At 38.8% G+C, this 72,089-nt stretch overlaps 1 protein-coding gene across 1 annotated transcript; it reads right to left on the reverse strand.

The window, feature by feature from the left end:
- Positions 1–756: 756 nt before the first annotated feature.
- On the reverse strand, positions 757–39,571 carry RORB (RAR related orphan receptor B). Its single transcript, XM_054397586.1, has 10 exons — positions 39,566–39,571; positions 38,066–38,191; positions 32,473–32,614; positions 28,940–29,341; positions 10,813–10,934; positions 9,653–9,785; positions 8,630–8,737; positions 7,421–7,531; positions 1,496–1,608; positions 757–912 (listed from the first exon to the last, which is right to left on the reverse strand). Exons 1-10 carry the CDS (start codon positions 39,569–39,571, stop codon positions 757–759), a joined length of 1,419 nt encoding a protein of 472 aa, XP_054253561.1.
- Between the last annotated feature and the right edge of the window lie 32,518 nt (positions 39,572–72,089).

Consider the following 72,089-nt stretch of genomic DNA (forward strand, 5'->3'; position numbering starts at 1 on the left):
TCTTGTTTTTACACGTTGGCAGCTGATAATTTAACTCTGCTGGCAAAGCAAATCTTGATTGCCAATAGTAAATCTAATAATACATTACTTGGAGAGTAAGAAATGCATGACAGCCAGGCTGAGCATCCTTTAAAAGTAGGGATGGGATTTTTAAGCTAGCATGTATGTATATAATATGTACATATATATATATATATGTATGCATATACATATTAAAAAGTATATAGCGCATATATATATATATGTATATTCCATACATGCACCATTATTTCCAAGACAGCTACAAATTTTCACATGCATTAAACTATCTAAAAACATAGAAATAGGCAAGTCTAGTAAGTGGAATTTTCTTAAATTATATTTGAACAATAAACAGTAAGAGTAATACTGCAAAGTACTGCTCTATTCTCATGTTTATCTACAATAAAATTCTAGGAACAGTTGTCTCCCAAAACATCCCCCAGTAAAATAAAATAAAATAGAAAACAACAACAACAACAAACCACCCAGTGTCGCATTGTCAGTTAAAAAAAGAAAAAAAAAAAAGTAAACAAAGAAAAGAGAAAAAAGACATCCCCACTCAGAGTTGCATATTTACATTCTTCAAACTGTAGCGGTGAAAAATATTTCTAGTAAGTGCAGGACATTCCTAGTGTTGCAGTAGTGACATTTTTAATAAGTTCTTCATGAGAACATTTCTTTTTGTCTTAATAGTGATGCATTCCATGACTATGTGAAAACTCTTTATTATCCCCTTCACTTGCAGCCAGTGGTTGAGTCTGGATTGAAAAGCTCCTTGTATAATGGAGGAAACAGTGTGTTCACTATATCTGGATGAGACTGCTTAAATACCTGCAGTTTCTCTCCGTGCAAGTTGCAAAGTGCAGTAATGGTTGGTATCTTGGCTATTAACTGTGAGACATTAAAATGAAAAAAAAAAAAAAAGACATTTTAGTATAAGTTACAATTTCTAAAATGAACTACATTAATATTTTGTTAGGTGACTGAATGCATTATTTTGAAGTCCATCAAACTGCTCATCCAAAGGACTAGATATTTTTCTTACCACAAAGGGCTACAACCCATTGTATCGGAAATTTTAGCCAAAATGCCAAAAACGGTTTTAGCAAGGAAGTTCCATCTGGGGCATTTTCTTTTATTGTAGTCTTATTCATGCTAGAGTACCACTTAGTCCATATTAGTGGACTAAACAAAAAGCAGAGTAAGAGAAAATAGGTACAAGAGTAAAACAAGCCTTACTTCACTTCTCATTATATATTGCAAGAACATAGCATGTTGCTTTTGACTTACATTAATTTGGCAAGGCATGGATAAATGGCTACAAAACAAAAGAAAACACAGCAGCAACAAAACTCCCCACACTCACACACACCCACACAAAAAACCCCCAAACCCAGAAAGAAAGCTAAGAACACACAAAAAAGAAAAAATGTCACAATCAAGGAGACCCTAGCTCATTGTTTCAACAGTTCACCTTTGTCAAAGTCTCATCGTCAAGGTGGTTCTTCTGGATCACATGTTGAAGTGCAAAGTAAATCTTTTCCTGAAGCTTCTGGACCTTCCGTGGCTCTATTAACCATGCTCGATCTGAGAAAAAGGAAAGCAGGATCTAAAGTCATGAATGCTCTAATGTGAGGCATACTCATGTATGAACAGTGTCCCATACTGGCATGGACTCAGAGCAGTCATAATTCCCATGAGGAAGGACTGCATTATTACTAAGGCATAGTTTCAGAGACAAATTATCTTAACCCATTAAAGGATCACCTGAGAGTTTAATTAACCAAGTGTACAGGAACTCAGTGTTGGCTGCATCTCTGTGTTTACATCAGGATGTTTGAGATAACAACAGAAGTAGAAACGAAAGAAGGCCAAATAATTTTATTTTTCTCTCTTGGTAAAATCAGTGTTTTGCTAACTTCATACTGGCTAGGTGAAAAACATGCCAAACTATCTCTGTGTCTTAATACATAAATTATAAGCATATTTATCAAAACAGTTCTTGGAAAAAGAGAGTATGATTATTTAAAAATAGAAATTAAAAATATCTCATTATTTACTAAGTGAATATTTTGAAAACAAATATTATATTCTGAATCTTAGAAATGGCTTCCTTCAAAAGAATTTTAGTAACTCAAAAGACATATGAACTGTTTCAATGTATTGAAGCATAAGTTTCTCATTATTTAAAAATATTCTTTTTAAACAACACAAAATGAAAGTTTATCTGGGAGAACAGCAGCTGTTGTTTCAAAACCTAGATGGCTTCTACTGATCTTGAATCCCAAGTCTACTAGGTCTTAAGAACCATATTCTCACAAGTCATAGCTCCAGGGTACAAACACACCGAACAAGAAGCAGCAGACAATCCCAAACCCATTAATTCAATGTGTTTACAGCACCCTTGAGCCTTCTGTTTTCCCTTGCTTCAAACTTGTTTCTTCCTTCTTCTCTTCCTCAAATCAGATCAATTCTTGGGTATAGACTTTAGCTTTCAAATGGGAAATAAGGAAATCTAATTTATCAACGGGCCTGAATCTTCATGTAAAAATCGAAAATTGCAGGAAGATTCCCTTCACATTCAGAGTTTTTCACCCACTCCCATTCACTAAAATAATCCACAGAAATTATATGACGACCATCTCAAAGAGCACAAATGCTCCAGAGGCTGGAGCTGAATAGTATTTCATCACAGGAGGAGCTAGATTCTGTCATTTGCTTGTCTGTGGAGAGGGGTGTATAAAAAGTGTCCATCACCAAGTACTGAGAAAAGAGAAAAACCACTAGCTAGCTAGACAATCAGGAAAAGAAAATAATTTTTTTTGCAAAGGTTAGAGAATCATGTTCCTAGAAGGTAAGTCAGTGGGTCCTGTGACACCAGTGGCCATAGCTGAGAGCATTCACAAATAATCACAGAGTAGTATCTAGATTTCACACTTTAGGTGGCAAATTTTATGTTATTTCAAAAACATGCCTTTCAACAGTGTTAAATACAGGCCTACTGTGGGAGTCTGGAGCTAAAAATATTAATCATAAATCTTTAAAGATAATGTCTCTGCCACAAGAATAAGCTTAAAAATAGACTGAGGCTGTTGGAGGACATGTTTAATCACTTACCTGTCCATGCAGCAGGTTGCATATAGCACAAGAGTTCTTCAATTCATGACAAGATCTAGATGAATCTTTTAAAATTAAGTTTGTCTCCCAAAACGTGGTTTCTACCACCTGAAAACCATCTGCAAGTTTGGCTGGAAATCCTCAGGTACCTCTAATTATATCCACAAAAAATGGGGTTCAATTTAGTGACGTTCCTTTTGACTTTTTAAATAGTCTGCCTTTAATGAGTGCTAAGGCCACTAGGCTAGAGAACAGAGTAGGGGACAACATAAAGGGCAATTTACAAGATCTGGTGTTGCAAAAAGGAAGATGATAAAAAGTAATATGACCAGTCAGAATTTCAGAAGATGGACTGGCACCAAGGGAGCAGCCAGGTTAATGTCTTACCACCTGGCTCTCACATGTTTGGAGGTGGAAATGCTTCTGCAACCTTTACTGGACTCATTCTGCAATATTTTAACCTTTGAAATTAGAAATCGAGTTAAACAATCACCTCCAAGCAGAGTGCTTATGTCCAATCTAAAGAAGAAAACCTGAATCTGTGCTCTGAATCAGACAAAAATCCCATTTGACAATGGGCTTTGCAAACTTAGCAATTATATTAATGGATGTTTTTATACCCCCTTATACACAACAGGATTGCTCTGTTTCCTGTGAGCTAACTAAACACTAAGATCAAGGGTAGAATAATCACCTTTCAGGTTGACGGCTCTTGTAGGAAAAAAATTTTAACATGAGTACTTCCCACAGGGAATGACTGTGTTTCTGTATTAGTGGTTGGAAGGTATTTTGGTGAAGCAGTGCTCAATATTTAAATTTTTACATATGTTCCCAAGATGAAACACTTTATTTTAAAGAATACAGAATACCTACTGTGGAAGGAAATTATTTCTTTCTATATTGTTTACTGTTATAATTTTGTAAGAAAATAAATGGCATATTTCAATGTCAGTTTAATCTGCACTAATTTTCCCTGCCTTCCCACTCCTACATTTAGCAGAACAGCTGACATGGGAATTATTTGCACAATCCAAGTTTGCAGCCTTTTATGGCAGAGATACTGCTTTCACTCATGTACATGCTAGAGAAGTGGGCATGTGTGAACCTCATGAGGTTTAACAAGACCAAGTACAAGCTCCTTCACCTGGGTTAGGGCAAACCTTGGTATCACTATAGGCTGGAGGATGAAGAGTTTGAGAGGGTTTAGGACTATCGGTGGATGAAAAGCTGCACATGAGCCAGCAATGTGCACTTGCAGCTGAGAAAGTCAACTGAATCTTGGGTTGCACCAAAAGAAGCATGACCAGCAGATCAAGACAGGTGATTCTGCTCTTCTACTCCACTGTCATAAGAACCCACTGGAAGTACTGTGTCCAACTCCGGACATAATACAGGACTTTCCACACAAGAAAGATGTTGACCCATTGGAGTGGGTCCAAAGGACTGCCAGAGAAATGATCAGAGGGCTGAAACATGCCTCCAATGAAGAAAGGCTGAGAGTGTTGGGGTTGCTCAGCCTGGAGAAGACTCAGGAAGGACCTTATTTTGGCCTTTCAGTACTTAAATAGAGCCTATAAGAAATATGGGGGCAATCTTTTTTAGCAGTCTCCATTGCAATATGACAAGGGGTAGTGGTTTTAAATTAAAAGAGGGTAGATTTAAATGATATAAGGAAGAAAGGTTTTACCATGAGGTTGATGAAGCACCAGAGAGGTGGCAGTAGCCTCATCCCTGGAAACATTCAAGGTCAGGTTGGACAGGACTTTGAGCAATGTGATCTAGTTAAGGATGTCCCTCTCCACTTGCAGAGGTACTGGACTAGCTGACCTTTAAAATTTTCTTCCACCCCAAATCACACTCTGTGATGATCCATGATTCCATGCTGATACAGCCCATCATTTCTTTCCTATTTAATCTTCTATAAAGATACACATGTTCTCAGATTATAAAAATAAGTGGTTAGCATACATCAATTACTTTCACTTTTTTTTCTTTTCTTTTTTATTAAAAGAATAGGAGATACTGTATGTGTCTTCTTGCTTGCAAGTAGGGAAAAGCCAACTTGGATGTGAAAAGGGGAACTGTGGATTATTGAAATATTTAATTTTGTAGGACCAACTTTAACACTGAAGTTTAATTATAGCGAAGAAAACTTTGGAATTGCCTCTATCTGTGCTGCTTAGCAGAAAGAGAAGCTGTTATTCAGGAGACATCTAGCTCTGAAAAGCTGAGATATATTTGGATGGAAAGGTACTACTAGTCAATGGAGAAACTTACAATGTATGCCAGCAATATAGCTAACTCAAAGCCAGTGCTGAATTGCTAGCTTTTTCAAGTACTTAGTATGGCTGCCAGCAGCAGAAATGGCTGTGAATACTCAGGTAACAGAAGTTGCTCGCAGAATGTAAGAAATCTGTGTACTTTGCAAACTAAACGGACACACACAGAAGTGTAGAACTGAATCAGAATTTTGATGTCCATCTAATGTCCATCTAATACCTATATGCAGCTAGGGGCAGTTCATATCTCACTAAATCAAAAATCCTTTAAAATCAATGGAAAACTTTCATTACTTATATAGGTTTTGCCAAGGCCTAGGGCAGAGGACACTCTGCAATCAGATTTTGTTGAATAGGACTGTAAGTTATTCTCCTTTCCAAGGTTATCTGGGACACTGAAAGGTGACCTCTTTTCAGTTTGGCTTGAATTATGCAACTGAATTATCTTTCTCCACACAGACAAAGTGCCCAAATCTGGTTCAAAACGCTCTGAAGTCAGCTTTGAAATTGTCTTATTGTTGCTGTATGTTCAGGTAACTCCTGTTACATTTCCTGTTCCTAACTGTTAAAGAGAGAAACTGAAGAGAAAAAACTTGCAAAAGAGATATACAGATCCTGCTTTCAAAGATCCCACCCCTGGCTTCCTGTTTCCCTTGGTTCTGTAATGTGACATCAACTGGAAATAGTGAAATCGCCTTCTGTAGTCTTTGACAACATCTTACTGAAGAACTTCACAGCCCAGTACAAAAAACCAAATCCAGTCTGTTTTCATCTTTGCACTGAGTCAGTCTGCTGATTAGGCCACTAATACTAACCAGGAGAAACGACTGGTTGCACGTCTCTGTCATGGTCACAGCTCTGGTCATTTCAGACTGAGAGAGGCCTGATGGACAGGGATCCATGAGGACACTGGAAGTCCCCTGTTCCAGAGGAAGTCTGGTTATCTGGAGGACAACACACAGGCAACTCTCACCTCTGTATACAGTTAGGACAACAGTGAGGTGGAAAAGTGCTGTTTGGGGGGTCGTCTCTGGAACATCCTAGCTTAATACTGTGAAAACTCACTGGCTCAACCATTTCATCTCTGAGCAGATGACTGCAAGAAATGCTCAAAGGGAAAATAAAAGGAGCAGAGTCCTTTCAGTACATATCGTTAATGATGAGAGTGAACATGTTGACACCATCTGTACTAGTCTAATTCTGCCTAACATAATCTCCACCACAGATGTACAAAAGGGCAAAGTGACCTAGCGGAAGTCTTTACAAAAAAACTACAAAAATAATTTACAGTGGGATTTTTTTTTTAAAGGTCTTTCAAGAGGTTACTCTTGGTGGTAACTGAGGGTATACCTCCCCTGAGGCATGTTGAAAAATCCCACACTAAGCTGTGGGGATCCACCCCACTCCTAGATCCACCTTCTCAGTCAATTAAATCACAAAACCCTTTTTACTGTGGTCAGACAGCCAGCACTTACTGAATATATGCTTGCCTGTGCAGTTATGGTACGTGAAAACATGAAAAGGGGCCTGTTGGCACATGCATCACCACCTCTTACTTGGAGCAAAATTCAGAGAGGATCCCATAAAGATTATTACTGCTCATGTTCTTATCCCCACAGAAAAAGCCTACTGTACTTTGGGACTATATCATAACCTGTTCAGGGCTGTGAGGTTTGAGATGCTTGAAAATATCAGGAGGAGCATGGACAGCCTTGAGTACCACGCTTCTCTGTACACGGTCTAAAGGAATGCCAGCCTGCACCACTTGTCCACACTCTCCTCCTTTATGTCTGTTACCCTCAAACTTTTGATGCATTTCCAGCATGTGCAATTACTGACAGCCTACCAAAGAGGGAGTGAGGTATATTTGGGTAATTCAGGTTATTATTCCATTGCTTAATACTGCTTAATACAGACTGATCAGCTTTTTAAGTAGGTAGAAATAGAAGGGCACAAGGATGAAAAAATTAAAAATCATTGTGGTGATTGGAATGAAATATTACCTGGTGATATCAGAACAGCAGATGAAAACAAGGCAATCTCCTCCTCAGTCAGCTGTAAGGAACATAAATTCTTTGCAAAGTCAAATGCTTCATTTACCAGATCATCAGAACCTGCAGACCACAGAGGACAAAATCAGCTCTTTAACCTGCCATGAAAAGTGGATTGTTTTGGTCTCAAAAATAGTAGTGATTGAATGCCTGTAGAGTGTCTTCCATAAGCTATTAAAATTCCACCTACTGCAAAAACGTATTGCTACAAAACCTTTTGAAGCACAAAAATTGTGAAGAATTAGGGGCATGACCTGCATGAAAAATGCACAGGCAACATAGAGGAAGTTTTTCTTTTCCCATTGTGGAAAGAAATGCCATTTCTAATCAGATACTATATCTAAGAGGTAAAAATGTCCACTCCTAAATTATTTTATTACATATATAACAAGCTGCCCAGGGAAGTGGTGGAGTCACCATCCCTGGGGGGTTTAAAAAACATTTAGACATGGCTCCTCAGGACAAGGTAGTGCTGAGTTGATGGTTGGACTTGATGATTTCAGAGGTCTTTTCCAACCTTAATAATTCTAATTAACAATATAAATATTTATGAAAATTAGTGAGAACATTGTAAATACCAAAATAAAACAACCAATGCACACTAGCAAATGCTTTAAGCTCACAGTATTACATTTATCTATATGCAATTAAGAAAAACACATACCTATATGATAAATACATAATATCTCCCTTTGAGTTTGGGCATGTATACATTTCTGATATGGTAAGAATCTCATATGGCAAGAACCCAACCATTTAGCTATTAAAATTTCAGGTAGCACTAAATAACATGCTGAGTAATAATGCAATTGTTTCAATATTGAATCTACATGACCTTAGAAGTTTTAGGCAAAACTATATTTTAATTAAGTCCCTTTCCATATTTCTCAATATTTCGTCTGTTTGGGGCTCATTGCTGGAGCTAAAATTGTGTGCTGCCTTCTGCAGTACACAAGTAGTGGGAGTGATTTGATATATCAAGAGTAACTGAGCTCATGAAATAAACTCATTTTTTACCAGAACTTTATGTAGTAGAATAAGAAATCTGTCTGAAAAACCTTCATGGTTATTGCTACTGGTTTTTTCATTATGAATCATTTTTTCCCAAAAGACAGTCACTATATGGCTCAATGTAACTTGTTGAAAAGAAGATGAACATACCCAAGGCTTTAAACATTTGCATCCCTCCATACTTTCCTTCAAACAGAACAGTATTATTGAGTGGATTGAAGGCACGGCACATTCTCACCAAAACCACTTCCAAGCAGCCTATTAAGACACACACATTAAAAAAAAAAAAAAAAAGAGCAAAAGTACCACACATTACTGCAAAAATATCAAAATATAGAAAGTTTCAAGAAAGTCTTTAGGAAGACATCAATCATCAAACACACTGGCAGGGACAGACATGCTTTGAAGGTGTGTAGATGGTATGTCTCTGAATGAGAGAAGAAAACAATTCTGATTGCTTTGAGTATAGAAAGAGATAATTTCTGGTACAGCCTAACCATCTTTTTTTTTAGACTGATTTTTTCCCCCCCATTCTAACAAATTGGCGTCCTGGGCTTAATCTGAATTTAGACCTGCGTGAATACTTTCAGTTTGAAATATTTTATCCTGAAAATTAGGCATTCATTGAAAGTATTTTAAAAGAATTATACAAAAATTACACACAGGCATGCACAGAGAGCAAGGCCAGAGCACATTACCATAATCCACTCTCATTTATTCTGAAACCAACTGGCATCAGCAGGGATTTTCCCTCCTGTGCCCTGGCTGCAGGGTATTTCTGTAGTCTCATTAAAAAGATTAGAGATGACCACAGAGGCAGGCCCCAGGAGCCTCATTTCGCTAATGACAGTTGGGGATTTTCCAGGGTGGCAGATGACTGATTCAAGCAGCTCAATTCATAGGGTCCTTCCACCACATGTCAGGTTGAAGACTGAAGTTTCTGCAACGATTGTGTGTGTGCATGTACTTAATAACCACAACCAACTGTAGAAGGAAGGGGATCAGAAAACAGTAATATGATTAACATGGAAAAATATGGAAGGGTTAATGCAGATAATGAAACCAACTGACATTAAAACTTCAAAGTCAAAATAGTTTTCAGAACTAGGAAGTAGAACATGTTTCTGATGTGCTGGATGCTAAATCAGCCTCAAGACTCTGGTATTTACCCACCTGACTTAAGGAGGAGAATTTGGTCATTCTGACAGAGTTCCATGAAGCCTGTTATGCGCTTTGCGAACTCCACCACATACTGGATAGCGTGGGTGATCTGAATGGCACACTGCTGCCACAGAGCTTCTCTGGTCTGCCGGGAAAATACAGACGGAAAAGAAAAGCAGTAAGCAGTGTGTTCATCAGTGTGTAAGCTCTTCAGGTGGCCTTTCAGAAAGATGCACTCCTCAGAGCCCATCTCCATCCCCAAGCAGAGCTAGAAGCATCTGTGTTTCTCAAGGTACCGGACACTCTCCTTTAGAAGGCTGTTTTCACAAACTGAGTGATCTGAACTCTGGCATTGCCTCTTCAAAGAAGGAGAAGGCACTGTCCAGTGTCAAAATGCGATTTGAATACTGGCTTTTGTGCAAGACAGAGAGTAGCACAATGTAAACATCCAGAGTACTCTTAGGGAAGAAGAGTCACAGTGCTCTTAAGCTATCCAACAGGATATTTTCTCTATTTTGAAACTTAAAAAATAAGCAGTTGAAGTACCATTGTGATCTGAACTCTGATTACATGGAAATTTTGTCCCAGTAATAACTTTCCTTGTACACACAAGTGTGGAAATGTAAATGGATACTCTTGGTTTGCATGCCACAGCTTTGCAGGCCATGGTGTGTTTTTATTCTTGCTAGTACTGCACAGACTCTCAGCTTTCAGAAAATGAGCTGGAGTTTCTTCTGTCTTTTGTGCGATCAGTTAATGTGCTAAAGGAAATCTAACTGAAGTGATTCAAATGATGCTGGTGTAACAGGCACAAAGCTGTGTTTTTGTTTGTTCTTTTATTGACTGGACTACATCTGAATTAGTGCCAATGAGAAATAACCTTAACCTGACCTGGGAGTTGCAGAGGTGGAACAAAACCTTAGCGTAATGACAGGATTTTCCCACCCAGCTTCCAACTACTTCAGTTTAAGGAACATATTCAGAATATCATTATCTATTGTCTGCAATTGACAGATACTTGTTATTCACATAAAAAAGGCCTGTGTTTCCAAATTATAAATAAATGAAGTTAGGTTTTCTTATTTTCCTAAAATCCTTGCAACAGACGATCCAGTCCTGATGACATTAAAGACAACTGAATTTCTGCATGAAGTTTAGACACAGAATTATACCTTGCTCTGGTAAACCTTAATTTCTTCATATGTGTGGGTCTGCCATGCTAGCTGGTGCAGTTCTTCCATTGTGTATTGACACGTCTCCAGATGAGATTTAATGATATTCTGTGCAATTCGATCTGGGAAGAGCAGAAAAAAAATAGCTTGCATAAAACAGTGACTAGTGATTTTTAATAACAAAATGTTGAAAACAGTAAGTTATTGAAAAATGTAGGTTTAAGGAAAAATTTCCTTTTCTTTCTAGTACTGTATTTATATTTTGTTATTTATGGAAGATGACTGTTGAAAAGTGCATCAATATTGAACCCAAAGCCAACCAATGCTTGATAAATACTGCATCTGCACATGAAAATGACAATTAATCTTGTGAAACTATTCAGACACTTTCACCTGGAAATATTCCTTCCCCCGCCTGCTATGTTTAAACAAATATCATTTGGAGACCCTGCTTAGTTGATCAATCTTCCCTTCCCCATCTGCCCAGATATGATGTTCGGTCCTGACATGGGTATTTGCATTACTTTGAGGTGACTGAAATCAGAGACATAGGTCTTTTCTCCTTTTTCCCAAGTTAATTTTCAGCTGAATCAATTTCTGGTTTAGCTCAATGAGCATGGAAACTGATGCTAGAAAGGGGTGAAAACTAGAACTAATATTCTGGAGTTTAGGTGAGAGACAGGGGAATAGATCTCACACAGAGGATTAAGTTACCTTAAAGTTTTTCTGAAAAGGAAGCCTTATAAACTACTGTGTAACATGGAATGCAGGATCCAAGCAGAAAAGGAAGCATTCAGTGCTGGCCAGACATTTTACTTAAAATAAGAGTCAGCCTCTCAGGGACATATTTGAAAGTAGATCTTTGCCCTTTAAGCTACTTGAGTGGACTAAAAAAAATTTCATAAAAATTTCTAGCATGAATTCATTAGCACTGGAAGTTGAGATGTCTTGCTACATAAATGACATGACTTATGATTTTGCAGTTTTGAGATCTGTGTGTCTAATGATGATCAGTACTTCAGCCTAAAGATATTACTTAAGATGAATACCCTTTAAACAACAGATCAGTCACAGAACTGAACTGAAGCCCTTCTGGCAGAAATGTTGATTTGCAGAAAACAAATTTCTCAAAAAAGGAAAGGATATTGACAATGCCTTAGACAAATCTGAAGGAGAAAGAACTAGGAATGCCAGCATTTATTCATTCACATCCTCAATAGTCTGCACACAGTGGGTGGATCTGATGCTTGGTGTTCTAAGACTGTTTCTTTAGCCAAATGCTGAGTTAAAAAAAAGCTGCAACAAGGAAAGCTGAAAATAAATGTAAATGTGTGTGCTTGCCAAAATCACTGCTAAAGGACTGTTATTTAAAGGTAATGCCTGTGCTACTGCCACAGTTCATAAGCTGAGGCTCAGTGGAAAGGTACTGAAACACAAAAGAGGTCCAAGTTTTTTTGTAGGAATAATAAAACCTGCTTAATTTAATCTTTACAGGCATTCCTTTAAAAGTTGGCCCTACCTTTACGTTTCCTTATGGAAGAATTGAGTCAGGCATAAAGATAACTAAAAGTAGGTATTAGTATACCTACTAATATAGGGATCTATCCAGTGTTCTTGTATGGAAGGCTGGATGTATTAACCCATAAAGGTAAGCTGATGCATTATATAGCAAAAAACTCAGTTAAATGGGCATGTTAGAATAAAAGGATGATGCATTTAAAGAGTTGGTTGGGTTTTTTTAAGATCAACAAAGGCTTATTTGCATGTCTGTAATTAAAAAATGTAAGAAAACCCCACCTTTTTTAGAAAGATCAAATTTCAGATGTTTACCCTCCTATTTTTCTACTTAAACTACAGTTCTAACAACATCATCTTTCTGGAAACATCTTTAGCCATGGTAAACCTGACTGTAGAGGACATCCTCAAGCTATAGGTTTTGCCACTTATATTTCTGGAAAGATTAAACCAGCCAGAACTCAGGTATGGTCAGGGGAATAATTAGGCCTTATACATAAAACACCAGTGGAATACTTCAACTTGAAGTATGATTCCCCAGCCTGGCTGGTGAAGGATTTTACCTTCTTCATCCACTGGTTTGTATTTTTCTTTCTTGTGCTTCTAGCCTAGCTCTCCTAGCCTCACCTTTACAAAAGCAAGAACTATGCACAGTCTTGATGTAAAGAAAACGCTTACGGCAAATATGCCAAATGCCTTAATATTGCTGCATAGACAGACTTTGAATCAGATAACATGACCTCATGCCAGCAACCTGAAAATAAGACCTTTTCATTTCACTGACCTCAAAATACGCTTGGTTAGCTGTTCTACATTACGACAAAGATCCTAAGCTCCTTTTCCTATCATTTATGTATTTACCTGAGGACCAAAGAGATGACAAACTATTCAGGGCTCTTGTAGGGATGGTGTCCTGTGTTTTACTCCCGTATGTCCTTTCCTTACGCACTCGTGCTTATGTTGAGCTGACACGAAAACCCATTTAGATGTGCAAAGGCCTAGGGCAAACACAGCAAGGAGCAGCTCCGAATATTAACATCCAAGGAGGAATCAGGTGCAAGACAGACTTGAAACTCTTGTGCCTCAGGCTAAGCAAGGCTGAATGTGTGTTGGAAAGGGTACACTGGACCCCGGGGGACAAAGGGATTGCTCATTCAGCATACACAACAGAGGGCATTGCTGCTTACACTTAGTGGTGGAGTTTGTGGAAGGAGATTTATGCAAATATAGCACACATTGGGTGTGCAGAGCTGCCACAATGAAAAAAGTTAAAGAAATATAAGCTTGTCTTGGCTTCTTTGGCAACAGAGCAAAGAAGATAATTCAAATAAGGTCTCAAAGACCAAAGACCATAGTCAACTTTTCTGCAATTTTTAGACTTTAGCAGCTTTTTCAGACTTTAGCATCTTTTTGATAATGAATTTGGAATCAGTACACATCCTGTCAAAGCCCATGTGATCCTAAACCACTGAGAACAAAGTACTGACAGCTCATGTAAATCTGTTCTGTTACAAGACATGGGTGCTGTGCTGCATCCAAAATATCATGGTTCCCTGAGACCTAGCAGATCTGAAACACTGCTGGTAACTGAGCACAAGAGAATAATTCTTCTAGTAAAACTAGGAAAAAAGGGAAAATGAGCAAAGAAAGCAAATAGCTTCCCAGAGTGTAAGGAGAGCTACTGTCATGATGCAGAGCCTGTGGCCTTAAACCTGTGGCAGTACCATGCTGGAGTGATGCTCCACAGTGATGTCCCTCCTGTATTCCGGGCTGGAAGAATCCACCACAGATACTCTGTGGATCAACTACTGACTTTTGTTTATTTAATTTTTAAAAATCCTGAGCCCGAGATTTCAAGACTTTCCTTATACTGGAAAGCCACAGAAACACAACTAGGTATCCTGTTTGGATGGATTGCAAAGGCTATATAAAACAATTTTTGTGACTTCAATGTGAACTACATTTCTGCTTGAAATAATGTCAGTCTTCACTTTACATAAGTTACAGCAGGTTTGCAAGGTTTGCTTCATAAAAAGGAAAACAAAAGAGACTATGCTGACCACTCAGGTATAAGGAAGAAGATTACCAAGAATTTATTTTATAAGCACCAACTTCTGAAACTGCTGAGTGAACTTTAAGAAGAAATTACTGAACCTGCATGATGGTACACTGACAGGATTAAAGCAACTACAGATGTAAACAGGATTTGCAAAGCTTGTTTGCCGTAGTGTGTAAACACAAATGTAGACTAGCTGCTCCATTCCTCCCCTTTTGTCTATATACTAGATTTATTGTATTAGGGCTACATCTCCTAGCATGTTTCATAATCACTTGCTACTACACAGGGAATCTGATACCATGGGAAATCTCAGACCTACAGCATGTTCTGGCAGATTTATTCTGTCTGTAAAATGTGGCCCTCAAAAAATGTCATGTTTCCAGTATCTGCACTCCAGCAGGTACTGTGACATGGAAACATTGATATGAGGCATCTTGGGTTTAAATGTTAAGATCTCTTAGTATTGGTACCTTGAGATTTTTCATAGAAAGCAGACACTTTTTGTACAAATGCTATGCTTCATTAAAAAAAAAAAACAAACAATGCACCAAACCTCCATACTCATCTAAGAATCAATAGTTGTAACTAGTAATAGGTCTTGAAAAATGAGAAATAATCAAACAAGATATATCCTGGAATGACCATTTATATTTCATTTCTGTCCTACATACATGTGACTGATTTTGCTGTTGTTGTGTTTGTTATTTTTTCTTTTAATTAAAGACATCCCTGCTCACTGCAGGGGAGTTGGACTAGACAACCTTTAAACATGCCTTCCAATCTAAAATATTCCATGAAATTCTATGAATGGCCCACTCTTCTAGCTGTAAAGTCTCCTGACAAAGAGACCTAGATATTTTTGGTTGGCATAGCAGAAACCTGAGAGGTCAGGCTGGCCTGTGTGCCCTGCAGTGGTGGGAACACTGACTTTCCTGTAGCTTCTCCTGTAGTTACTCCACCAGCAGCTCAGGTACTGCTCATGGGACTCTGAAAGGTGCCAGTTGGATGGGGAAATAAACTGATTGGGATTTTGCAGTGCAGCAGTGTGTAAAAAAATGCACAGTAGATCTTCACAACAAGCTGAAAATAGTACAATGGCAAGCTGAAGGATTATCTGTTAAAATGATTTGTTCTCATTTAGAGAAAAAATTGTAGGTTTCTGGAAAGATACTTTGTGTGTATATGTAATTTTATGGTCTGTGATAGGCCAGCTCGTGGGACAAGATGCTCTCAATGTTTATGACTAGATAGAAAAACAAAAATGTAACAGAAAGATGTACATGCACTATGTGAAATAAAAGCTGTATAATATGCAAGGGAGCATGGTAGCAGAATAAATAAACATCTACAGAATGTGCTCCAGGGCTCATGTCTCAGTGTTTACAAATCAGGCTGTTCAGGCCTACAATGGAAAAAGGCCACATGCACATATTGATGGGAACTATCCTCGTGAGAACTCAAGTGTCTGAAACTTCTGCTTCCCTTCAGTGGGGCAGGACAGTAGCTAAAGAATTATTGGATGGTCCTGACAGAAGGACTGGGCAGAAAACAAGACTGCAAAAGCTGTTATTCCATCAGCAAAACAGGCCAAACCCATATGCTGTGAGGGAAAAGCAACAGTTCACAAGTTATAAACCTCTTGCATAAACTTGGGACTACAGCTTACAACTTCCAGAACAGCAAATGACCTTTTCAGTTTCCAGGTTTGGCTAATTCTGCTGGACTGTTCTTTTTTTTTTTTTTTCCTTCCCTTTCCTTTTTTCTCCCCCCACTGTAATTTCTTATTTTAGATTTCAGTAGACACTTCACATAAAATATTCTTCAAAGGTTATGATAGCTCAAATGTATATTGCACTAGTGGGTTAGGAGCTGCTTAAATCCTAAGTACGTACAGAAACCCGAACATTCCAACCTAGATAGTATAAATCAGCATAGCACAGATCTGCAGGGGTCTAGCATGATCTGATGAGTCAGTCCTGCCTTTTTCAGAGATTTCCTTGTAATATTTGGAGATCTCAAACTACAAAACTGAGGGAAAACTCTAACTTGGGGTCAAGTACAATGCTGGCAGAAACGTGTGTAATAATTCCATGGACTGCACACAACATTCACCAGCATTGAATTTGGCCTGATAAATAAGAATTATCCACAGTACTTGGCAGTCTGTTTCCTACAGGCTCTTCAGTGCTTTCATTTGTCTCTTTTTCCTCAGGAGAGACACTAGTTTTTCTCTGCATTCCCTTCTTTTGCACTGGGAACTAAAGAACTTTGAAGTGTGCCTCCTAAAACACTGATAATCATCCTCAATTAAAATGAATAATGAATTTTTAATTTGCCACTTACCCTTAGGATCCAGTTGAGTAGCTAAGAGCTCATCTCAGCTTATATCCTAAGTTGAGCTCTCACAGGGATCCACTTTGAATTAATGCTACAATAACACCACAGCTTTGGCTGGCTGCTGTAAGCATGAGTATCAGTTCATAAAACTATCAAGTTCCAGATAGATATTGTAAAGAAAAATCATCATTCTACGACTCACAATAATGCAAAACTAGTATTAGATTAACATTCTTCTGTACCCTAATTCAAGGTTATTATGAATGCAAAATGACAAATCTTGCAAACTTTTAATTACATAGATTGCCTCAAGAAATTCTTAGACAGTAGTAGAGGAAGTGACACAGGGAATAAAGTGAAATGTCTTGTAGTTGCTGTCAAACATGAATAATAGGTCCCAATTTTTGTAAATGAAGTGGCTGAAACCTTTATTCACAGAAAAGCAGCAACACTTTTCCCAGATGTGGTTGCAAAAAGCTCATCCCATTTTTCACCCGTCCTTGGCATTCTCAATGTCATAATGCATGAAAGACTTCCCTTTCAAAAAAGCATAGATGGAGTAGCAAGTCTCACACACCTCATTTGTTTTATAAATTTCTAACACTACACAGTATGCAGCCTAGGAAGATAATATGAAAGATTAAAACAGGGCAATGAGGCTCCCGAAGGGCCTGGAGCACATGAGCTATAAGGGAGATGGAGTTGTTCAGACTAGAGAAGGGGCAGCTAAGGGGAAACCTTATCGCTCTCTACAATTACCTGAAGAGAGGTTGGAATGAGGAGACCAAGTGACAAGATTAGAGAAAATGGTTTCAAGCTGTGCCATGCCTGATATTAGGAAATATTTCTTCATGAAAGGGTTATCAAACATTGGAACGATCTGCCCAGGGCAGTGGAGTCACTGTCCTTGGGTGTGTTCCAGCGGCACGTGGACCTGGTGCTCAGAGACATGTTTTAGTGTTGACCATTCAGTGCTGGGTGGAGGGTTGGTCTGATCTTCGAGGTCTCTTCCAACCAGATATACTCTGCAATTCTGTGATTCTGTGATATGAGACTAGAAGCATTTGAATTTTGTTCCAGAATAACCCTCCCTTGTGTTCGGGTTATTGAATGATTACTGTCAGGAACAAATTGCGCACCAAGGCAGTATTATTTGTCTCAATACTGTATTTCCCCCCTTTGAAATAAATCAGTGCTTCATGTGCCTATCCAAAAAACCAACCAACCAACCAAACCAACTACCAAAACAAAACAAAAAAACCCCCCCAAAACCTAGTAAAAATTAGAAATAACATTTAAACCTGAAAGAACCTAGAGAACGGACTCAGAATTCTGCTAAATCCTAGAGGGTCTTTATAAATGCTTAAAGGTCTCCATTTAATAATACTTTTCCTGGGTCTCAGCCAATTTTGCGAAAAAATGTATATTTTGTACTAATTAGAAACAATTTAGCTGGCAGCAAAAGCACTAACCAAGGCAATACCTAGAGCTTACGGGACATGGACTCTACAGGCACTGTATAATTATCACAAATTTATTGAGATGAGCTGTTTCCTAACTTCTTCCAGCACAGCTTACACAAAGAGATCTCTACATTAAAATCAAGACTATTAAAAAAAGGATTATTAAATTAAGCAAACATTGTTTGGAGTGAACACTGTTCACCATGAAACAGAAATATACATGTAATAACTTGAATATTAAGAGTTTTTAAAACTAGGGTTGGAAGGATTTTCCCTGTCACAGTCTGCTCATATCAGACAAACATTTTAGCACTTCATTCACTGTGACAGGCCTACATTTAGCTTTTCACAGAGATTTTAGGCAATCTAGGTATAGAAATGCTTTTAAAAGTTATGACAAATCATTCTGTGATGGTTCTATTTCCTCTAGTGTGACAACTGTGGTGAATCAAAGTGGTGTCAGCATATAGTGTTAGAAAGTGAAACAACTTGGTTATCATAAATGATGCTAGTGATTTCACTGACCAAGGGAAAAAATGTCCATGAAGTCAAAAGGGAACACAAAACAGCACACCCTTCCTTAACATCCTGCTTTAACTATTCACCTTTGCACATGACTTTCAGCAAGCCGACTGCACTACAAAAACTGCACTGATAAACAGTTTCAGCTTTTTTCTGAGCTCTCGGTCTTGTCTTGTATTTGTCCACTAACAATAGCCATGTTCCTCACCTGTGTGTTTCACTCCAACTTTTTCTCATATATTTTCACTCTGGTGTAAAAGAATAGTGACTGTTCTGTGAAACAAATTATCAAAACTGAATAGACCGAAGAAAGACATTGTTATCTATAGAGCTAGGAACAACATCACAATCTGCATGACAAGCAGAATTATGTTATTCTCAAAAGTAGGTGGAAAGCAGTGAAAACCATGAAGTGAGTGATAAAATCTGCCAGACAGAAGTCACACAGTGGGAAAATGTCAGCTACTGCTTCAGGAAGTTAAACAGGGAAAGAAAAAAACAAACTCCTGTTGGCTTCCTTGAGCTTGAGGATTAAGGAAAGATTGAACAATGTCCATCATGGCTGGGGGTGGGGGAAAAGCTCTCAGAAAGCAGAAATATGAACATTGTTGGTGCTGACTGGCTTGAAACAACAAACACAAACATTAAAGACCTTGATTATCGATGCTGAGATAAAGGTATCACTCTCATAAGGAATTAAGCACTCTATCAGTATTAATTCAAACTGATCCCACTGATCCATATACATCATTGACTGATGATTTCATCAGTGTCTGCAAGACAATATCCTTCATATGTTCCAGGCCCTCCAGGCCCTGGCATCTGCTCTGGCCTTCTCTTTTGAGGACATCTTGCAGAAAACCAGGTACATTTTTTCTGCTATTGACATTGTTGCTCTGAAGCATTTAGCAGAGAATCAGCCAAATGGCTATTCCTATGACTGGCAGCAACAGCATGACTCAGTACTTGTTATACCATTAGCTTCACATTGATCTTTTTGTATGATATCTAATCTGGCAATACTCACAGCACAGTGCTATGGGACACATGATACTGTATTTTACACATTTTGACTGCCACAAATTGTTACTTCTAACTGCCTTTTGGATTTTCAACAGAATGAACACTTTGTCAAACTTGACTATGCAAGAAGATATTCATACCTTTTGAGAAATAAGGAATTTTATATACTCGCTTTAATGGTTTAGAAATGTGTCCACTTTAAAGGACTATATTACCACACATTAGAAATGTAAACTGTAGATAAGGTTGTTTTAATACTGTTCCATGTATCTTTTAAGTTAATTTGTAAAACAATCTGAAAAGTAAAACAGAAGATCACAAAATATTCCCCATCCTCAATCTCTTATAGTAAATAGATATTACTGATTTTATTAATTTCATTGCTTAATTGATCTTCCTATACCATTCAAACAATCACAACCACAGTTAAGTTGGGATGTCTTTGCTGTGAATGATGCAGAAAAACACAGTCAGTAGACAATTTTATTTTTTTGAAAATATTCATCCTGTACCAGAAGTAATTAAACTTTATCTCTTTGTGAACCAAACTTTTGATTGCATGCCCAGTTGCAACATCCATCCCCATGATAAACACAAAGAATAACATTTAAAATTACATTTTCTTCAGCGTCTATACTGCATGGTCTGTAGTATGATCAAACCTCACCTGGGAATACTATCAATGGTCATAATTAATAAAATTATTGTGATGTTACTAGGCAGGCTATATTTGACATATCACAGAGTATCAGGCTGGAAAGGACCTCAAGGATCATTTGGTCCAACCTTTCTTGGCAAAAAATAGGAATGAACTGAACTGAAAGAAAAGTCAACTTGCTTTCAGAAATAGCCAAAAAGCTTTATGATTTGCTGGAAAGCCCAATCTGAGGTATAGTTTTAGGCTATTTACTGTATTTTCAAACAGTTTTATATTAAGTACTTTACAGTACAAATTTGAACTAGAGTTAGTAAAAAGGCATTGCATTGTGCTTATTGATCTGATGTAACTGAACCAACCGTAGTAAATCAGGACTGCCAGAACCGACACACAACTGATTCAAATGGCTGTGAGGCAGCAGACACTGGTAATTTTAAAATCACACAGTGAAAAAATGGTGTGGAAATATAATACTTTCTAGAAAACCTTCTTTATTTTCTGTATCTACATCAAAAGATGTAACACTGAGTGTGTCCTCCCTAAGTCTTCTTAAATCAGTAAGAGCTAAAATATCCACTTAGTAAAAGATAATTAGTTATTTATGAACATTTGGATCATTTAAACTACAAGGTTGGGCAACACAAACTCATTGAAGCCTTTATGTAAATCTGTAATTAGGCTGATTTTGGACTAAGTTTATAAATAAAGAGAGATTACTAATTTGGAGGTGGGGAAAGATAGAACTAAAAAAATGTTACAAACTTTCAACAACACTACATCCTTCCCCACTACTTCTGCTAAATTATTTGTTGATTTTACTGGTTAGGTTCATTTCTAAATACATGCTTAAAAAAATCGGAATTTACAATTATATAAAAATTTCACCCTGCACTCCAGCATCAGTTCAGCTAGAATGCTTCAGCATTGTAATGCTCCAATTTACTCCTTCACTTTTCTGTCTGTTTTTTATAGTGAAACATTTCCTAAGCAACGCTGTCAAATCTGTTTTAAATCTTGCCAGTCTCTGTTCTCTTTTTAAATGTCCAAAAGGGGCAAAAAGAAAAAAAAATAAACAAAACCAATCCACAAAAAACCCAAACCAAACCAAAGAAAAAAATAAACCCAAACAAAAACACCAACCCAGAAGATTTTCTAAGTTTTGTCATGGGAACGAAAATGAATACAGAACTGAAATATTGATTTATTCTGATTGTCACCTTTAAATAGGTAATGATGGTACTATACCTGAGGGTATCTGCGCAGAAATGTGCATAGTGCACATTTTTAATTGCTCACTAGATGGCAACATTGCTCTGCTGAAATAAAGCTACAAGTTTACAGACACCTGCCCTGCAAAATTTCACTATCACCTTATTAAACTATGGCTCAGAAAAAGAGGTGAAGAAACATTACATAGGATTACAGTCACAAAGCCATCATTTCTGCTTCACTGTGTTGCCCTGCAAGGGAAACACCAACACTGAGGTTAATGTCACTGTTGGTATGGGGTTTAGCTAGAGTGTATTACATTTTGGGTATGATGGGTCTCTACAGTGTCCCTCCAAATAACATCTAACTGACCAATATGTGTTCAGCAAGCTGTCCATTAACACTTGGTTTGGCACAGAGAAGAAATGCTGGAGATATAGAGAAGGGAGTTAAATAATAATAATAAAATAATAAAAATGCTTATCACACTGGAGAAGTGCTTTTGCAGCTTTCAGCAGAAAGGCACAACATCACTTTTAAATCACCATTATGGTGCTGGTGTATATATATATATATATACACATATACTCACACACATATACATATATATATTGCATATGCAACTTAGAGTGCAGTGGGTATCCATGAACAGTATATACTAATTTTTTCTCAAGTTAATTGGCAGATTTTTAGTGAAAGGAGAATGGTGTGGTACTGGCTTTCAAGGGTATCTTTAGCAGAAGAGTTGAGAATGTTTCCAGAAGATGATCTCTCCCCAGGGTGCAATAGTGAACTAAATGCTGAGTTCTTGCTTGTATGATATTGCAGCAATGGAAACTTAATAGCTTTACAGAATACTTTGCAATTTACTTTACAGAAAAACTTTACAGTTGCTCACTGTAAGTCTTGAGATGAATGTATAAACCCAGCTAAGTTAAGGCTTCCATATGAACAGGGTATAATTCGTAGCAGGTTTTATTTTTGTAATTTATTTTACATATCCATCCCGATTCAAGTTTTAAAACATTTCAAAGGTTTTGCTTTACTGTCATTTCCCAGTCAATGTGTAAGGGTTAAAAAGATTTGCATTATGATGGATTAGGTGAGTAGAGCATATTCTCCAGTTCTCACTGCTTGGCTGCCCTAGTAAGCTATTGCTCATGTTAAGCCCACAGCACAGCAGAGTCAGAGGGGCTGGGGAAAGGGAAGATCAAGTCCAAGCATACAAACCTTTCTATTTTACTTTTATTTTGGTAGAAATGTAAGTTCTCCAGGCTATTAAGTACCTTCAAATAGTGCTGTAGTTGAAGAAACACCATGTAAATATACATAAATGATACTTTTTTTTTTCTCTGTAATTGTAAGGGCTGGGCTAGGTGACCTCCTGTACGTTTTGCCTTACTGACTACCTAAGTATGCACATCTCTAGAGCACTCGTCGATTCGATCACACATGAATTCTCAACTAATCTGTTTTCTCCATAACAGTGATGGTTGAGATTTTTTTTCCTCATCTCTAAAGAAATCATAGGCTGGTAATTGCAACTGCAGTCAAGGCAGGGAAATCTTTTCATCAACTTTGCAGACCAAGATCTGAGCCACACATGCAGCGCTCAGCTCAGTGACGGATAAATTATGCACATATACTTAAGCAAGATGGTCTTTAATTTGACCAAATCTAAAAATAAGCCTTTGATACCTGCTAATTTAAAAATCACACTTGGGAGCAAGCACTGTCATACCTCTGTGGGGATACCAAGGTCAGAAATAGAGCTTCCTTCTCCCTTTAGGATTTCCCATGTACCAGCTGACCTCTGCAACTCTCTCTACAAGGAAAAAGCCATTCTGCAGATGACCAAATTCTTGCATTCAACATGACGAGCAGATCCCACCCCACCATCTGAGCTCCCAGTGCAGCCTGAGGAGTTTCTCCCTTCCCAGATGTTCAGACAGGCATAATATTCAGAGAGAAACAGGGCTATACTGCAGGGTGCCTGGCAGCACACACCCTCAGTCATTGAGGTTTCCCATGCTGGCAGCATCACTGGCTTGGTGGGACACACCTGGGCCATGCCTCATGTTGTCAGCAGGATTAGGTAGAGAAACAGCCTATCCAACTCATCTAGTTGCTTCATTGGGCCTAGCTGGCTCCAAATCCAGATCAAGTCTCCACTTAAGATGGCTTGTTAAGGACAAAAATACCTCATTTAAAAGAAAAAAGGAGCTGTCCTGGAAATGCATCTGATGCCAAGTAGAGGCTCTATTTATTTATGAGCTTTGAACTGCTTTGAGTTTGTTCTAGTAGCAGGAACTGGAATACTGAATGGGCTCAGCCTAAAATCTGGTGAGGGACTTTTTAGGGTGTCAGGTAGTAATAAGACTAGGATGAATGGATCTAGTGAAGGGCTGATTTAGATTTGACGTTAGGAAGAAATTCTTCACCGTTAAGGGTGGTGAGACACTGGAACAGGTTGCTCAGGGAGGGGCTGGAAACCCCATCCCTGAGTATTTTTTAGGCCAGGCTGGATGTGTCTCTGGGCAACCTGATCTACTGTGAGGTGTCCCTGCCCATGGGAAGAGAGGTTGGGACTAGATGATCCTTGGAGTCCTTTCCAATCCTGACAATTCTGTGATTCTGCCTAAAGGAGAACCACTTGATTTTATCCAACTTTTCTCCATTGTAAACTCCGGCAGTTACAAGAGATATTTGTGTTTTTTTCTGAAATTACTCTCTCTTATATTTATCCCTCTCTTCCACCAGAGTCATTACCTACCCTTCTTATACTGATCAGATAATGGACAGTTGTACCCTGGACTATTCATCTCATTTGAAGGAATGTACTAGCACTAAATACGTGTGAAGGAGACTGTAAGTTTAATTTGCCAGCACCTCTTTCTCCCAAACCCATTTCCTGGTACAGTGTTTAGAGATATTAGTAAGCACACAGCAAACATTTTGCTCACTGTGCCATTATAAGATTGTGTTGAAATGCTGCATAAAAATTTTTATTTCAAAACTGTTAAGTCAAACAATTTTTCACTACAAAGTGTAGTGTAGATTGAGGTACGTTTAGGAAAAAGAGTACTTTCACACTTGAATTGAATCATAGAAATGTTAATGATCAAAGTAGGTCTGACCATTTTGATTAATTTTTGATGGAATTAAAAAAATAAAATGTGAAGAAAATAATGTAAATGATGTGTAGATTCTGTCACAAAGTATCTTAGTAAATATTTTCTTATAACCAAATCAAAATGACAGGAAAATCAAGACTTGCTATCTTGATTTTTTAGAGAACCTTACTGTTGGATAGTGAGCAAAAAATAAATACTAAAGTAATTTATGCAATTGCAGCAAGCTGTTTAGTCAGGTGCAGCAGGGACCACCATTAAGACCTGTTTTACAAACATTTAACAGTTTCATTGATTATCTGAAAGAGAGGTTTTGCTGCATTTTAATTAAATAAAAAGAAAATTCCATATTGAAAGAAATCACAAAGCTTCAATAAGGACTGTGAAATAATGTAACATAAGTGAAAAGGTTAGAAAAATAAGAAGGAGAAAATGAGATTCAAATACAGAAATATGTGGTCAGGGTATATTAATAAAAACTATACAGGAGAGAAGTGAGTGAGAAAGAAGCAAAGCAGTAACACTGAAAGAAGAAGTGAACTGGATATTGAATATGATGCAGAAGCTGCAAAGACTGTTTTGACTCCAGGCTGCCTGTGAAGAAACTTGGAGTGCTTACAGCAACCTTTACGAGCTCAAGGATAGAAGGAGTCTCACATGTTCATTTACGAGGAAAAATTAGGAGTGTTGCACTCAGTATCAACAAAGTGACAAATGAGGTTGTGCTTTAAAAAAATCATGTATTTGAAGAACATTAAGAACAGAAGAAAACTAAGACTAGAGATTTGAATCTAGTAGAAAGTCTTCAGTGAGGAGAAGAACTAACATCTGCAATATACAAAGCAACCATTCAGTATATCACAAGATAGTATAAAGAAAATTCTATCACGTATGGGGATTATTACAGTGTAGTTTTTCTATTTCCTATGTATTCTTTGTGATTTCATCTAATAGTAAAGGTAGTAACTTCTATTTAATGTGAATTGAACTTATTCCTATATGTCAATGGACTGAGTAAGATACAATGCTGCGGTCAAATTTAAGCACACTGTAATATAAAATTAATGTATCCTAGAGTTTTCCTGCTTTAACTGAAAGACTGCAGCTTTACAGTTGGTCCAACAATCCAGTGAGGAATTATGAGGAATTTTATATTTGTTTTCAAAAACTGGAAATATCATTCACACAAAATCGCAGAATCACAGAATGTTAGGGGTTGGAAGGGATCTCCGGAGATCAAGTCCAAACTACCTGCAGAGCAAGATCACTTAAGGCAGGTCACACAGGAATGTGTGCAGGCAGGTTTTGAAGATCTTTAGAGAAGACTTCACAACCTCTCTGGGCAGCCTGTTCCCCTGCTCTGTCACACTCACAGTAAAGAAGTTTTTTCTCATGTTGAGATGGAAATGTTCATTGCCCCTCATCCTGAAAAGAGACTGGATCTATCCTCCTGACAGCCACCCTGGAGATATTTGTAGACATGGATAAGGCCCCCTCTCAGCCTTCTCTTCTCCAGACTGAAGAGCCACAGGTCTCTCAGTCTTTCCAGGTCTCTCAGTCTTTCCTTTTAAGTCATACTCCAGTCCCTTAACCATCCTTGTAGTGATCCATTGAACTCTCTCAAGCAGTTCCCTGTCCCTCTTGAACAGGGGAGCCCAGAATTGAACACAATATTCCAGATGTGGTCTAACTACTGCAGAGCAGAGTGGAGGAAAACTTCCCTTGACCTGCTGGACTCACTCTTCTTAATGTACCCAAGTATACAATTGGCTGTCTTAGCTACTAGGGCACATAGTTGTCCCTGGATAACTTATCAACTATGATTCCCAGGTCATTCTCTATGGAACTACTCTCCAGCAGGTCAATTCCTAACCTGTACAGGTGCATGGTGTTTTTCCTCCCCTGGTGCAGGACTCTACACTTATTCTTGTTGAATTTCATTAGATTCATCTTTGTGCAGCTGTCCAGTCTGTCCAAGTCTCGCTGAATGGCAGCACAGCCATCTTTTCATCTAGGTTGTTAATGAATACATTGAACGAGATTGGACCCAGCACTGACCCCTGGGGAATACCAATAGCTATGGGTCTCCAACTGGATTCTGTGCTATTGGTTGTGATCCTCTAGGCTCTGTTGTTTAGCCAGTTCATGATCCCTCTCACCATCCACTCTTCTAAGCCACATTTTCTGTACTTTCCCACAAGACGTTATGAGAGATGGTGTCAAAAGCCTATCTAATGCCAAGGAAGACAATCTCAGTATTCTATGGCACAGCTCTTCCATTTTTTCAGTTGTGTCAGCTGATCCATTGCAGTACATTATCTCTCACTAATACCCTTACTTCTCTGCTGTAGGAATCACAAAAGACATACACCAGTACCTGGGTAAAATTCTAACAATTTAGGAGCCCCAGTTCCAAGTTCAAAAGGTAAAAAGGTAAGTCCCAGTAGCTCACAGACAGGCCTATTGCTATGTCCTGTGTTCTGAGGTTTTTCCAGCTCTGTGTGTTCAAGAAGGGAAACACTTACCAGATGACACAGAGGATTAAAGACTGGGAAATGTGGGGTGGGTTTAGGGCTGGCTGGTTTAGGACTAGGAGAGAAAAAATATCAACAAATTATGCATTATTTCTAAGTGGTCCTGTAAGAGATAAAAGTTATTTAATGCTCCTGAGTCAAAAGATCCTGTTAACTTCAGTGGCATCCTTTATCCACTGAGGCCATCTTCTTTCTTTGGACTCACCTCTGCAACTGAACACAAATCCCAATTCATAGACTATCAAGGTACCTCCTCTGAACCTCTCTGGGAACATTTCCCTTTGGTACACTGTGCTGCAGGGAAATTGCTCTTGTGACTGTTTAAAATGTCTCTCAGCTGGTTTGGAGTATCACAAACCATTGTTGTAGGACTGAGGTTTGCACACGAGAAACAGAAGTTGGAGCAGACATTCCTTGCTAATCCTCTGTACTGCAACACAGCAGATATAGGACTTCACTGGACAGCAGCCTAGGCCAAACCTGGTAACAAAATGTCCCACCAGACAGAGTGGCAGAAAAGTGAACTTTCTCCTGAAAATATGCAGCTAAAGCATATACGTAGTTACACATCTTCCTGCAGTTGAGCACTCGTGAGTAGAAAACATGCTACAGATTCTAGCTGCACCTTCATTTTCTTACTAGACAATGACTGCTATATATCACCTTTCTGCAATATACATCCAGTGCATGCTACATCCCCCCAGAGGTCTCAGTACACATAAATTTACACATCTCAGTATACATCCATGAGGCAGCAAGGCCTGGTCAGAACGACAGAGGGGCATTTTGATGTGACATTAATGAACTTGTTATGGATACTATTGAATACGATATAATTCACCCCCCCCTTTCTTCTTTCTTTTTAATTAAATTCCTTTAATGAAGTGTTACCTTTTCATTATATTCTGAACCACAAGTGACTCAGCATACTTCACTCACGGAGGTGGGAAGTACCTAATTAGGATGCCAATCTTCTTTCATGTTGTTTCTTTATAATAGAAATAGTACTTCCAGTTGTGTTGGAGAGGCACAACTAGAGGTGTTAGATGAAGAGAAACGCTCCTTAGAGAAGAATTACTGTTAGCTGTTACCTTCTGAACTCTCTCATCAAACAGTGAGGTCTCTTTGCTACTTTTCAAAGAAAAGTACTACATTCAGAGTTTCTGCACCTCACACGTTCAGCGAACGCATCTGCATGTGCATCCACACAACCAGAAGTAGTAAGCTGGAGCCTTTTGACACTAAATACCCTAGAATTAGCTGCCATGGGGATTGTGGGTGCTGACAAGAACATGGATGACAGGCTGAAGAGATCATTTAATCCTGCTAGTAATGAGCTCATTTGAAAAAAGCTCCTTGCTATTAATTATCATTTGGTTTTAATTGATTCATCAACTGTTCTGATGCTAATATTTCTAAACAGTGTGAATTCCTGAGTTCAAGAAACTGCATAATTTGCAAATCTAGTAAAAACAGAACTGCCTTGATACTGTGTCAATTACTGCCAGACTGATTTTCTTCCCCTTACTCTCTGTATGTGTACACATATACATGTGTGAGCAAGTAATTATTGTGTACCTGTGTATGGAATGCCTGTATGAAATTTTAATAAAGACAGTACTGCAATTTATATTTATGTATACACATTACACTAAAGGAATGAGACTTTTCCTTACCTATTTCAGGCATGGATATCCCTGGAGCTAATTGCCCATTGTTGAAAGAGCTATAGGTAAACAAGTTTGGTACAGAAGTGAGGTCATAGATAGGTTCCTGCTTTATCTGTTTGATTCCAGTCATGTCTAACCCAGACTGGTCCGGGGAAGGCTGGGCAGAATCCACATTATAATAACCCTCAGACTTTGGCAGGTCGATGACATGCCCATTTGAGTAGGTGCTGCCAGTTTCATTATTCAGGTTGCTCAAGCCATTGCTGATGCTGTTGCTGTAAACCCTGGCGAGGGCTTCTGCCTCACCACTCTGCTGCTGCCGTTGTTCCTGCAGTCGCTGCTGGTGCTTCTGCACTTCAGCATACAAGCTATCCCTCTGCTTTTTGGACATTCTTCCAAACTTCACAGCTGAAAAGTAAAGCACAATGCAAGCTATTGTTGTCTTTCAGTTTGACTCCCCTCAACCCCAGCACTCATGATATTTAATGCCAGCATTATTTTTGCTGTGAAAACTAATTTTTTTTTTTCTGGGGGGAAATGTGAACAGATGCAATGCTTTAAACCATACGCATCTCACAAAGGAAAAAGTACTGTATGCTTGGTTTATGATGACAGTGACTCTTACTTGACAGGAAGACCACAGTCAAGCAACTCACTTCCCACTATGAATGTTAAAAAGACCATGCATCCTTTTAAATCTCAGTAATCAACGAACAACAACCCAGAGTTGTATGAAATGCACAGTCTGTAGTTCATATCCCATACGATTTACTTAGCTTTCCACAAACCTTTAAACAGTGCACTAACAGAATTAATACTGTGTATGAAAACAAACCCTGAAGCCTTATTATCACATCCTTTCAACAGTGTGTTTTCTTCACACTTAAAAAAAAATAATCTTGCAGGTTTGAGATAGAACTTAGGGAAAAATCACAGATTTGGAGGTAAACAGCACAAATGAAAGTAATTTTTTCCACAAAGGAAAGTCTCAGGGATTTACACAATTAATTTACATAATCTTCATGCGTAAATCCATGCATTCCTTCTGATGAGAAAGGGAGGAAAACATCAGAGTGCAAAACACCCTCCCTAGGAACACGGTTCATTACACTGAGACTGAAATTTTAAAAAATTATAGTCTGGTTGCTTTGCAACTAGAAGTAAATCCAACTCCAGGTCACAGCTGATTATCTTCTCCCCACTCCCACCTATCCATAAAGTCTGGGCTAGCTGATGGGATCTCGGAGCACAGGTAACTGTTAATTATGCTTGAAAACAAATCAGAGATATATTCCCAAGAACTTATCAGAGCACAGATAAGAAGACATTGCTCTGGAAATACTAATTTCTATTTGTCATGAGGTGTATTTTCCAACACAGGGTGCTTCCAGTCCATCTGTAATTGGGATCAATCCAGAGTCATCGTATTTATTAGCACAGAATGGGACTGCCTCTCATTTTTGCTACCCTATAGTTCAGCTATGGTCCTTGAGAAGAGTCTGAATATGCACATGTGGATGAATGTGAAAATCTTCAGAAAAAGAACAGAAAATAAAGAGCATGATATAAAAAGGAAGTGCCAGAACACCAAGAAGATGGCAGCTTTTTCAATCTATTTCCACCTTTTTCCACCAAGGTTTTTTTTCTTGTTGTCAACCTTAGCTTACTTGCAGTCCTTCATAGAGGGTGAAAGCTACATCACATGAACACAGCTTGCTCCTGGAATCAGTCCATGGTGCATGGCACACCCTTCCAGTCAAAATACAATGATTGTATTTTGAAAAATGCAACTGTGTATTTTCTTCAAATACTGGGCCTCAGTAATAAAAACAAACACCCACTGTTTATTCTAATTATATATTCATTAACTGGATTCTCCAGCTGCTGTCAATTAGCATCCTGCCTCTGCATGATAAAAATGAATCTGTTACATGGCTGAGAGGTAAATATCACATTCAGTTTCCCTGTTAAAAATATCTGTACAGCCCATTTTAAACTTGCAAGAGCTCCTAATATCATCAAGAATAAACATGCTTAAATAAACAACGAGAGAGGAAAGCAATGCAGGGAGAAGAATCACTCCCTTTGTCTGTATGCAGTGGTCCCTGAATCATAGGCTGGGAAGACAGGGCTGCCAATCACATTAAAATGCCCTGTGATACCTCAAATTATTGGAAAATACTACTTTTAGGAGGAAAGCACATGCTGTTAAAATACTGAAATGTTACTACTTTAATCTCCTCCCAGAAGAATTGGGATCTAAGGCATCAAGGAAGTGGCATGCTAAGATCAAAAAGAGTTCATGGATTAAATGCTAGACTGTGAAGCCCTTCCCAGATTGGAGAGACTGGGGAACAAGTTGTTTCAGTGAGATATGAAACACACTAAAGTAGGAAAAAACCTTTTATATTCCAAATTTTAAACAAGTTTATAAAATGTGGACCATCTAAAGAAGCAGCGTTTTAAGTAACTTTCACAGATTCACAGATTCATGGATTGCACTGGGTTGAAAAGGACCCTCAAAGGTAATCTTGACCAACACCCTGCAGTGAGCAGGGACACCTCCAATTAGATCAGGCCTCCCAGGGCCCCATCAGGTCCAAACTTCTCCATCAATGACTCTTCATTTCAAACAGTGTGTTTTACCTGAACTTTCTATGAGACAAAACTGCTTCAAGGCAATGGTAATTAATACAATTTGCCTTCCAAAATAGAACACTTTCTTCTCCCCACTGTGTCCGTGAGCTGTACATGAGCAGTGGTGGCTGGAGAAAGTCAGTTATGGACAGCCTTGCTCAAGCTTCCCACTGCCTGGAGCTCTGGTGTGTTGCATGTTCTCAGCCTACTGATTGTGACTTCTCACATCACGGTTTGGAAGGTGTACCAGAGCTCTACACAGACTTGCTACTGGATATAACGTGTACCTTTCCTTTGGCATAGTGCCTACTTTCAGTGCTAAATTATGAAATGTTTTATCTGTAGACCCAGATGGGGTCTACCCAGATGCGTACATGTAAAAGAAATGTTTTATTTTTAGAAATGCAAAATATTTGGTCAAGTGCTCTGAATAAAACAAAGAGAAACCCCTAATGCTATTAAGATGTAAATTTCTTCTTAATGGCTCATTTAATATCACAGACCTTTAGAGATGTTAGGGAAAGGGATGCCTTCACATACCAATATTTAATGTTAAGATAAATGTTAATGTTTTTTCATTAGAGGTGATTTAAACTGGAATACAAATCTACCTCTCCAGAGGTGACCTTTTTGTGCATTTAGTCAGAACAATATATTTAACTTCTGACTCTTTCTGTTCTAAGCTAATACTGCTCTCCATTTTGTGATATCCCCACTCTCCCCATGAAAATACCCTCCTTTGTTAACTGAATGGCAAAAGTCTGACTCTCACAGTATCTGTGTTACAAAGAAAAGAGCTTCTTCTCTCTCTCTTTCCAGAAATCTACAGGGAGTTTAAGTAAGTCAGCAGTGAAAAAGAGTTTCAAAGGGTTTAGGTGTGAAGCAGGATTCTGACTCCTTACCATCTCGAGACATTCCCAGGGCAAGACATTTCTGCAGTCGGCAGTGTTGGCAACGATTTCTGTTGGTTCTGTCAATTAAACAGTTTCTCTGCCTTGGGCAGGAGTAGGAGGCATTGTTCTGCTGACTCCTCCGAAAGAATCCCTAGGGGCAAGAGAGCAAGAGAGAAGGAGTATTACAATGTGCATATATACACACAGAGAACCATTTAAATGACTACTATAAACTCTTACTTAGTGCAATGGTACTTATGCGATGGCTTTGCATGTGCACTGACCTTGCACAGTGAAATTAAAGAACATTTATTTATAGTAAGGAGAATTGCACTTTTTCTTTCCTCTAAAACATGCAATTCTACTTTGTTATAACACAAAAAATAATGTTACAAAACGCATTCTTATTGTACAGTAACAACCATGTATCATCTAATGGATGCTTATAATAGAGGAAAAGTCTGTCAGTATTTGTAAACAGATGACTTAAAAGCACTTGTTCTTTCTTTAATGAAAAGGACCTGTAATAAACAGCACTGGCTATGCAGAGCATTAGAAACTGAAGTCTGCTGTTCAATTTAACTTGGCAAATCTTGATCTGATCTGGAGGGACCATACACCTCAAGAGTGAAAAGTAATTCAAATTCAAGCATCACAAAAGCACTGGGATTTAATGACTGTATCAAGTAAAGCAAACACACAAAGGAGAAAGCAACACTTCTAGATGCTACCATGAGAAAGTAATGACATTTTCCATTTCAATGGAATATAACATTATCCATTTTATCTACGTAAAAATTTGTAGATATTCTATCTCCTAGGTTTGTCTTGCCAGTTGTGTGCTATTTAGCTAAGGAACAGAAGACTAGAAGGAGAATATTAACCCATACGTAAGGCCTAATGAGCTCCCAGCTGCTACAAATGACACCGAGAGGTACCAATATGGTAGAAGTCACAGAAAATGGCAGAGGTGAGAAGAGGAATGAAACCAGGGGTGAGGCTTAGAAAGAGAAAGCCAGAGAGAGAATATTTTGTGGCATTTGTTTCTTTCCTGTAAAATAAAGGACATGAGGAACAGAGTCCAGAGAGAATGAAACAAAAATGAGATGGTCCTTGACCACTTTGGCACCTTTAGATGCAGGCAGCTGTAGGATTGTGTGGTGAGAGAACTGAAGAATAGCCCAGACACTGCAGAAAACCATGAGAGGAAAAGGGGAAAAAAGGCATTACTTCTGCAATTACACCAGTCAGCAGAAATTATGCTGAAGTGGTTGTGCCCTTCTGGACTGGTTTGCAAATAGCTCTGAATGGAGTCAAAAAGCAAGAGCTGACTTCATTGATTGGGCAAAAGCAGTGCTAGCTCCACACGGTAACAGCAAGAAACAGAAGCACATCATGTTTTAGATGAACAAGAGTGGGTAAGCAGCATGGCCACAGTGTCAAAGGGCTCAGTTTTCTTGCTACAGTTTGTGCCTGCATTCTTACTCAGGTCCTGGTGAACCCTACGAGGACAGTGCGGGGTGCCAGTAAAAACAGGTGACAGGTGACACCAAGGCAACTGCCAGCAACACTTTCTAAGGTCAAGCATAACAAAGTTCACTTCATCTAGTTTATGCTGTTTTTATCAGTGATTACAGTCCATCTAAAAAACAAATTAAGATTTATGATTGGAAAAATCTGATGGGGACTTACCTGGTCCCAGCTGACCAAAATCTCCCTGAAACTGGGGAGGTGACTTTAAGGCTAAATGGATGCTAATCACAGATATTTCTACTCTATTTGCTGAATTGTATAGCTAATTTTGTTTTTGACATGCAAAGGATTTTCTGGTTTAAAGGTTTGGATTTTAGTAGCTCCTATGTTGATATGCATTTGAGAGAACAAATCACAGAATCACAGAATGTTAGGGGTTGGAAGGGATCTTGAAAGATCATCTAGTCCAGCCCCCCCACTGTCAGAGCAGGATCACCTATACCAGATCACACATGAATGCATCCAGGTGGGTTTTCAAACTGTCCAGGGAAGGAGACTCCACGACCTCCCTGGGCAGCCTGTCCAAGTGCTCTGGTCACCCTCATCGTAAAGAAGTGTCTCCTCTTGTTGAGGTGGAACCTCCTGTGTTCTCTCTTGTACCTACTGTTCCTTGTTCCACCACTGGACCCTACCAAAAAGAGACTGGCACCTTCAACTTGACACCAACCCCTCAGATATTTATAGATGGTGATAAGATATCCTCTCAGCCTTCCCTTCTCAAGACTAAACAGCCCCAGGTCTCTGAGTCTTTCTTCATAGGAGAGATATTCCAGCCGCCCAGCCATCCTCTTAGTTCTTCATTGGAATCTATCCAGCAGATCTCCGTCTCTCTTGAATTGAGGAGCCAAAACCTGGACACAGTATTCCAGGTGTGGTCTCACCAGGGCAGAGTATGCCCACAAAGGCATATTGCTGTCCCATGGATAACTTGCTGTCCACTAGGACTCCAAGGTCTTTCTCTACTGGGCTGCTTTCCAGCAGGATGACCGCTACTCTGTACTGGTACCTGGTATTATTCAAGATGCAGGACACTGCACTTGTCTTTGTTGAACTTCATGAGGTTTGCCTGCACCCAGCTCTCCAACCTGTCCAGATCTCTTTGTATGGCAGCACAGTCTAACGGGGTGTCAACATCACCCCCAACCTCCAGTTTTGTATCATCAGCCAACTTGCTGAGGGTACACTCAATCCCCTCATCCAGGTAATTGATGAAGACATTGAACAAAACTGGACCCAGTACTGATCCCTGGGTAACACCACTGGCCACAGGCTTCCAACCGGACTCTGTGCCACTGATCATAACTCGGGACTCTGTTGTTGAGCCAGTTACCAATCCGCCCCATGCTGTAATCATCTATCCCAATTTTCCTGAGTTTTCCGATGAGGATGTTATAGGAGGCAGTATCAAAAGCCTTGCTGAAGTCAAGATAAACAATATCCACTGCTATCCCTTCATCTATCCATTTGGTCATGACTTTGTAGGTTGTAAGATTAGTCAAGCAAGGTTTCTCCTTAGTGCATTCATGAATTAAATAATGTCAATTCAATTAATTAAATAATTATATGAATCAAATGTTAAAAAAACCATACCACAAAACTATCTAGTATTGACTGTGCCTTATTCTGAAATGTTATTTTATCCCATTAAGGTTGATCTCGCCTCAGAAGAATTTGGATTTTCCTTTTTTGTCCCTCTTATAACAAAAATTCAGGGTTACATAACAAAATTAATTTATTTTTCTGATGAGACTTTCGTACTCTCTTTCTCCTCCATAAGATTTAAATGTTGTCATACAAAGCACAGACAAGTCTTTAATTTTTAGGGCATCTTTATATAGTATCAGCTATATTTTCTGTGAATAATTCCATTTGGGGGAAGAAGGATGCAGTTCATTACTGAGGAGCTACAGACTAAGACAGGTTTCTCAATATTCCTAACATTAACAATAAGTCACTTCATTCATTACAGTCAGGACATCAATGGCCATGTAAACTACCATCTATGCAATGACAAAAAATGACAGCAAATGCTTTGCTCCAGCAGTAGGCAGGCAAAATCATAAAAGGCTCCTTGGCAAAAGGAGCCACAGTGCCAGAAGAAATGGAAACCTGTCTTCAGGCTTCATCCTTTCAGTGATGACAATGGGAGGGCCACCATTTTACTTCATTTGGGCCCAGCAGTTTATTCAGTGTATGCAGGCAAGCACACAATAATATTTACAACGTTCCTTAAGCACATATAATATGCTTTTGCAGTGGCATAGCTAATATAGGGACAGAATAAATGGATTTCACATGTCTGAAAGTTTGTAGCACCTGGCAGCATCCTCAGATGCTGTGTCCTGAAGTGCTGCAGCTGTGTTGAGCCTGGCTCAGCATGCATGCATGCTTGTAGCATGGTCTCACTCTTACTTAATTCAGATTCCTAATTCACACAGACAAAAGGAGCTAGAAATGACCATGTACTACTATGAAGGCTGAGCAAAGAGTTACTTAATTGCTGGGCAATAGAGAACAGAGCTATAGTGTCAGACACAGCACTTACCTTAAAAGAGAGCTCTGACAGGTTGAGATGCCTCCCATCAGACCCAATGTGAAAACTGACATCTTTTTCCACAACAGGCTCACACAACAAGATTAGACTAATTGATCTGATACTGCAAAACTGGCACAAACCCAATAGGGTTAAAACTACCGTAAAAGGAAGAGAAGCTCTTTATCTGTAGGGAGTCTACATAGAGGGGTATCATCTCCTCTTGAGGCACATACAAGGGCTAGCATTAACCCTAATCACATTTAAAGGACATTCTACCCCTAACTGTTCTGTGGGCACTGAGTAACTACACAAGCTGCTATTTTTCTGCTTGAAGAACTTTTTCCCTGTAGCATTTGTACCGATTTTGAAGTATCAGATTAATTAGTCTAATGTTATTTCATGTAATCATTGTAGGAAGATGCCTATTTGCAGTCCAGTGTCACAGTAAGATAGTGACACACTGTGAGTTGTTGTTTACTATTAACTTTTCTGAAAGACATCTGATCTTTGACTATACATTGCTTCTCAATGTGTCGGCATTAAAAGCTTTCAATTGGAAATTAGTGTATCAAATTTTTCAGATTTTTCAGATGTTCCAGGGTTTTTTTTGTAAAGCATTAGCTAAACACAGATTTACCACTTCTCTCCACAAACATGAACCCCCTTTGAAATGTATCAGCTTCTGTGTTTCCACATAGAAGAAATCAGAGATACTGCAACTCCATCTTTGCAATTTTCCCGTTACAGTCAAAGCTGAAATATCAACATGTAATATGAAATTCTATTTTATCTTTTAATTTTTTTTTTATGAGCAATGACACAATTCCTTACCTGATAAAGTCACAGAGTACTTTTAAGATGAAAACCTTTATTCTCTTGGCTTGGATTCTGATTTGTGTTATTTGAACTAATGCCTGAGATAACATATTAATATGGCTAAGCAGCATGGAAAGGTTTTTTTACCTCCCTCCCCTGCCTCCTTCCCCCCTTTTTATTTTATATTCTCCAATTTCCAGTCATTACTCTGGGCTAGAAACTGTAAGGAAGGCAAAGGATTATTTTACACTACTCATAATGCAAGGCATTTTTTTCCTTCTGGAGATTACAATTTGGCATGCAGAGAATACAAAGGGGATAAAACGGGACCAAACTGACACCTGCAGGCTTTTAAGATGTTGAACTGAGATACTGCATCAGCTTTTAATGCTACATGGATTGTATAGGAAACAAAAGATAAGAAAGTCATGTCTCAAGTTGATTTAAGGTAGAACAGGTGTGACTTACATTTACTAGCCCCTGCATCAGCACTTACCCTGCAATTAATTCATGTTTCAAATCAGGAGGCAACTCCAAAGACTATTTGATGAAAAAGAAAGGAACTAGTAAAATTATGCACGAAACGCATCTACATCAGCATTGGGCTTTACAGCCTTGGCACCACTTGCTTGAAAGCACGTTAAGAGTGTATTACTGTACACAGATGCCTCAGGCTAATGCAGATGCTGATGACTATGCTGTATTAAAATGCCATACCTTGCAGCCTTCACATGTGATGACTCCATAGTGTATTCCAGAGGATTTGTCACCACAAATTTTGCATGGTATCACTTCAATTTGTGCTAGAAAAGAAAACAAGACAAACATTTTGAGTACACAATTCTATTTAATTACTTTCTTTCTCAAATAAATATCTTAAACAATAAAGCTAGACAGCAGAAAACCCGTTCACTTGCTTGACAATATAAAATTGTGTCTTGCACTGTGTTTCTGAATGCTCTAATCGGCAAATTTAATTACGTAGTTGTTACCATACTCCACAAAACTCTTCAATAATTGAAGATACCACATGATTATCAAGTTTTTCCTCAAATTCTCCCTTTTCTTTTTATTTATTGGTTAATTTAATCCACATTATTGATAATTATAGTCTCTAGGGGCCCCTAAATATTTATCTGCATTGTTCTTGCTTAAACGTTTCAAATACTGTCAACCTCATTTTGGTGAGGTAGAATTCCATGGTATATTTTGATGCTCTTTTTCAAAGCAGTAGACGTGGTGAAATATTCACATTCTTCAGAATATAGATTCAAGTATCAATGATACTGATTAAACTGGCAGAGATGGGCTTGTAAATGATTTCTTAACCTCTTCTCTTCAAGCTATTTGTTTCAATCTTTAGACTCAGTTTAAGTAGCCAGTGGCTGTGCACTGGAGAGATAGGCTTTATCTGAAATGTCTGAATATAAGTGTGCTTTAGATCCTTTTATAAATCTAATGATCATTTATTTTGGAGAAGAAAAACATGATTCACTATCTTCCCCATGTTTCTCATTGCCAACATAGCTGTTTGCTTCACTCCATTACTTTGAATCCTGTGTATACTTCCTTTCCTGACACTGTAAGAGCACACATTCTGAAATGTAGGGAAGGATCGTGCTTTTGTTGCAGTCAGATGAGTTGAGAAGTGGTGGAAGACCTGTTTTCTTTCACATGTTTTTGTAAGTGGGATGCCGCCTCCCTAAAATTCTCCTGCCACTTGGAAGTAGCATCATTCTTGGCAAGGATCAGTATTCCTGGTGGATACCTTTCCTCATGCACAGGACAAGAATACAAGCACTTCTCTGCAACGCAAGTCACCAAATTCTTGGGAGGCAAAACTGAGACCTCCTGTGGTAGGGATACCCTGAGCACAAGGTTTGCTAACTGTTAGTAGTTTAACAGGACACCTCAACTCCAGGAATGTATTGGGAGATAGCAAAACAGTACTATTGTCCAGATGATCATTCTAAGAAAAGTACCTAATTTCAAATCCGCAGACAGTAGAAAAGTTTCTAAATACTGGAAAAAACCCCACACTTAAAGATGACTGCACACTCTAAGTTCAGCACGAAACACACTTGTATGGTGGATCCTGTGACAATGTAATGACAGAGCATGGATTTTTTCCCTGTTTCTACCTATGTGTTCTACCTAGGGTCCTATTTTTACCACTCCTAATAGAAGCCAAGAGTTTCCAGAGAGTAATTTACCTACCACCATGTGGTTAAACAACCAAAATTGAGAAGCATGTCCCACAGTCACCACACTTCCCACTGAAAGGCACATTGCCATCCCTTCTCCTTTAGTGCTCCCCTACTTAAAGGCTTACGAAAATAAAAACAAAGTGAATGCTAGCAAGCCCACTTCTCTGGAAAGTCAAGTAACTATTCCCATGGGACAGAGTATCCCAAAAAAGTCAGGAAAGGGGATGTTCATGTATGGTGTCAAGGGTCAAGACTGGTCTGGCCACTAAATGAATGACAGGTCCACTCTATTAACCCCTCTCCATTTCCCAAAGAGGAAGAGAAAAGGAATAACTGGAAAACTAAAAAAAAAAAAAAAATTAATTATGTCACCATCACCACTGACGCTGTGGCAGACACTGGTGAATTCTCTGACTGGACTCAGTGGCAGACAGGAACCAGATTCAGGAGTCTGACAATGGAACTGGATTATGAAACACATGGATCAAGATCAAAGGCAGAATGGACTGAGTCTCCTTGGGCAACAGCCATTAAAGAAGAGAGCTTGGCTTTCATGATCTCTCAGCTTCATACTGAATATGATGTATATGGCATGAAATAGCTAGTTTAGGGTGACCTGTCTTGTCCATTTCTCCCTGTAGGTGTGACCTTTTTCTTATTGCACCCCCAGTGTGGTACACAAGATTTAGTACTGGCTTTGGCCTGCATACCAATCCTTGGTACTAACTATAAGCATCAAGCCTTATCACTACTGCAAACAGGTACTGTCTGTGAAAATACACTGTACATTTCAGAAGAGACTGAGCTGAAAAGTAAAATCACTGAAAAGAATTAATACTGCTCTAACTCAAATCAGGACTGAAGGCTAAAGAGACTTTAGTTCCTCACTGTGAGCTCAGTTTCCTGATCATGACCAGGCAAGCAAACCCGTTTTTTATTTGTTAATACGTGCGATGGACACAAGTCAGAACCAAAATTTTGCCTGTGTTTGTACTTAAGAAAGTTCATATCTAGAAATTTTGGGCTAGCTTCTGTATCCTATTTTATTTTCATTAACTAGGTGGTGGTAGTTTCTTTCCCTTCTAAAGAAACTGAAATGCAGCAGCCATCCTGGTGTGATAGAAAAATAAGAAAGGAAGCCAGTTCCTTAGAGAAAAGCATCTGCAATTCATTGGCAATTTTGCCAGGCTGATCCTGCTTAAATATTCCTATACCTTATCTCCAGTGCAATAATTACAACATTTAAACATGCACCTCTAGGTATTGCTGTTCGAGAGGCTAGTTCAAGTAATTGCTCATAAGTCTCTGCTTAAGAGTCATGTGGAAGAAGTCAGGTTCAGCTCTGGGACCACATGCTGCTTTATGTTGACAGGTCTCAAAGATGTATGTCAGAGGCAGGAACTATAGTGGGAATGTGAGGACATTAGAAAAAGACAAGACAAAAAGAGGAAAAAAAACCTCAAACAATATGAAAGTATTTTAATGTGACTTGTATATAGAATTTGTAACTACTATAGGAACAGAAACGTATGAATTGATCCTGTGACACTTGCTGCATTTAGCACAGTACTTGTTACTGTGAGAAATCAGTAATTCCATCAATGACTTGAAATTATAATCACTATGTTCATGGCAAATATGGGTGGATCAGGTCACTAAAAGATAAAGCTCCAGATTTCAATTAATATGAAATAAATACTTTAGACTTGTGGCTCATTAGTTAATTCAAACTCTTAAATCTAACTATTCTATAAATTAGCAAATACAGGATGTCTAGGAAATTGCTACTATGGCTCCTTAGAGATCTCACAGGACAGGCAGCACCTTTAGGACACAGAAAGCATTTGATGAAGTTTGGAGAAATAAACTCTGCTACCCTCTCCTAGGCACTTCTTTTTGTTTGTAAGATAGCGGAACAATTTAAGGATTTGTAACAGAAAACTTGAGACTTTAATTGAATAGGCCAGATGAAAAAGAAGCCACTGTATTCCCAGAAACCTCTTGAATTACTGTAATTAACACCCAGTGTACCAGGTTTCTTTTGCAGGTTCAACGATTGTCAGAGGCTAGTACACCTCTTTCACATAGTATCTTTCTTCAGCTGCCTATAATTTTATGTTGTTTTTCTTCTTCTCCTCTTAGACCAACAAACCTTTTAGGGACCTGTATATCCTCCCTCTCTTTACATCTATTATAAAAGAAACAGCTCAGTTCTGAGTTCCTTACTGGTACAAAATACACTGATTCAGTATCATTTCCTAAATATTGTGGTAAAAATTGAACAAACTAATAACAGAGGAGTTGCCACAATGGCAACTTTCAGCAGAACAGGACTAGAACTTATTTTATCCGAATGTGGTAACCATGAGGAAGGAATAAGTACAAAACTACTATCTCCACTTTTAAAGCCCTTCCAATTTCTTACTTACCCATCAATTTTAATAATGCAAATATGAATGTCTCCTGCCTCTTTTCAAGTAATAAAACAGGCCTCAACTCCCCATTTTTTTCCCAAATTTTCAACACATTCAGTTTTCATCCCCTCTTGAGATGTATCACTCAATAAATACCTCTAGATCATGATCACTTTGATATCTAAGAAAATATTTATGTTTGGATACATGCCACAGTGTGACTACTCCTTATCATTAACTATAGCTTCCCTCATCAATACCCCAGGAGCATTCTGTTTCTCTGAATTATTAATCTCTTATTATATATTAATTTTGAAGTTCGTTGAAGCTGGGAACTGAGTCTTGTTTTATACAGCACTCTATGAATTGGAATGCCACAATGCATTTCCTGCCCTGCTGGAAAGCAGCTCCACAGAGAAAGACCTTGGAGTGCTGGTGGACAGCAAGTTCTCCATGGAACAACAATGTGCCCTTGTGGCCAAGAGAGTCAATGGCATCCTGGGGTGCATCAAGAAAAGTGTGTCTAGCAGGTCTAGGGAAGTTCTACCTCTCTACTCTGTCCTGGTGAGACCACATCTGGAATACTGTGTCCAGTTTTGGGCTCCCCAGTTCAAGACAGAGAACTGCCAGAGAGAATCCAATGGAGAGCCATGAGGATGATTAAGAGACTTCAGCATCTCTCCTACGAAGAGAGACTGAGACCCCTGGGGCTATTTAGTCTGGAGAAGAGAAGACTGAGAGGGGACCTCATCGATGTGTATACATATGTAAAGGGTGGGTGTCAAGTGGAGGGGGCCAGGCTCTTTTCGGTGATGCACAGTAATAAAACAAGGAACAATGGGTTCAAACTCGAACATAGAAGACTTCTCCTCAACATGAGGAGAAACTTCTTTACAGTGAGGGTGATGGAGCACTGGAACAGACTGCCCAGGGAGGTTGTGGAGTCTCCTTCTCTGGAGACTTTCAAAACCCACCTGGATGCATTCCTACATGGACTACCCTAAGCGATCCTGCTTTGGCAGGGGGGTTGGACCCAATGATCTCTTGAGATCCCTTCCAACCTTTAAGATACCGTGATACTGTGAAATTAATGAATTCTACATTATCAGTAATAATAGTCCACAGATGATTGGTTTACCACCTGGAATCAAATTCATTCTCTTAGGACAACAGGAAGAAGGGTGGAATCCATTAAGGAAGCAAATACAAAATCATCTCACACATTTGAAATGAACACGTGGATAAAAACAAATATTGCTTAAAACAAGCTTCAAACCTAGTATTAACTATTTTCTCAAATGCTGCCTCAAGAGAAATAAAAAATACACTGAGTCACCTTTTTTTTTTTTTTTTTAACAAGTAAGAAATATACTCTGGGCACATTTTATTTTTAATCCTAAAAGTAGGGCAATAACTAGGTTTCAAGAATTGTTATATCAGTGAACTTAGGAATAAATCTAATTTCCTCTCAACAAGGTAACAGTCAACAGGCAGCTAGTGTGTCCATTGTGTTTTTTGAGGACTGCCAAGAAAAATCCAACAGTCACCTTTTACATAATCTCAGTTTAGCATCTGAAGGACTTCATTCAGGAGAAACAAGACTACTGTCTCCCAGAGCTGTAGCTTCCAAGGGGAAAAAATGAATCAAGCTTTCAATATTTAGTTCTTGATCCAAAGAGAATATTAAAGTATGCTGGGCATGAACTTTGAAAAGGAAGTCTTCTCTCTAATTTGTTGATCCAGGAGAGATTGCATTTGAAAGCATCAAGGCTAATCAAATAATCTATAGCAAAAAAAAAAAAAAAAAGCATCTTCTTCACCTTCCAAGAATTCCCATCATCCTTAAGATGGAGTCTTTTGAAAAATTCTAGTAGATTGGCTCTGTTCACTTTCATGTTTGTATCCCTAAGTGATTACAAGTTAAGTGCATTCAGCATTTTTATCTAGCTGCCAATTCCGTTTTGTTTTTTTTTTATACTGACCTTCATGAGTAAAATAGGCTTTCTTCCTTGTCCATCACCATGCATCGAAGGTCCCACTACAGTTTAGCTTACCACCTATGTTTTGGTGGAATAGGCATTCTGCATCTTCACAGCAAGACCACAGGTGCTTTGAATTTGTATTAATAATCTAAAAATATGCAGTTGAGCATACTAGGTATGTTTGCAGCCTCAGCTGTATTTCAGGCAGTGGAAGCTATATAGTTAGCAATATCTCAGTTAGCTAATCAATGCCAGCTAATAATAAGTAATATGTCTGTAGATACCTTTGCTGTCAGTCATGTCCCAAATGAGCCATTAGAGTAAGCAGATATGATGGAATTCACCCAGGAAAATAATGTTTTCGTAAAATCTGCACATTTTCTCACAGTGATACACACAACTCTGTGGTTTGGACTCTGGACTTCGTGGAGCTACAAAGACTGTCAGGTCAACTCTGCCCAGGCTCCCTCTGCGTGTATGTAGCAAGCCTGATCATTTCCAAATACGCCAGTCCTACAGCTCATGTGCAGAGACATACAAATTCCCCAGAAGCAGAGATTCTTTTATATCCGTATGTCTCACTGGGCATACAGAGTAGATTTGATCCATATGTGATCTGTAAAAACTTGTCATGAATTTCAAGGTAAAGTGATAATCCTAGAAATTGGATATTGAGAAACCTGTCGGATCATTGTTCAAAATAGAAAGTGATAGATTACTGCTAAAAACTATTGTTTTTCCCTTAAATCCATGCAAACTATCAGGTTTGCTTACTTTCATGGTCTCACACTTTTTAAGCTTAAAATCAATGTCACGTGGAAAGCTCTTTTGCTGACATGTTTTCTTTCACTGTTCCTCTTTTCTGATATTCCAGTGGAGGGAAAACCAAAACAAAACAAAGCAGTGAATTCCACATCAACTCTACTCTTCATTGCTTGGGTATTCTAAAAACTATCAGAAGAGAACCCTTTAAAAGCTCTTTTTTTATTTATTTTTTTAAAACGTATTTATGTAGCTATCCAGCGAATCCTTATTGTTTACATTTATTTTTTAAAAGAAAAGGGAAGATCAGACCTTAGAGATATGCATGGTAATGTCTGTAGACTGTTGAAAAATGTGAAATTACATGCTATGCATTAGGTTTTTTTCTGGGTTTTGCATTTGAAGGAAGTATATTTATATCTATACTGCAGAAGACATTTTATATGTGCTTCATGGCCACACTGTTTACAGATGTTGTCAAATACTTTGAAATAGACAGATGAAGTAAAATGAGTTCATATTATTACAGCTGCTCCTGAGCTAAAGGTAATCTCCCAACCGCTCATATTATCTGATCTTTATATATCTTCTTGTTACATACTAATTTTGGAAAAAGTCTGGAAAGAGAGCTGTCCACAGATTACTTGCCTTCATATTCCATAGAGAACATGAAATTATAGCACAGTGGAAAAACCTTTCCCATCACAATAAGAAGATAAATAAGAAAAAATGCTTTTGCTCAAATGCCCTTTCTTTTCTTCCCAGAATGAAACTACAATGGATCTAACTGTTATTTAACAATTTGTGAATACTAAGAAGTTGCTATGCTTGTGATGGTCCAAGGATGTACATAAGATGAGTTTTTCAGGACAGGTAATAGCTTCTATTAAACCAAGGGATACACTCTAAAAAGAAATGCTTTTCAACCCAAGGGATACAGTCTAAAAAGAAATGCTTTTCAACCCTAGCTTTATATCACACCTTAGATACAAGCAAAGGACTTCAAGCTTAGAACAGGTTAAGGATAATTGCTCAGAGCTGAATTCCATTAAGCTAATCAATTAGAAAAGCTGCAAGATTTGCAAGATTGTATGTTTCTCTGTGGAGAAAAGGTGGTTGTGAGCAAGCGAACAATAAAAGTCTTAAGAGCAGTGATATGAAATTGTGAGATAATTACTATACAGTTAATTTGGATTTTCCACTTTTTTTTTTTCTCCTGCAGAAGTTATAAGTTAAAAACATTTGTAAATTAAGGGAAAATCTGCATTTCTGTGGTGTTGCTCCAAGACAGGAGACTCATGGACTTCAAATAAAATCTGTAGAGCTTATTTCACAAGAATGACAGCCCAACACTCAAACACCAAAAAGTTAGGAAGATGCTAAAGGGACAGAAATTGCTACCTAGAAGCTTGTTTGTTTATTTTGGATAAAACACAGTGTGTAAGAAGCATAAATGTTTACAGCTGTCCTAGGCTTTTGTGGGACGGTTCACAGGCAGGGAAGGCAATCAAATCAAAGCAGAACTGTCTGTATCCTCTGCACAGCAGCAATAGGTAGCACAAACAAGAAAGGCTCAGTCACCAGATCCAAAAAGATTAAAATCTACTCTGTTATCAGAAGCTATCTTGACCCGCTGTGCTCAATGGAGTCAATAAAGGTCAAGGAATGAGTAAACTTTCACAACTCATCTAATACCTTGCATTTTTATTGCTTCTCAACACGGAGTTCTCTGTATCTAAGAGCTCTTTACCCTGATAATGCATACTGCAAGGAAATTACCTGTGTAACTTCACAGAATAGTGCTACAGTAAAGCAAGTTGCCACACAACAAAACCAGGTTGTCAGACTCATGACTTGGGCTCCATAGGTGAATTCTAATCATAGATATTTAATTAAATCTTAAAAAAATTATCCTGGGCCCCATAAATACCTCAGAAACTTCCCTTATAGGAAAAGATATAAGTGTATAATAAAAGCAGAATTATTACTGTACAGTTTCTACTTAAGCAATGGTTCTGCTGATACTGCACACTTTCCCTAAAGAGATTATTACAGTAATCCCAAATATTATACTACCCAAGCTATCTTATATCTGAGCTCATCAGATCCAATGTTCTGCAAATAATCTCTAGCAGCTTTAGCTAGTGTTTATATAAACTGGCCACAATGGCTATTTGAGCAGTAATGACCGTGTTTTCTATACAATCCCCTACACAGTAAATATGCACTTGCTCAAAAAATAGCAGCCTATATAGAAAATATATTCTTTCCTGTGAGAAGTACTTAGTATTTACTCTGTCAACCTACTTGTTATAATCCTTGGATGTTTCACTTAAATGGTTTACAATATAGCAGCATTTCCCTCCTTACTTGTCTTTGTAGACCACTCAGGAGTATGCAGTGTTTTTGAATTACTGTTTTCTTACAGTCAACAATCCATAGCTACTGGTTTGGCTTTTTTATCTCTTATGAATAAATGGAATAATGAACTTTGCAAGTGAAGGGCCCAGATAGTATGATAAATATTTACAGTTCATGTTGCCTGTTCAGAGCTGGATGAAATTGTCACATAATACTTAGAACCTCGGTGGGAATTCTTTATATTAGATATGCATAGGCCACTGCTGTACAGTTACAAAGCCCAGCAGCACAAAGGGACATGTTGAAGGAACAGGCTCTGAACACCACCTGTTTTCAAGGCTGTGGGATCATACATCACCTTATCTCTCCTCACACACAGACAGTGCTACTGCTTGCTGGAGAAGGGTGGAACTTATTTTATCTTCCAGTGAAGGAAGGTATAGTACTTATTCTTACATTTGTCTGTGGCAGCACTCTCTTCTCCAGAGGGAGAGTGCTACTGGACTGCAGATGCAATACACTCACAATCCTTGCTTTCTCCCCACCTGCTCCCCACTTACGTGCATTGTTTTGGTCAAACGTCCTTAGTTCACTACACTTTAGTAACACTCAATCCCAGAATTTGATGCCATGCAAAATTATCAAGGGAAATGAGGACTGTTGCACCATTCAAATCTCCACACATGATCAACTGACAGTCAGTAGTTTGAGTATTCACAACTCAGTTGCCACTAAATCTAGCCAGAAGCCACACTCTGTACAACCAGAGTATAATTCATAATCCTACTTAACTCCTCCTCTTCAACTGATTATCTTCCAAACTGCTTCTCAAGCATTTACTCTGATAAAAGGAAGAAAGGCTGCACCAACACCTGGGACAGACAACTCTAAGAACAGCAGTATCATGTAGCACAATAATACAGCGCACTGCGAATGATTAGGGATTTAGGAGGTTTGTTCAGTGTGTGCATAGACACAAAATAGAATTGCTGGACTTAGAAAGAATGCAGCTTCAGAGAAAGTAACAACTGTGTCGGAACCTTATATTGTTCCACCTCTCAAATACTTTTTTTTTTCAGCATTTATACTTCATGCAAAAGTTATTTGCGAATCAGGCAAAAAGGCACTTCAAGTCCAGAAATCACTACATGTAGTAGTATCATAAAAAATCCAGTAAGTTTGTATCCTATGTGGATGTTTAGAAAACAGATTTAATTTTCTTTTATAACCAGTGTTACAGCTGCCTGAAATATTACCTCTGAGGACACTGTCCCTGAAGATGGTATTTTACATTGCAAGTTGAGAAAATGTTACTTAAATGATTTAAAGACAATGTTAAAGCACACTTTGTAGTTACTAATGCCTTTTGCAAATTTCAAAACCCATTATTTTTTAGCTGTTTTCTGTCTTCTTCATACATTGTTTTATAGAGAAGGTACTAAATATATCTTTGATCTCTGACAGTAAAGCATTTTGCTTTATGTGGAAATCATATATAAAACAAAATTGTGTTTCTTTGGCTATATCAGTTAGCCCAATAACACACTAACAACTGATTGCCTATGTCACATCATTGTTACTAGCAAAACACTCCTCTTTATATTTATTTGAATGCCTGCAAGATTGCTTAAATGTTTAATTACATTAATTGATCATATCTTCAAATTTCCCCCAAGTATTACATCCCCAGTATGAATTTTTATAGTTTTGTAACTTAATCGTAGCAACCAAAACTCACAATAGTTGCATTTCTGGAAACTTTATTCTGGGATTTTTCTTATTGAAAATTAAGTACAAAATGTAGCCCAGCTCTAATCTGTGAAGATAATGCTGAGTCATCTGAATATCCACATTAAACTACAGAAAAGCCAGAGGACTTTCTGGATGTTCTGCACACAGAATATCAAGCACTACTGAGTACGGACCATGAACAAGAGAATACAAAGGGTTATTTTTCACATTGAGAAGTAAAAGTCTCTGCTGTTTTTTTCCCCTCCTAACCCTCTACACTCCTGTTTCATGGAATGTTTCTCATTTCTGGAATCTCAGTAAATCTATTTGTCTATTTTCAATTAAAAATGATTAATTATACTGTTTTATGACTGCCTTCTGCAAGATATCTTCAGGAAAATTTTAGCTGATTTGGTTATCACAATCATATATTTTGAATAACAATACTTCAGTGAACCACAGGGCATGATGCAACTCAAAAACCAAGAGCGTTTCAGTGAACTAAATACATTGTGTATTTGCAATCCTGATAAACCACTATTAATGCAGCTTTTAAAGTTAAATATTTTACAGCTTAAAGATTCTTGACAAAATAGCTAGCTAAGGCTCAAGGAGACTTGAGACAGAAGAACACGCAAGCATAATTTATGTCTTTATTTTTATTAATGAGAATGACTCAGGGGCAAAAACTTTCTTAAAAATTAGTTGCCTTTTTTTTTCTTTTTTCCTCCCCCCCTTTTTTTTAAAAACAAACAAACAAACAAACAAACAAATATTTTTATTCTTTTAAGCATAAAATCGAATTGGCTGCCCAAGGGAAAGAACGGATTCATTTCTGCTCGTACAGACTCCGGTTCTGAGTTGCACCAAGTAAATTTGTAGTAGCTCAACACACTGAAGTAGAGTTATAGCACTGCAGCAAAAGGGCAGATCTACCTTGTGTCGTCTGGGACTTGATATAATTGCAATCACAGGCAGTGGAATAGTTTCCTACCCACTCTCCTGGATCACTTTCCTTACTATACCTTCTCCCACACCGTAGGTACAATACTCCCCAAAAAAACAAAATTAGAAGAGACATAGGAAACAACAAACAAATAATGAAGGTGATTTCAGTCTGAAACTTGTCTGAAATCATTCCAATGTTCCCTTCTTAGAGCTTTGAATGTATTCATAATTTTGATCAGCAGTACAGATTTTCACTTTTCCACATTTTTATTTAAAATCTTTGCCCCATCTTTTGAAAAGCAATCAAATCAGCTGGAGATATTCTCGGATTTGCATCTGTTGCTGTCTGAAAAATGTTATACTTCCCAACTGTCTACTTACCAATTTAATCTGCAATACTTAACACAGTAGGAAGAATTAATCTTTAGTAAAACTCCATGTGCAATTTTCTCAAGGATAGGATTGATACAGTTGATGACTACTATTTTGCTATTTATTCTTCATTGGAATACCTCATATTGTTTAACAAGTGAAGAAGAAAAATGTTTTAACTCACCAGTTGCACCAGTTTTTATTCTGGGTTGGATATCACACATTTTGTCATATATAAATAGGACTCCTAGGAGTAGAACAGCATTATTCCTACTGCTCTACTTATTCACACTTACACCTGTGCTGCTGCAAAAATGGAGTCTTAACAGACTGCATTAACAAGATTAAATGGAGGAAGTGATAAAGGTATAGGCTGTTCCATTTCATTAAGGAAGGGAGGAAGACTGCTGGAAGAACTGAGTAATGACTCAACATTGTCTTTTGATACTATCCTCACATAGAATGCACTTTTTATTCCATCCCAATAATATAAAAATAAGGCTTCTTTTGTAGAAATTCTGAAAATAAATGCTTTATCATAAGTTATGATTTTTTCAGACACATAAGAAACTGAGGATTAGAATGGCAAATGCAAGATGCCAAATTATTACATATAAACAGCCTATCTTGTGAAATCCTATCAGCCTGCATCCAGAGCTAGAAAGTTAACTTGTTTCCAGTGGTTTTAGACTTCATGTGACAGAACTGCTCCTGTTGGATACCCATTACAGTAAAAAAATACCAGCTAAATCCAAGTTACCCCTAGTTTGTACAGCCAGTAGCCATGTAGGGGTAAGCACTCAGTATGAATCTCTAACAGATTTTCTTAAAGCCCAGAACTACTTTTTTGTTTGTCTGTCTTCCCTATGCTCCCGTTTTCGCATCCTGGTTCACAGCGTGTCTCCTGCGTGAAGCACCGTATAGACTAACACAAAGCTTTACACAGGCTTTCTGTCAAAAAACAAAACAAAGCAAAACAAGACATAAGAATAGACCAGTTTTACAAGACAGATAGTACTTTAAATACTGTGCCAATTGCTGATTCATTTTCCCCTTGGAAGTCTTAGCAGGTTTTCTGTGCTTGGAAAAAATTCCCCTCACCTCCTCATTATATGTTCCTAGGTTTTTTTGCTGGAATTGCTCTGCAAAGTTACTTCATTTCCAGGTAAATTTTCTTCTTAAACCATTTTCTCATGCCCTAAACTTTTGTGTAAAGTACTTGTTGGAATATAAGATGATTCAGATTTTACCAGTTTGGTCCTGCTGTGTATTCATTCCCTTGGAATTTGTGCCAAAGATAAAACAGAGAGGACTTCACTTTCAATGTTCAACAAGCCTTATACATACAGAAGACTCTGTTTAAAAAACAGATATTCAAAATTGCCATCATCTCAGCCACTTTGATTTGAATGCTTGTTCTGGTTAGATACGACAGTTGAGGAATTCTCATAAGTAAGAAACCAATGCAAGGGAAAATATTAGGGGAAAGTTCCAAAGTTTATGAAAATAAGGGTAATTATTGAAGATTAGGAAAAGCATAGCAAACAAACAAACATATTAATTGGGGATAAGCATCCTGAAAAAAAAAGTATTTTTCCAATAAGGAAAACACTAATTGAAGAATACTAAGAAATAGGATGAGTTAATTATGCACAATAATTTATTTAAATCTGCATAAACATTACATAGTTTTTTTTTCATGACTATTCCTAGAATCAGTTACGTAGGCTACATGGGATGCTCTGGGATGATTATCTTAAACAAGGTCCTTGGCCTTCTCTGTTTCAAATGAATACAAATTCTCTGGTTTGCTAGAAGAATACGAATTGCCCTCTCTGTATTATTTCATACATGTGAGCCTTTGATGTCATGGGGCATAATTTTTCTTAACTGGATAGATAATTGGTGAATAATTTTCCTCCTTTTGTAACAGCATTTCATTCTGCTGAACTAGTGATTACCTAACAAGATTTTTAAATCTCACTCTTTCATAATAGATTGCCATTCCCTATTAGACATACCACTTTCTCCTCAGATAAAAACCATGAATCAAAGAAATGGCCAAAAGAAATGAACAACATTTAAAGGTTCACTTTCCCTCTTCTCCCACTGTAATTTGTGCAAGTGAAAACTAGTTCTGCTTGGATCAGAAAGGAATTCATAGATTGTTGCCAAATATTACAGACCCTTCTGATACAGGAATTAGAATCAAACTGGTACTAAGGAACAATTCCAGATGCACTGGCCTTCAAATAACTAGAATTACCACTTGACTAACAGCATAACAAATGATGCCGTATGTCCTCTTGGGTGTATTCCACACCAGAGCAGGCAGAATTCACAGGAGTTTCAGGCAATGGCTGCATTTTACAATGAGAATTCAGTCCCAGAAGAAGAAAGCAATGTCTAAACTCTTACAAAAATATAATGACATGACATAGTTTTCAATCCTAAGTTCGTATTTCTAGAACAATACCCTTCTGACAATTCCAAGAGACGAACAGATATAAAATGAAAACTCCCATTTATAGTATAGCACAAAGAAAACTCTGACAAATGTGCACTGCCAGCTGCCTTTTGACCAGGAAGCTGTTTTGCAAGCTGGCTTACTAGCCCCAACCAATGGATGATCTTAACATATGGAGTCAGCATGCTCTTAGCTTTTTTTTTAACTGTTTCAACATAGAGATCATAGAAACACAGAGAAGTTATAGTTAGAAGGGACCTTTAAAGGTCATCTAGTCCAACCATGCAATGAACTTGAAAATATCCTATTTGCATGTTCATGGAAAAATACTGTCTGTGTTCATTCCTGCCTGATGATCAACAGAAAACAGATTTTTTAATATGATGGGTTTTTTTTAAAGATCATGAAAGAGAGAAATTTAACACCAATGAATGCTATGGAAGGTAGCCATATTCCCTGGTGTTCCTATAGTTAACTTTCTCATCAGTCTAATTTGTTCATCAGTTTATAGCACCTTACACACAGTCACAGGATTACCTATGGAAAGAAAAAATTTTAAGTAAGCAATTATCCTGGTAATTTAAAAAAAAATTAAACTAGAAAAACTATTGCACAGAAACTCCTCAAAGAGAAAGGTAGTTCACAAAGTCAGCTGACTGGATATTACATGGTTTTGTAGAACTGACAAAAAACTGAGGAGCAAGAGCCATCTTGTGCACTTGGGACAGCTCAGCTGTTGTAGGTAAAATCTGTTCTAGGCGATAGCTAGATGATTTGGCTAAGTAAAGGACAATCTCACTACTGCTTTAATGGCCAACAAACATGGAGATTACAAGGGAGACACAGTGGAATTTACATCCACCCAGCCACCTTGTGTGTGTGTGTCTGTGTGAGTGTGTGTGTGTCTGTGTGAGTGTACGTGTGTCTGTGTATACACATGGGAAATACAGTACTGGTACAGAACCTAATTTGGTGTTAACTGGTTTAGGGCTGCTGAAGTCAGGAAAGCTGGGCCAGATACTAATTGCAGGTCTGGTCCTCTTATTTATTCCTACATTCCACAACAGTTGACAAATAAAGGAAAAGTGTTATCAAAGAGGCTATACGTTATAGTGTTATATAGACTATATAGTGTTATTAAAGAGGCTATATGACTCTTCTCCCTAAGGTTGCATATGGATACATCCCCCTGGGTTGTATCGTACGGTAAACAGTAAAGCAGCTTCCAAGTTGTTACAAAATTACTGAGAAAGTAATTTTGTTCTTTCAATTTAGGAAGTAGGTATTGTCTTTCCCAAACGTGATGGAGAAAAACCTTGCTCTTTTTTTTTTTTTGCTTTGTATATTCTTCAGCCATGCAAGTTCTGGTCCACCTCTCAAATGTCCTTTTCAGTGCTGGCCTTTCTCCCTTGAGGACAGAGAAGAGGAAAAAAAAAGATTTGCTTTATAGTGAAATCTTGAGCACTATGAATCTAAGTCTCTGCAGCTTTGGGGACATTACAACAATGTGAAGCAAGTCCTGTTCCACTTGCAGGCTAAAGAGATAAAAAAATAGTGGTTTAAAGAAAGAGTAGTACAATACATGAAGGATCTAGGTGTCCGAATCAGGAGGAAAATGGGGAATATATGGGTGAATCTCAGCACAAAGATTAGCACAAGAAATTGGTAGCAAGGTGTTTTTCTTTTTTGTTTGTTGTTGGTTTTTGTTGTTGTTCTTGGTTTCTTTTTGGTGAAAAGTAACCCCATCAGAGTGGGTGAAGGAGAGCCGTGAATGAGAGAAAGCATGCTTTAAAGCTCTATTGGTCCACTACATAGTGCATTTTAAGTTCAAAGACTTCAAAAATTATAAGGGAGGTTATACCTTTGTGCACAGCAAAGATCTTTGGAGAACCTTTTAACATTAAGATGACAGACTTCCTATGCTGGTATGACCTCCAATGGCTTTAAAAAATACTGAATAAGTTTTAAGAATGAAGGACTAGGTGATTACCCCTAGAAAATTTGAAGAAAAATATTGACATGTAGGAGATAGTATCTTTGAACAAAACTGACAGTGCTGTCCAGATTTTTAGCTTGTATATTATTACGCTTCCATGTGGAAACTTGCAGCATCTTCTTGCTTTACTTTCCAAGGATTGACAGATCATTCTCAACAAAAAAGTGTCTTCCCTAAAATGGACCTAGTATTGGCACACATAAAGAGAAATTTATGATTAAATCCATTCAGAAGCAAGTCAGGTATTTTAGAGTCTTGATGTTCACACACCACTTAATCACACTACCAAACTTTTCTTGTAGGAAGCCATTGATTTTCCAGAACAATTACCACTATTTTCATTATTTCAAAGCTCACGTGTCACATCTCACGTATCACTTGTCTTGTGTCAATCTTTTGCTATTGGATTTTAGCATTGAAGCAAATAATTTGCCATTGTCTATTGCTTGTGGAACTACAGGTCCATAGGTCCATATACTTTTTCTAGTGCGACTGTAACTGTCAGTACCATAGAGATGTACCTGATAGGGCTCTTTTGGAAGCAGAGTGGCCACCTGTAACAGTAGAGCAATTAGGCATATTTTTGTTACAGCTGGAGATCATCAGAACTACTAGTAAAATTCCTATTATGTTGGATATCAAAAGAGCACTCTTTTCCACCCTGCCTACACACAATATATAATAAATTGCAGCACTTCTGTACAAGGAGCTGATGCACTCCTATTCAGACACATTTCCAAAGATTTGTAGCACTTGGGAGTCTCAGCCAATACGCTGTGCTCCAGTCTTCAATAGTGACCAATTCACTGATATTTTCACTGTGGTTAAAATATCCATCAACTGTTCTTTTAATTCCAAATTACCTTCTGAGAAGTGGGAATGCTTTGACGGATGCTTGATCTAGCTTGTTAAGAAAAGCTATGGTTTACACAGATTTGTGTCTCACAAGAGAAGCAGACCTAAATCTAATCTGTTACTTTGTGGTGGTTTGGGGGTTTGGTTTTGGTTTGGTTTCTTTCTTTCTTTCTTCTTTTTTTTTTCTTCTTTTTCTTTAAGTACATTTCTTTCTACAGTTCTCTATATGCCAGAAGAACTAAGAACCCACATATTTTTCTGTAATTACCAAAGTGATACATTAAGAAGAGTAGTTCCTGTATCTTGAAAATAAAACAAAACAAACAAACAGGATTTAAGCATGTTTGGTAATTAAATAAATCACATTTAAAAGAAATGTTTTCTAATATCTAATGCCAGTCTTAGGCTTCAACAGTTTAAGCAAAGTATGAAGTAAAACCTCTTGGTTTCACTTCTATGAACTACTGAGACTGAACTCTGCTTCCTGAAATGTAGTCTGCTTTGAACTCTCTGGATTATACTCTTTAATTGTAATGACTAGTTGCAGACCTAATAACATGATCATATCTGCCAACGATCACAATTACCTCCAATAAGTTAGTAAGGCCAGTGTAACTTCACAAACTTCAGTCTGAGACCTCAGTCTATTTCCACTTTAACATAAGGAAAAAACATAATGCCTCTGGTATCCCTATATTGTATGTATCAGCAAATGGCATTTGATTGACAGCAATGCTGCTTGTGAGCTGTGATTGTACCATGCTAAGCCCCAGTATTGGAAACAGTGGAGTAAAATGACTATCACAGCAGAATTATTTCAGTGGGGATCTTGAACGTCCTATGAATTTGTGCTACATCCACCTGGGGGGAAAATGGGGATTTTGTGTCTTATGTTAAACTCAAGCTTTCACAAATGAGAACGTTGCTTGTCACATTATAAGGTCAGCACAAAGAAAGCATTACTGCTGGGTTTCTAATCTTGAATCTCATGCTCATTAATAATACACAACATAACATCAAATCTTTCTAAAACAACAACCTCAGAACTTTGCTTTAACAACTCTGTCAGCATTTCTCTTTTCACTCCTGAAGGTGCAGATTGTGCTTTTGACTGAAAGAGCAAGTGCGTTTAAGTCACTTTTCCAAACATTACCACGGGCTTCTGTTTCCAAGTGTGGTGTGTGAATCATAAACACAGAGGTCAAAAAAATTTAGAAGTACTGAAAAAAGTAATTACTAAATAAAGATAATATTTTTTTTCAGGCAGAAGACATGTAACTGAGGATTATGCATGAATTACTCAATGAATTGAGCTGCTATTTTAGCCATTGCTTTCAAGAGTTTCCCAATATTTGACAAAGCTTGTGGCACTGTCCCTGAAAGTCCCTAAGGCATGGAATGAAGGGCAGAGAAATTGCTATCAGTATCACAGCTTCGTTCTGACTGGTGACATGACAATATAATCACCTGAACTGATATATGTTAGGTCCAAAAACCCAAAGAACTGAAAAAACTTTTGGATCTTAGACATCTGCATTTTGAAAGCCGTTTGAGTCAAAGTGTGATTAGTAAACCTGGATGAGGCCTAAAGGCCTCTACATTGATTTGCCATTAAACCTGGCCTTTTGTGGACTGCTCATACACAAACGCTGGAGAAGAAAAGCAAGTATCTTAAGTGCCTTGGGTAACCCACTGAGGGTGGTTTTAAATTTGAAAATTTACCTAAGTTTCTTCTTAACAGCAACAAATGAATAAAATAGTAATACTAGCCTCACAATATGGAACCATTAGATACAACACATGTAAGTATTTGCTCACACTGTTTTTTCTCACACCTCTGTCCAATGTACACAGTGCTTTTTCTGACAAAACTTTAATGAACATAGCTGTAACCTCACTAAAGCCAGAATACAGCCTGGTCATCCTAGCTGTAGAAAACAGATAAAAGATAGGTTGCCGCTTTTTTGTTGGTGGTGGTGGGTTGGTTAAAGCTACAGAGTAAACAATAACCTGTCCATAAGTCCGTGCCTAACAGTATCTGAGATGTGGCCACATCTGAGACAAAGTAAAATCACTTGTAAGCCTGCAAACGCAGTACAGCCCAAGAAACGCAAAATGTTCTCACCACGCAGAACTTCGGTTAGTTAATTAGGCAAATGTACCTGGTGTACTAGGAACAATGTGACAGAGCACTTTCACAAGCAGCAGCGCGAGCCCTCAGAAAGAGCCCCTCATCCCTTTCAGCAACTGAGAAAGCCTATCACTATGTACAGGATAAAAGAAAACAGCAATATCAAATGAATCACAAGTACAGCTTCCTGCCATGCTAGTGAAATAATACATCCTTGTCAGAAGCCTTTCATATGGCCATTTTAAAAGAAATGCGAACAAGCTGTAAGGAGAGAAGAGACCACCAATAGAACAATGGTGCTACTGCAATTTTTTTAATCACTGTCACACTGTCATTAGGTTGAGTATGCTTTTCTAACTTCCCCTTCGAGTGCCTGCCAATAAGGTTAGAGAAATTAAATATAAATCTATACTACTGACTTTTCAGATTAAAAAACTCAAAATAAAACTAGGGACAAAAAACCTAATCCATTGTTAGTGAGCTTCATCACAATGCATGAAAAGGGAATTCTGCTTTTCTAGGCCACAAAATATAATCCTTTTTTCACTAGTATATTTTGATTGTTCTTGAAAACAATATGTACTGGGTTTGCCTCAGCTGGAGTTAATTCTCCTCACAGAATCTTTCTAGCATGATGTTTTGCAGCGGCAGTTGATAACATAGCAGTGTTTTGGCTACTGTTGAATAAGTATCCAGGCTGTGTCTTTTCAACATTTCCCTGCCCCAAGAGAACACTGAGGGGTGGGCAAAATCTTGGGAGGGGACATGACTGAGCCAGCTGACCCAGACTGGCCAGAGAGGTATTCCATGTCACATAGCGTCAGCTCAGATATAACAATGACGTAAAAGAAGGAAGTGGGGTGGATTCGTCCATGGCGCCTATCCTCCCAAGCAACCACCTAGCTTACAGAGCCCTGCTTCCCGAGACCAACCATCGTCCTGCTGATGGGAAGTAAGAATCAAGAATCAAGAAGGTTGGAAGAGACCTCAAGGATCATCGAGTCCAACCTGTCACCCTACACCTCATGCCTATCTAAACCATGGCACCAAGTGCCACGTCCAATCCCCTCTTGAACACCTCTAGGGATGGTGACTCCACCACCTCCCTGGGCAGCACATTCCAATGGCCAACCACTCTCTCTGTGAAGAACTTTCTCCTCACCTCCAGCCTAAACCTCCCCTGGCACAGCTTGAGACTGTGTCCTCTTGTTCTGGTGCTGGTTGCCTGGGAGAAGAGACCAAACCCCTCCTGGCTACAACCTCCCTTCAGGAAGTTGTAAACAGCAATGAGGTCTCCCCTGAGCCTTCTCTTCTCCAGGCTAAACAGTCCCAGCTCCCTCAGCCTCTCCTCATAGGGCTTGTGCTCAAGGCCTCTCATCAGCCTCGCTGCCCTTCTCTGGACATGCTCCAGCAATTCAACATCTTTCCTAAACTGAGGGGCCCAGAACTGGACACAGTACTCAAGGTGTGGCCTAACCAGTGCTGTGTACAGGGGTACAATGACCTCCCTGCTCCTGCTGGCCAAACTATGCCTGATGCAGGCCAGGATGCCATTGGCTTTCTTGGCCACCTGGGCACACTGCTGGCTCATGTTCAGGCACCTGTCAACCAGTACCCCCAGGTCCCTCTCCACCTGGCTGCTCTCCAGCCACTCTGACCCCAGCCTGTAGCTCTGCATGGGGTTGTTGTAGAGACTAACATCTCTCTCTTTGCTTTTTGCTTCTGTCCGGTCTATTGCTTTTGCTTATTATTGCTATTAAAATTGCTTCTATCTTATTATTAGTTTATGTTATATTTTTTTCCCCTTTCCCCCTGTCCATTTAAGAGAGGGAGTGGTAGAGAGGCTTTGGTGGGCATCTGGCCTCCAAGCCAGGGCGAAACCACCAGAGTCTACTTTTGTGCCAAAACCCAGGAGAAAAAAATATAATATAGCTGTAAATTCTGCAGTTTTTCTACAAGCCTGCTTAAGATACAAGCTTCTGTGCTGGTCACGTGTCTTGTTGGTAATATTTGCTTTGTTTTGGAAACACTTCGGTTTTTTGGGAACATGCCGAGGCAGATAATGGCTATGTGTTTGTTTCTCCTGCTTGTAGGGCTGCTGTTCTGTGGGAGCTATGCTGGGGAGGTTATCATTTCTTTCTCCCCACCTGAAATGAATATAGAGAATTTTACTAAGCAGGCCCCCAAGATTTTGATCCATTCTTACGTGAGCTAATACTGCTAATCAATGTCATTGGCATGTTACGGGTTTCATCGTGGCATGACACGAGACAGCCCTTGGGTGGGGATATATTGAAATGTGCCCTGAGGTGGTCAGTCCCTGGGTGGCAGGGCATGTGGAGGGATATGGGCAGATTCCTAGGACAGTTATCACCTCCCATAGGCTGGGACTTTACCCCAGAAGAGCCGAGCAATCCCACTAAACTGACTCGCCATCTGATAGAAGGGTGCCTTGCCTAACCCAATGAAAACCAACAACTTCTTGCGCTCTACTGGGGCCTCGCCTGTGCTTACTGAGCCACAGTTCAGTACTGTAAGAGGACTGTGGCCGAGGCAGGCACTCAAACATTACCTGAGGATATCATGGTTGAGATGGGGACCCAAATGACAGCCAAAGAGGTTGCCCCAGTAGTGAAAAAGAAACAGTGGACAAGGAGGTCAACAGGTCCCTCTCATCGATTGATAAGGGATGAGGAAGATTATGATCAAGAGGCTGGTCCATCAACTGGGAGATCAGAGGCAGTGAGCGAGATCAAACAAGAAGCAGAAACTACTCGGTCCTTAACCTCAGCAGAGCTGAGAGACATGCGCAAGGATTACAGCCGCCAGCCAGGAGAGTGGATTGCTGCTTGGATGGTCCTGTGCTGGGATAATGGGGCTGACAGTCAACTTCTAGAAGGGAAAGTGGCCCAACAACTGGGTCCCTTTGTGAGAAACAGAGGTATTGAGAAAGGAATTGCAAAGGAGACAGGCATATGCAGCCTCTGGAGATGACTCCTGTTAAGTGTGAGGGCAAGGTACCCATGCAAGGAGGACCTTATGAGCTCTCCAGGGAAATGGAACACTGCAGATGAAGGCATCCAGTACCTAAGAGAATTAGCGGTGCTGGAAGTTATCTATGGTGACCTAGATGATCAGTGTCTCCACAGATCCAGAGAACGTCCCATGCACACAGGCCATGTGGACGAAAGTGATCCAAGGTTCTCCAGCATCATACTCAAGCAACCTAGTGTTGATGTACTATCTGCATAAGGACACACGGTCCGTGGAGGTAGCATCAGCCTGGCTCCAGAATTTTGAAGATAACCTCTGTACCAACTCACTCCCATGAGCCAGTGCCTCATCTACCAGGTGTACCCCAAGGAATCACTCCCCTCCTGCCCCAGTTGGAGGGAAGAGGAGCCCCAGACACATGCCAGGTGGAGCACTCTGGTTCTTCCTGCATGACCGGGGAGGACATGAGGAGAGGAAGTGGGACGGTGAACTCACTTATAAATTAGAAACTTATGTTCATGAACTGAGAGGGAAGACAGTGGTTAAAAAAGGATTATCTAAGAAGACAGCAAAGGTATCTGCTGTAGAAAGCCAAGAGAGTAATCAACTGAGGAAGAAGTTCTTCACCATGAGAGTAGTGAGACCCTGGAATGGGTTGTCCAGGGAGGTGGTTGAGGCCCAGGCCAGCCTCATCTAGTGTGAGGTGTCCCTGCCCATGGCAGGGGGATTGGAACTAGGTGATCCTTGTGGTCCCTTCCAACCCTGACTGATTCTATGATTCTAACGATCTTCCAGGAGAAAAAGAACAAGGTTACACCCCTTGATCCTGATGACCTCTGGCCACGTACCACCTGGATCAGACAGTGAATACTCTGATGAAGACCAAGAGCCTTCAGCCAGGAGAAGGAAAGGGATGACAGAGTATATTGGACTGTGTTGATTCAATGGCCTGGCACATCAAAACCACAGGAATATAATGTGTTGGTAGACCTGGGGGCACATGCACATTGATGCCATCAGGGCACAAAGGTGCTGAATCCATTTGGATTTCTGGAGTGACAGGAGGCTGCCAGAAGCTGTCTGTATTAGAAGTTGATGTGAGTGTAACAGGGAGCAAGTGGGAGAAACATCCCATTGTGACTGGCCCAGAGGCCCCTTCTATTCTTGGTATAGATTACCTCAAGAGAGGGTACTTCAAGGACCCAAAGGGCTATCAATGGGCTTTTGGTGTGGCCACAGTGAATACAGAGAAGATCAGAAAGCTGTCTACCTTGCCTGGCCTTTCAGAAAATCCTTTCATTGTGGGATTGCTGCAGGTTGAAGAACAACAGGTGCCAACTGCTACTGGAATGGTGTGCACTGGCACACAAACTGAGATTCCCTGGCTCCCATTCATGAACCGATTCACCAGCTGGAGATCGAGGGAGTGATCATATTCACCTTTCAACAGTCCTATCTGGCCAGTGTGGAAATCTGATGGAGGGTGGAGATTAACACTGGACTATCGTGGCCTGAATGAAGTGACGCCACCACTGAGTGCTGCTGTACCAGACATGCTGGAGCTCCAGTATGAGCTGGAGTTGAAGGCAGCCAAATAGTACGCTACAATCGATATTGCCAATGAGTTCTTCTCAATTCCATTGGCAGCAGAGTGCAGGCCCTAATTTGCCTTCACCTGGAGGAGTGTACAATACACCTGGAATCGATTGCCCCAGGGGTGGAAACATAGCTCCACCATTTGTCATGGACTGATCCAGATTGAACTGGAGAAGGGTGATGCCCCTGAACATCTACAGTATATTGATGGTATCACTGTATGGGGTTACAAGGCAAAAGAAGTGTTTGAAAAGGGAGAAAATATTATTCAGATACTTCTGAAGGCCAGATTTACTATAAAGAAAAGCAAGGTCAAAGGACTTGCACAAGAAATTCAGTTCCTGGGAATAAAATGGCAGGATGGATGCCGTCATGTACCTAGGGACATGGTCAACAAGATAGCAACCATGTCTCCACCATCCAACAAGAAAGAGACACAGTCTTTCCTAAGTCTTGTGGGGTTCTGGAAAACTCATGTCCCAGAATATAATCAGCTTGTGAGCCCTCTCTATTGGGTAACTCGGAAGAAGAATCAATTTGAATGGTGCAGTGAGCAACAACAAGCCTTTGAACAGATCAAGCAAGAGACAGCTCGTGCGGTGGCACTTGGGCAAAATATCCTTTACACCGCAGCCTGGGAGCATGGTCGTACTTGGCGTCTCTGGCAGAAGACATCAGGTGAAACTCAAGGTTGACCATTGGGATTTTGGAGTAGAGGATATCAAGGATCAGAAGCCCACTACACACCGAGAAGGAGATTCTAGCCGCCTATGAAGGATTTCGAGCTGCTTCAGAAGTAGTGGGTACAGAAGCACCTCTCCTCTTAGCACCCAGGTTACCTGTGCTGCCCTGGATGTTCAGAGGGAACATCCCTTCTACACATCACGCGACTAGTGCTACATGGAGTAAGTGGGTAGCACTGATTACACAGCGAGCTCAACTGGGGAAACCCAACCACTCAGGGATTCTGGAAGAGATTATGGACTGGCCAGAAGGCAGAGACTTCGGAGCATCACCTGAGGAGGTGGTTCGTGCCCAGGAGGCACCACCATATGACGAGTTACCTGAAGACGAAAGGCGTTACGCTCTGTCTACTGATGGAACCTGTCATGTGGTAGGAAACCATCAAAAGTGGAAAGCTGCTGTATGGAGTCCTACATGACAAGTTGTTGAAGCTGCTGAAGGAGAAGGTGAATCGAGTCAACATGCAGAAGTGAAAGCCATCCAACTGGCTCTAGAGATTGCAGAGAAAGAAAAATGGCCAGCACTTTATCTTTACACAGATTCTTGGATAGTGGCTAATGCTTTGTGGGGTTGGTTACAACAGTGGAAGAAGACAAAATGGCAACGCAGGGGCAAGCCTATTTGGGCTACTTCATTGTGGCAGGACCTTGCTACTCGAGTAGAGAACATGACTTTGAAGGTACGCCATGTTGATGCTCATGTACCTAGGAGCCGTGCTAATGAAGAGCATCAAAACAATGAGCATGGTAGACAAGGCTGCCAGAATTAATGTAGCTCAAGTGGATCTGGACTGGGAACATAAAGGTGAACTGTTTGTAGCTCAATGGGCCCATGAAACATCGGGACATCTAGGAAGAGATGCTACGTACAGATGGGCTCGAGACCGAGGGGTGGACTTGACCATGGAAGCCATCACGCAGGTCACACATGACTGTGAAACCTGTGCTGCCATCAAGAGAGCCACCAGAGCTAAGTCTCCCTGGAAGAGAGGGCGGTGGCTGGGTTTTCGCTACGGTGAGGCCTGGCAGATTGACTATATCGGACCACTGCCACGAACACGCCAGGGCAAGCGCTACATCCTCACCATGGTAGAAGCAACTACAGGCTGGCTGGAAACATATCCTGTAAACCATGCCACTGCCCGAAACACCATCTTAGGCCTTGAAAGGCAAATCCTGTGGAGACATCGTACGCCTGAACGGATCGAATCTGACAATGGGACTCATTTCAGGAACAATGCCATCAGTTCCTGGGCCAAGAAACATGGCACTGAATGGGTGTATCACATTCCCTACCACCCACAAGCCTCTGGGAAGGTTGAAAGATATAATGGACTGTTAAAGACTATGTTGAAAGCGTTGGGTAATGGGGCATGGAGGCACTGGGATGCAAATTTAGCAGAAGCCACTTGGCTGCTTAATTCCCAAGGATCTGCTAACCGTCCTGGCTCTGCCCAAACAGAAGCCTTGCACACTGTGGGGGGAGATAAAATCCCTGTAGTGCACATGGGAAAGTGGCTGGGAAAGGCAGTGTGGGTTGCTCCTCCCAAGGGGAAAGGCAAATCCATTAGTGGGATTGTCTTTGCTCAGGGGCCTGGATGTACTTGGTGGGTAATGAGAAAGGATGGGGAGACCCAGTGTGTGCCTCAAGGAGATCTAACACTGGGGGGAAAGTAATTTGAAATGTGAGAAATGTGAATTGTATGTTTCAGTAAGTCATGAGGCAAGAGGAATTCAGACTGATGAAGGCTTGCAAGGAACAAAAGTGACACAATGGCTGAGACCAAGCTGGCATTGGTGTCCAAGTGTAGAATATCCTGCTTCTCCTATTCTTAACACTCCCAAGTAACATCTGGAGGAGCAGAAGAACATTTTTGTATTTATATAAGCCTCTATATGTGGGATATTGAGATAGTTTAAGTATGTAGATTAAATTGCAAGTGTAAGCAAGAAAAGATTTTAAGTGTGAGAATCAAATGAGATAGCGAAATGTATTGAATTGTGTAGAACCTGAGCGTGATGCAAATGTTATGGAATAAGGGGTGGAGATTGTATTGGGTTTGGCCAAGCTGGAGTTAATTCTCCTCACAGAATCTTTCTAGCACTATGTTTTGCAGCGGCAGTTGATAACATAGCAGTGTTTTGGCTACTGTTGAGTAAGTATCCAGGCTGTGTCTTTTTAACGTTTCCCTGCCCCAAGAGAACACTGAGGGGCGGGCAGAATGTTGGGAGGGGACATGGCTGAGCCAGCTGACCCAGACTGGCCAGAGAGGTACTCCATGTCACATGGCGTCAGCTCAGATATAACAATGACGTAAAAGAAGGAAGTGGGGGGATTGGTCCATGGCGTCTATCCTCCCAAGCAATCACCAAGCTTAGAGAGCCCTGCTTCCCGAGACCGACCATCGTCCTGCTGATGGGAAGTAGAGGCTAACATCTCTCTGCTTTTCGCTTCTGTCTGGTCTATTGCTTTTGCTTATTATTGTTATTAAAATTGCTTCTATCTTATTATTAGCTTTTGTTATACTTTTTTTCTCTCTCCTCCTGTCCATATAAGAGGGGGAGTGATAGAGTGGCTTTGGTGGGCATCTGGCCTCCAGGACAGGGCCAAACCACCACACATTAAAAGATGTAACCTTTGATGAAGACACTGAAACAATTAGATGTAGAATTTGGTATCCCCTACTGTGACAGAATAGGTAGTAAAATCTAAGAATCCAGTGAGAAAATATATTTATTGAAATTTTTAGTTCTGATACATACCCAGAAAAGACACATCTACTCATCTAACTGAAAGATCTGCCACTCTAGGAACCAATACTGTGAACTTAATTTACTTTATATAGTTAAATGAAGGGTACAGCAGAACAACCATATTTATTAAGGCTAAGTACCAAGATACTCTCTGTCGTATTCTTAAACGCAGAATTCCAGTTACATTACAGCTGTCAAAAATGGCACTGTTATTAAAAATGTTTTAGTGGTATGGTATACTGAGGTCTGCTTACAATCACCTTTTTTATCCATTTTTCTTCTTTCTGTAAACGTTCCTTCTGAGGGGGAAAAGTGTGTACCATCTGCCCCTTTTCACAGTTCTCATGCATAATGCAATTGCTATGATTTTCTGTACCTCAGAAGAGCAGCTTTTTCCCATAGCTACATGGAAAGAAAATGACCAAAATTCAAATTACTGTGCAAGAGACTGACCTTACTGACATAGATCTTATTACTTAAGATGACAATGACTAATTACAAATAGCATTAGTATTTTCAATTCAGGTAGTTCTACATTTGATTATTAACCAGCCCTACCTCATATTCCCTTGGACACTAATGATTTCTGATCATGTGACTCAGGAGATCTGAACAAAACTGTAATGTTGGTTCCACTGAGAATTATTTACCTAGGTATTGGGAAAACAATATGCCAAGGATGTATCCCATTAATACTTATTCAGGGTAGCTTAGCTGTTAGCCAAGAAGGAAAAAGAAACATAAAACCCTGCAGTATTTGGAGCTTTTCCTCTTACTCTCTTCGTAAGTATTGCTAAGCAAATCTGGCATTTGGAAACAAATGTTTTGCTTTGCAGAAAAGTACTGCAAAAAATCGTTATTAAAAATATCAAGGAAATTGTTGTATCTGGTAAAAATCACAGATATTTTAAAAAAAAAGAAAGAAAAGCAATTCAAAGCAGATGTTTTCAATATGTCTACCTGAAACCTTTTATAACAAAGTTCTCTGTTCCCGTCATCGATCTAAAGCTTTAATTGGCAGACAGTAAAGTCTGATGGGAAAATAATGGTCTTTTAAATACTTGGAAATGAAAAGCAAATTGAGTTAGCACAGTGTAAGAGGCAAGTAATTACATAATGTCAATCCTGTTTTATACAGTTCAGCCTTTAAACAGCATACAAAGAAAAGACATGTCTAAGAGAAAATATGAATCTCCTTACTTCAAGTGACTCACGTGCCATTTTCCCAATAAGAAGTTTGGGCTGTTTCATGAAACAGCAAGGTCTTTGCTTAAGGGCGTCTCAAATGCAGCTGCTGCTAACATTGTTAGTTTGTGACTCTCTATTTTTCCCTCCCTCTTCTCAGCCCCAAATATTACTCGCTAGCTATGAGTACAAGTCATGAATCGGCAGCTTCAAAAACCATCCTCTCTACAGAAAGAACTTCTGTCATAGAAAAATCTGCACAAAAAGTAGACAAAAAGTGAAAAGACTGATTGAAATCTGAAGTGTACTATGCAATCTAGTATTTAAATTTAGATAATAGAAAACAAATTTCCTGAAATGTAAGTAAATCACTCAAAACAAACAAAAAAGAGGAGTTTTGGATGGCTCATGTCTCATTTCTTCACTAATTCTACATTGTCGTTTCCTTGTATATGCTGTTTGTACTGTCACTTGTGCTTCTGCCATGTATGTTGCTTTAACAGGATTTCACATTACAGACTCAACATCAGAGAAGGTATCTAGAAGAATGAACAAGAACTCACAGAAACCCAGAACTCAGTACTAGATGTAAACCAATTTTTGTAAACAATATAGTAATTTGGTACTCTAAGGTTTCCAGGTTTCCTACTTATTTAACCTCCAGTGCTTGCCTTTGCAAATTTTTACATTAGATTGTTCCTGGTTCAAGGATTACCCCTCATCTCCATTCTGTATGAAAAAAGAGATGATTGTAGTCCATAGCGTTATATTTACTTATGTGTGAAGGCCTAATATCAGAATCCCTTGTGTAGGTAACATACCTAAATATATTATCAGTAGGATCAGACACCGAGCTGATAAAGAAGGAACTGAGAACAGCTGTTAATATCATGATTTTATTTTATTATAGATGTCCACTGTTACTTCTAGCAGGGTGCATACAATGAAGTTTTGATATGGTACTGGATATCTTAAAAGATGATAACCTTTGACTGATTGGCTTTCTCCAAAAAGGGATGGATTGCATATTTCTACAGTTGGAGTCCATGAAGAATTTGAGTAATTTCTTCTGTCAAGATGCCTTTAGGCAGCTAAAGGACAATGCTTAGATTTCCTTTTGCCTTTTCTTTCTCCTTTATCTGACTGATTTCAGAAAAAATGAATTCAGCCCTGTTGCTTGCCACTCAGCCTCCTTTCCCAAGATGCTCTTCTGCTATCCTCTCAATACTGCAACTCCTTATGATCAAATTCTACTTGCTACCGCCCTTCCTGAAAGTTTTTGTGGATTTTATAGAGACTTACACACACATATATGTATATATATATATAGACACACACACAAATAAAATAATTTCTCCTATTTAATCTCCTGTAGAATTTGAACACATGAATACTTTCTTTCAAATTTCTCTTCCATACACTCAGAGGGGGAAAAAAAAACAACAAAAGGAAATTCTCTCAGTTGCTTTTCTACTACACCTCTGACTCAATATACCATGTGCATTTTTTAAGTCCATGGTAGGTTTTTACTGCAGAGATCTGGTAACTGCCAACTGACCACTGTGCCAATGACTCATGCTTGCTCATGTACCCAATATGCTGGTCACTCATTACATGTGTGCTACATTGCACATTTGGACTTTTCCTGTAATATTTTTTTTCAAAAATGTCAAAGATTTCTACAATGTGCAATTTTTTTTGTTGTACACAGCAGGTAACTGAAGCATCACACTTCAGCTCTTGCCATGTGGAACAGTTACAGAAACGGTCCCTAGTAAATATTTTTAAATTAAGTATTTTGATATACAGGCCATAACCTGTCAGGAGAAAAATAACAACAGCCTCTTGGAAGAGGTCAGAATTGCAAGGTCATCAATATACACCTGCTTTACTTTAGTAGTCAAAATGTATCACAGAGGCTCTAGAACAGAATTCCTTTAGAGTCCAAATACGATTTGCTTAGAATTAAAACTAGTAATGAAAGTCAAATATATAGTGAGCAATTAAAACACATCATATCATGAAAGACAATTTTAACCAATCACCTGGAAGAGAGTATCTGTTACACAGACTTAAATAAAGACTTAACTAGGAATTTTGCAGCAAAAATAATGTTACATGTGCTAATTGTGTTTCTGTTAAGTACCTAAAATGGCTTCTTTTCAAAACTAATACATAAGACTTTATAGAAACTTCAAAATAATGTGAATCATTTGAATATTATACTTGAAAAGACCTACATATATTGGCATTTAATCAGTAGTTACTAACATATTTAAAAAAAAGATATCCTGACTGATAAGCAGCTGAAACAGTCCTTTAATGACTCAAAATATTTCAATTCTGCATTTCTTCAGCAGTGTTGAAGTGTGTTGACACAGTATATGACATGCATGCATAGACTGTAGGTAAAGAAACATACAATAAAAGCCTTCTGATAGCTGGCAAATCAGAATTGTAAAGCTCTGCTTAACTCAAAATAAATGACCTTTTAATTTTTTTTCTTTCCAACCATTGATACCCCCTTATTCATTCAAAGAATTTTTGTGCCTTGACATTTGTCTTGGAGATCAACCAATACAAAATACACTGTATCTTTACCATTTGTTTTTTTCCTGAGGCTAATTAATTTTTCTTTACAGATGAAAAAACAAACTTGCAGTGCATGATAAAGTGTTTAAAAACCTCTCAGTAATTCCGGGAACTCATCTTTCAAAAGTGATGTACAGCTTTTGCAAATCTGTGTGAGATCCACCTATCATTTCTGTGGGCACTAGTTAATGAAGTCTTGGTAGTACCAAGTAGGTTTCCATTTGGTGGTACAAACTGGTTTCGGTTTCTAGTGCCAAAATATACTCTAAAAAATATTTTAAAGAATTTGTGTGGACCAGCTTAACTCTTTTTGGGAGCTGATGACATTTAAAGCCTTGATTTCCTGAGTTACTTTTGAAAATGGCACCTAGAGCATGAAGATATTCATTGGCATGAAATCCATGACTGCAAATACACCTGTAAAATAGTTTCTGCTATTATTGCTGCATCTTTCTATTACAGATGAAAGAGAACTGAGGTGTAAGCAACTAGTAAGAGTGTTTATAGTTACAAAGATGTCTTTCCCTAGTACATATTCAAAACTACAATACTATTTTTTAATATTTTTTTATTTATATCAAGGGGAATTAACTCATATGCTCCACTTTTTTATTTACTAGGTGTTTGCTTACTAAAAGAAAACTGTTCTGGAGTCAGAAATAATTTCTCCTTCAGACAAAACAATCAGATGTTTATGGATATGAATGCAGAATCAGCAAGGAAAATGGAAATGCTGGCAGTCCCTTTTACCCAGGTGAACAGTTAATGATTGTGGCATACTAGCAGGGTAAGCATTTTTCGTTGCCTAAGAGATTTGAAGGCACAACTCTTTTGTAAATTACTTATCTTGCTCCAGAATAGTCTAAAATATGTTTTTCATCTCACTCAAAGTTGAACTGTGTAATTTCTGGAGCTGGAAAAGATTCTAGATGTAGGTAAAGGGGGATTATGTGCCTGAGCAACTCCTATTTCCACTTCCCATCTTAAAAGAGATAAGTAGCAATCTGAATTCAGAGAGTGCTTCTTCCTAGTTCTCAATGTCTAGCAAAAGGACCATTAAAAAAAAAACACAAAAACAACACACAAACCAGGACATTGTTAAATTTTAAAGTTAGCAAAAAAAGAAAAAAAGAACAGATCATTGAGAGACTTAAGTAAATGAATAACTGTAATGATCCAAATTGCTCTTGTTGTCATTAAGCAGGGAGTTAGAGAAAGCCAAGTAGGTTTTCCTATTTTGGACACAAATATTCAGAGAAAAGGTTAAGTGGATAAGGTACCTGCAGAGTAGAATGATGGTAGTTGTTAGAGAGAGGAATAATTTTTATTTTAGAGAGGATGCAGAAGAATAAAGATTTCATCCCAGATATCTCCTAGAAAAGTATCTGTTTTTTAAATTTAATCCCTCTGGATTCAATTTCCACTAATCTTCACATGAAGCCCTGGGTTCAGTTTTTTCTTTAACATACAGTCTATTACCAGAGGCCTCTTTCAGCTTCTTGATTTACAGGTAAGCTTATCAGCTGCTACAACCCTACATGAGCTGTATCCTTCCTTTGCTGGCAAGGTGTCCATGGGTAAATTGTGAACTTTACCACAGTTAGTAGCAACAGGTCTGAGAAATCCTTCTGTTTGACCCAGAGAACAATTTTACTTGTGGCTGCAAATCTATGACAGTTTAGGTGTACAGGTCCTACTCAGAAAAATTAGTTTTGCTGCATCTCTAATTAGTTTTCCACAGAGGATGATTGCAGAAAGACAATACATTTGTAAAGTATGAATGGACAGGCAAAATATCAGAAACAGTGTAAGGCCCAAAGCCATGACCCACTCAACTGAATGCAAGGGCAGGGCTCCTCCTAGGATGCTGTGAGTATTTCAACTTGGTACTTTATACATCCACCAAAGGGGCTTTGAAAAGCTACTGGGAAAAAAAAAAAAAAACACTTTTTGAATGCCTTTTTTTTTTCCACCCCAGAAGATTTTATTTCCTTTTCTGCTCATTCCAGGCCCTGAAAACTCAGTGTGGGGCCTGAGAATGAAGTGGATTCTTTCTTTTTCTATAAATAAGACAGTAAGTGTTGTATAGAAAAACAACCTTTATTTCGGACTCTGCTGTGTGGTCCACCTTCAGTGACATACAAAGTGCAAATTGCTTAATGAGTGATTATAACTATCTCAAATTTATCAACTTGCTGATGCACAGAAAGAAGAACATAGTTCACTCTCTCTCAGCTTGTCTGGCTCTTGCAAGTGCAGCAACAGTATAAAGGATTCAAATAAATCCAACTAAATCTTCCTTTTTGACTAAAGCTACTATAAAATTTGAATGCACAAATTTCAGTTACAAATTTTCTTTAGAGAAGTTCCAACTCGTATTTTAAACCAAAAACAGCCTCTAAGAGTGAAGAATTTAATAAAAGAATGAGAAATGAAACACAAACAAGCATCTTTTGAGATTTTAAGAAGTTTACCTCACCTAGATAAACTTCCTTGAACCTCTACTATTCTCTTTTTATCTACAATGAACCTAAGGGGTGTTTTCCCCAGAATTAGCCTACTGAGTAAATTCATCTTCTATGTTAACATTGATACACATCTAGGAAATAATTTATTTAACCACAATTTTAAAAGTCTAGTTTCTGTTTCAG

Source organism: Indicator indicator, chromosome Z (genome assembly GCF_027791375.1).
Source record: "Indicator indicator isolate 239-I01 chromosome Z, UM_Iind_1.1, whole genome shotgun sequence".
In the NCBI taxonomy this organism is placed as follows: Eukaryota; Metazoa; Chordata; class Aves; order Piciformes; family Indicatoridae; genus Indicator; species Indicator indicator.

Coding starts and splice junctions, on each gene's coding strand:
- RORB (XM_054397586.1), bottom strand. Junction 9,786..10,812: donor TTAAGGTTTACCAGAGCAAG/GTATAATTCTGT, acceptor TTTTCCCGGCAG/ACCAGAGAAGCTCTGTGGCA. Junction 1,609..7,420: donor TGCTGTTCTGATATCACCAG/GTAATATTTCAT, acceptor CCTTTTTCTCAG/ATCGAGCATGGTTAATAGAG.